The following is a 72,089-nucleotide window of genomic DNA, read 5'->3' as shown; positions in this document are numbered from 1 at the left end:
TTTTTCAACATATATATGAATAAATCAGCCGGAAATTAATTCAGGGAAAAAATATTGAATATGAAAAATAAAAATAAAAATAGGATGTGATAAAAAATAAAATTAGAAGATTGTTAGAGACACAATGAATTCAATGATCCACAAACTCTAAATTGAAACACCCAAGTTTTCGGCTTTCTTTAAATTTCAAACATTATATACCAACGTTTGAAATGGTGATTTCATATTTTAATCCAAAATTTGACAAGTCGTGATATGATTTTGGCGGAAGTTTCTCCTCTTTATTTGGTGAAATTATTTAATAAAATCACGTTAGGTATCATTTTATTCTTCTTCTTTTTTTAAATTAATAATAATTGAAAATAAAAACTTTATATAAATCTCAACTAAATTTAATTAAAAATGTTCATGAATTAAGTTGAGTCAAATTCAGTTTTGGCCCATATAAAGTTTTTAAATTAATTTTTCAAATTCAAGTTTGTCCCGACTTGAAAATTGATTTTTTTTTTGTTCAAGCTCAAGTTAATTTAAAAAGGTAAACTTAGATCTGGCTCGATTAACCCATATTAATTTTTTAAATTAATTTTTATTTAAAAATAAATTTTTAAAAATTATAATACACAAAATGCATCAAAAATGCTAAAATATAATAAATTTTGTTTTGAAGTTTTGGATGATGTATTTAATTGTTATTAGATTAACGAGTTAATATATATTATTATTTTTATAATATAATATAGTTGGGTTAGGTTGGATTAATTTCGAGCAAAAAAAAAATAATCTAATATTCAATATATATGTAAAACGGGCATTAATTCTACCTAAATTTATTTTTAAAATTTTATATTTGTATTCAAACTTTTTTAATTTTTGAAACAGATGATGTGGAGGGATAGGAATATGTCTAAATTCAACTGATGTAATTATGATATCTAATTTAAAGTCATTGTATATTTCGTGAAATAGTCAAAAATACCCATCAATATCATCAAGGATTTTTTAAAAAGGAAAGAAAGAAAAGGAGCGGAGAGGAAATGTAGTATTTTATGATTAGTTGATGAATCAAATCAGAAAGAAGATTCCATGTGACCCACATTGACTATGCACGCCAACCAGTTTTAATGTTCTATCTTCTTTCATATTTAATTTCCTACTTCAAATTTGACATGCCTTAAGTCTTTCCGGCAACCAAACGGCGTCGTTTTCACAAGTATGGATCCAAACAGTATCTTAATGTGCATTTTTAATACTATTTGATCCGGTTTTTCTTTTTATATTTAATATATTGAAAAGTTTTATTTTAAACTCAAATAGTAAATAATCAAGTTTATTTGTACAATATAAAAACTTAACCTAAAAAATTCAAGTATTTTTCAAATCAAGTCTAACTTGTAAAAATAAAAAAGGGTAAATTACTAATATAGCCACTTTAGTTTACCTTAAGTTATATTTTAGTCACTTATGTTTAAAATGTTACGTTTTAATCACTGAGCCGTTGATTGTAGTTAACAGTGTAATAGTAAGTTGACGTGGCATGTTAAATCATCATTTCAAACAAATTATACAATTGGTCCCTATTTTTTTCGTTTTGAGAAATTTATTTTTTATTTTTATGTTCTTTTAACTTTCTCTTTTTTTCTTTAATTTTCCATTCCTTTTTGCTTCTCCCTCTATTTTCCTCTCTTCTCCATCTCTTTTAATGTAAAAGAAAAAAATTAAATTGCTCAAAACGAAAAAAATTAGGGACCAAATGTATAATTTAACCTAAAATTTTTGTTTGAAATGATGATTTAACGTGCCACGTCAGTTTACTATTACACCATTAACAGCAATTAACGCTCAGTGACTAAAATTTTACAACACGATAACGTAAGTAAAGAAAAAATAAGTTGAGGAAAATAAAATTGACTATTTTAGTAGTGTAGTCAAAATAAAAGTTTTTGAAATTGAAGGAAGTTAGAGGTTGATTTAATTAGTAGAATTAAATTTTATTTGTGGTTATTTATATTTTTAAAGATTGGAAGTATTTATTTAAAAAATAATAATTTCCAACTCCCAACCGTTTCAACATTGTTTGAATGTTTAAAAAAGGTAGTTGGGGCAACATAAATTGGGGTTGGAAGATTCCTCCTTTGTCTTTCTAAATTTGAAGGAAAAAACCAGGAAATTAGACCCCCAATATTTGAATTGCATGCTTTTCCGTCCCACGTGGGTTTCTTTGCATTCCTTTAAAAACTTTTAAATAATTACTCTTCCATTATACATTATTTTTCATATTTTATTGAATTTCGGTTTAAGATGCATGAATTGTATTAAATTTTAAATATAATAATTGATTTTTGTCAGTTTTTCACACTACTGGTAAAATTTAAGTAACACAATGCTCGAATGTAGCCATTATTATATATGAATTTTATTTAGATTTATGTTTAAATATATTTTAAATTTTAATTTGTTGTGATTTTTATTGAATTTAATTAATCGGATATATTCTTTATGACTATTCGTAAAAATTCCTCAAAAATGTAATAATATGTTTTTTTTATTAATTTAAAATATTTAAGAAGAAATGATTTTATAAAACGTTACTTTGTAACGGCTCTTTGGAAAAAGTTGAAAAAGGAAGTGTTTTGTTTTATCTTTAATTTTTTAAATGGGGTTTTGTTTACACGAAACAAAATCAATAAATTCCAATCTCAAGAATTATGACAGATCGTTACAGTTTTTTTTTTTAATAATAGACATATTGCTACATATTATAATAAAAAGAAACGAATTTCGTGGACTATTTATGAAAATTTTTATATTAAGAGTTAGATTACATTTTATTTTTATTTTATTTTATTTTAAAATGGACGAATTAGTTTATATCAGATCAAACACTAAACTGGTCATTTTGTTAAAAATTTCATCTATTTTTACAGTTAAAAACTGGCCCATGTATGTCAACATGAAATTTACATGGCACACCACGTATAACTATTTGATTATTTTGTTCTTCATATCGGTTTTTAATAATAAAAGTCGATGAAATTTTTAACAGAAATGACCAGTTTGCTCTTTAATCTAACGTACAGGGACTAATTTACTTATTTTTTAGTAGAGGAAACAAAATACAATTTGACTATTAATACAAAAACCTCCATGATACTTTTAACATTAGGGAAGCTTTCATTATATCCATATTTTCGACTTCATTGACTCCCATGATGTCCTTTGATTTTTTTTCTTTTTCTTTTTTGGTATTAAAACAAGTAATGTAACAATAACCTCACGTCTTGTCTGATTACTAGTATAATAACATAATGAAAAAACTTATTAATGCATGTGTCTTAATATGAAAAAAAACTAGTATACTAACATGATAAATAAATAGCCCATCGTTTGATAGTAGATTGTTAATCATGTAAATGATTAAAGAAGCATATTGACTATTAGAAACATATAGTCTTCGGCAATAGAAGTTTTTAACCAAAGAGAATCCACCAAATACTACTTAAGCTTTTCAAACCAAGCTCGAAGGGCTTCTTTAAATCCATAGCGAGCTTTTTTCAATTTACATACCAAGGGCTTGCTTGCTTTATTATACTGTTCAAAGCTAGGGGATTGCTGCATAAAAAATTCCTTAATTAAGTCTCTATTGAAGAAAGCATTATTGACATCTGTCAAAACCACTTTTAATTTGAAAAACGAGGACCGACTTTAAAACGAGGTATGAAGTCGCCACCAATCCTTTTTGTTTAGGTGTGTGATCCGGTCACCTTGTGATCGATAATTTTAATAAAGCAATTTATTAAAACAATATTTTTGGTCTATGAAAAATTAGAAAACGGATTCGAGAGTCGGTTACGCGCGAGGAAGGATTAGCACCCTCGCAACGCCCAAAATTGGTACCGTATTGATCAATTATCGTCCTAATGTTGAAAATTTGAAGGGAAAAAAATGTTAAAATACGATTCCTTTAAAAATGTGTGAACAACTCGAATTGGATTTTAAGATTCACTCGTTCCAAAGAAATGAAATACCACATTCAGCATGTTAGGACACGATATTTTAAGCCTCCAAAAACTGAAATCACCTCATGGTTTCCAAAACACACAACGAAATCTTAAAAGGGTATTCCGTTATTTGGCCAAACAAAAAAATCGAAACCCAGCACGTTAGGGCATGATTTCTCGAATTTCTAGGCACGAAACATTGCCTTGATTTGAAAAATCATTGAATAAAATACAAAAATGAAATACATTTATTTAAGACGATGATTCGTTAACAAAACCATTACACCAATAGAATATAAAATACAAATGCTAAATGATAATTCACATTGCACAACGTGCTAACTTTCAATGCTAATATAAATGATTAAGAGAAAATATAATAACAACAAAACTAATATCTCAAATAGCACTAAAACAATGCCAATGTTTACATATAAAGAATGATAAAATACCGGAAATTCAAATAAAAAAACGGCACAAGAGAATATACATACATAAAATAAAAGCTAAGGAACAAAATGGGACTTTATACAAAGGAAATCCAATATATAGTATGTAAATTAATGATATATAAAAAAAATTAATAAAACAATTTCAAAAAAAAATAGTGAATTTTACAGTGGATAACATATATGTATATACATAAATAAGATAAAACACCTTTTTAAAAAAAAATCGAGTAAATAGCAAAGTAATTTAAAAAATGAATAATGTGATAAATTTAAAATATACATACATATATATATGCACGTACATGATGATATAAGGTAAATAACATGTGTTCAAAATGAATAATAACCATAAATAAATAATAAATTGATAGAAAACAGCAAATTTTGAATTATAATTTTAAAAAACTACGTAATATGCATAAAAGATAATAATTAATGAATCAATTAATATATAAAATGTGGGACAATTTAAAAAAATAAAATAAAATAAAACAAAGTACAAGATCCTAAATTAAATAATCATAAAACAATTTTAAAATAAATAATACATAAAAAATAATCTATAAAAAAAGTTTTAACTAACTAATATAAACAAACATTTAAAATCAATAATATATAAGCTTAGCATAAATAATGCACATGAAAGAAAGTTAAATAAAAAAATAATATATAAAGAGATTTAAAATAAATAATGATAAAACAGAAAAATAAATAAATCAAAACAAGTTAAGGACAAATTTGAAATTAAAGCAAAATCTGAAATCTAAAAGCTAAACATTACTTCAACAAGAGGGGCAAGATGGAATACACGCGATCCAATAGGGATTAGAATAGAAAATAAACCAAACCCAATTTTATTTGCTTCCAAAGATTTTAACGGCACCGTTTTATTAGTTGTTAAAGCTGAAAAAAAGCATTTGAATGGCAATCTGCCATTTTATACCAGCAACCAAAATAAAACCCTAACACCCCCTCTTTTTGTTTTTTCCATTAGCCAATTCCAAGCCCTCCCAAGCGCCGTTCTCCCCTGTCAGTGGTGACTAGCCGATTCAGGTTCCGAAGGACATAAATCTCGGCTTCTCAACTCCGATTTCAACGAAGCAGATGGAATCCCACAGTACTTCCAAAAGGTAAATCACTCGTTTTCTATTTTCGTATCCTTTGAAATGTTAATGAAAAACAAAATAAATAAAGTCGAAAGTGAAAACTAAAGAACATTCGAATCCAAGATCACCTTTAAAAAAATTGATGTATATTCAATTTTCTATATGTATCTTTTGCTATTCTCATCGTCCTCTTTTACAATTAAAAATCAAAGGCTTTATAGCCAAAATAAAAGCAGTTTCCTGCTGTTTCTCTTGCTTAAACTGCAGGTCATGAGGACGTGGAGGGGTGGAGGGGCGGAGCGCATGGACGTGGGGCGAGCAATGCGCGATTCGGGGTCGTGCGTGGTACGTGGAGGCTGCTGGTGACCATTGTTGCGGCGCGAAACAGATGGAAACCCTAGGGTTTCCGTATTTGGGCCTATTGTTGTTGGGCCATTATTTTGGGCTGTTTTATGTAATTGGGCATTTGGGCCAGGTTTTTCTTTTTGGGTTTATTATTTGTAAATGGATATTTAATATTTTTGTTTTATTTTTTGGTTTTTGTATGTGTATGGGCCCGCGCCAAAATTGGGTCTTACAGCTGCCCCTTTTTGCCCATTGTTATGTAACGAGAAAGGAGCAAAAACCCTAAAAGGACCAATTTTGCCTGGTCTTGCCAAATCTTCGACTTCTTTGGTGCTCCTCTTCTTCAAGTGGTCTTACAACAATTTCACGAAGATAATGTTTGTGACTTTAACTTGCTCCTCTACAAATTCAGGGAGATAAGGTTGATGGCTAAAATCTGCTCCATTGTCAATACATGGAGATAAGACTCGCCATCTTCGATCTATTCTATAGCCGATACATGGAGATAAGATCTGTAATTTTCAGTCTGCTTCCTTACTACCTCAGGAAGATAAGACTTGTACCTTCAACCTACTCTCTTGCTACCTTAGAGAGATAAGACTGGTGGCTAAAATCTACTCTATAGCCGATACATGGAGATAAGATTTGCCATCTTCGATCTGCTCCATAGCCGATACATGAAGATAAGATCTGCAATTTCAGTCTGCTTCCTTGCTACCTTAGGAAGATAATACTTCAATCTTCAACCTGCTCTCTTGCTACCTCAGAGAGATAAGACTGGTGGCTAAAATCTGCTCCACAGTCGATACATGGAGATAAGATTCGCCATCTTCGATCTGCTCCATAGCTGATACATGGAGATAAGATCTGCAATTTCAGTCTGCTTCCTTACTACCTCAGGAAGATAAGACTTGTATTTCAACCTGCTCTCTTACTACTTCAGAAAGATAAGACTTGTATCTTCAACCTGTTCTCTTGCTACCTTAGAGAGATAAGGCTGGTGGCTAAAATCTACTTCATAGCCGATACATGGAGATAAGATTCGCCCTCTTCGATCTGCTCTATAGCCGATACATGGAGATAAGATCTGTAATTTTCAGTCTGCTCCGCTGTAACTTCAGAGAGATAAGACTAATGAATTCACCGATGTCACTACACTATCCTTTAGGGAACATGCCTTATAGACTCGATTTCATATGCTTGTGTTTATGTCAAATGATTAGGATGCTATGAACAACATGAATCAATGCTCCTAACCAAATGTGTTATGAATGATATATGAATGCAAAAATGTAAATGATCCTTTTTAAAAGGCTTAAGGTATCAGAGCCTTATCAGTGACGTGTTACACTGCCATCTTGTTTGGCTGGTATTCTTGACAAAAACCCAAAGAAACAATCCCATTCTGCTCAACAAGCTTTCCCCACTGTAGTTTCAAAGTCCCTTCCACTGTACCTTCTGGGATATAAAGTTTGTACTTCCCACTGCAACTTCAGGGGAATAACATTTGGTTTATTCTATTCATCCTACTGCAACTCAGAGGTATAGGATTCGTAACATCTTTCTTCAATCAAATGATCTACTACACCCCTCTCTGGGTAACATGACCAGATGCATATGCAAAATATCAGTTTTCTTTTTCGAGCTGATCCCATTTAATACTTGGGTGAACATTGCTCGTCATTCATCGAGGTTGTATCACCAATGCAATATCTTGTATCTGATACTTTTAAAAAAATCTAAAGAGATAGTCACAATTTAGATTCCTCTTTCCAACCCTTAAGTTTGGTAAGTTCTAAACAATAGTCCTGTTTCAGGTTCTTGTATTATTTAGAAGCTTCCAGAGTAATATGCAGAACTTTTTTTGTGAAGGTGTTATTAGTCCACTAATCATTATTTCAATGCAAAAATGCTTAAAAAGGATCATAACAATGGACCAGAAGGAAATTAGGAGCATAGCTCGAAGTAAGTAAGCAAATGCAACTTTAAGAAGGAAATTTATTGGAGTGTATCTTGAAAAGAATAAGATAATCAAAGATATTAAATCTAAAAACTGGTGAAATGAAAAACTAGGTGCCCTAGATATCGCAACCTGAGCTTCTCTGTACGAACTTCTTGAAGACCATTTTGAGCTTGACATGTGTTTAGGAGATCTATAGTACTTTTTCGATGCTCCAAGACGCAACGTATTTCCTCTTCGTTGATTCCATCATAGCAAGATTACCATATGCCTCATCTTTGGTCGAAATTTGAATTGCCCTTTTCGGGTTTTCAATTCAAAACCCCTTTGGTCTCAAGGCGCCCTTTGCGGGTTTTCGCCTTGACCTCTCCTTTTTCTTTTCCTTTTCTTTTTTTGTGTTTTTTTTAAACTATTAACTGTGACTGAATCTGAGTTCACCCGATTGGGCAGATCCTTGCCATCCATTTCGGTCAATATCAATGCTCCTCCAGAACAGGCATTCATTACTACGTAAAGTCCCTCTCAATTTGACATATTTCTTCCTTTGAAATCCTTCAATATAGGAATGATCTTCTACAATATCAAGTTCCCCTCGTGGAATTCTCTAGGATAAACCTCTCTGTCATAAGCCCACATCATCTGACTGTGGCGGGCATCCCTTAAAATTTGACTGAACATATCGAGATTGGATTTATTCTGCCTCATCTCATTTTAATTCTGTCTCATCAGTTGTCCCCTAACCCCAAGCCGTCACTGAATTAGGGCTATGAGGCATTACCGAACTTATACACTAACATTTATACAAAACCGAGTCATAAACTTTACATTTCAAATCGATTCTTATTAAATTTCATCATAAATTCCTTAATATGGGCCTACGGGGCCCTATATATGTTTTAGAAATGATTTGAGACTAAATCGGAAACTTTGGAAAATTTTCCTTGAAGATAGGGGCACATGCCCGTGTGGCTTGGAACATGCCCGTGTGCTGCAACTATGTGATACATAGCTAGCTACTGACTTAAGCCTACGGCCAAATGACACACCCGTGTGTCAAGGCCGTGTAATATTTAGGAGGTTACTAAGTTTCTTACACGGCCATAAGGCACGCCCGTGTCTCTTGACCGTGTGGCACCATGTAGGCTTGGTGTAAGCCAATTTGCCACCCCTTTTAGAGGTAATTTTCACAAGCCATATTATATAACATTTATACCTAAAAATTTTCAACCAAAAAATTATTTCAAGCCAAAACAAGTATATTTCATTTTCCAATCATAAAACATCACATTCAACATAGTTTGCATACTTAATTATTCATATAATTACATTACTAAATCAAATCCTATACATGTCATATAAACCAAAAATTTGTTTAACAAAATCTATCGAAGTAAATCTAGATAGTGTGACCATTGGTGTAGATCCGATCCTCCGTATGTATATAAGTCAATCTACAAAACAAATCACATACACAAGTAAGCTTATAGAAGCTTAGTAAGCTCATAGGCATAAATTCACAAATCTTAGCAAATAATGTACACAATCATATATTTATTAGCTTATCTAATTCATCCTGCAAATCACAACTTCATTAATAAACTCATTTGAATAATTTTCATGATGCAATTCATGAACTTAATTCTTTTGAGCCCATTTCTTATTTATTTCCATTGTCAAATTAGGGAACAATAATGGAATTGAGTGCTTCATTATCACATTGCCATAGTACTATGGACTTTCACATTGTCACACATCAAACACTAAAGCCATAGCCCTGCCATGGTCTTACACGGATCACATATCATACCAATGTCATATCCCAGATATGGTCTTATACGGAATCACATTATCACATTACACTGATGCCATAGCCTAGCTATGGTCTTATACGGGAGTATGAATCACATTTTACCGATGCCATAGCCCGGCTATGGTCTTATACAGAAGTATATATATCACATCTTTTCCATCAATTCATTATGGTCATAAAATGAAAGCACTCAAACCATTGTTCCAACTAATTTGTACTTTTAGTTACACATTATTTATTAGTTAATACAATTTGATAAAGTTCATCTACAATAAAATACTTTAAAAATCATAAGATTTTCATATCAAACATTGAACTTTTCCATATGAACTTACCTAGGCTAATTTGCAAAAGTCGTAAAAATTCAAGGACTATTCTTGAATTTTCTCCTTTCCACGATTCACTTCGTTTTCTTGATCTATAATTATAAAATCATTCCTTCATTAGCATCTATTTCAATTCCATTCTATTTCACAATTTATGCCCTAAATTTTCAAAATTACATAATTACCCCAAACTTTTCAATTTTTACAATTTAGTCCCTATTCAATTTATTCATCGATCAAACTAATTCCTTTCAAATATCATTTTATCTAAACACTACAAACTACTTCACAGCCTTTGACATTCCAAGTTTCAACACAAAACCCTAATTCCAACAACTTTCACAATTAGGTCCTAAAATAAATTTCTATGCAAATCTCTTCATAAAATCATCAAATAATGAAATTAAAACCTTAATTCCATGATAAATCTTCATAAAATTTCAGCACTTACTCATGGTAACTTTCTAAAATATTCATAAAAGCAAAAACTATTGAATTAGATATTAGGACCTAGTTGCAAAAGTCTCAAAATCACAAAAATCACAAGAAATAATCAAGAATTGAGCTTACATGTAATAGAAATATGAGAGACCAGCTTAAAAGAACCCTTAAATGATGTTTTTGCTGGAGAAGATGAAGAAAATTGAAGAAAACTCTAGATTTTTACCTAATATATCATATTTTACAATTTAATATTTACCCAATTCCAATTTTTCCCCTTATTCACACTTGATTTTTATTTTCCAGCACACACCTGCCGTCCACCCCAATAATAGGTGTTTAATTGCCTATTTAGTCCTCCTTTAATAATTACTAAAGCTATTTAATCACATTTCACAATTTTACACTTAATTCAATTTAGTCCCTTTTACCCCATTGACTATCGAAACCTTAAAATTTCTTGATGAAACTTTAATTCTAACTTATTAACACTCCATAAATATTTTTAGAAATATTTATGGCTCGATTTATGAATTTGAGGTCTCGATACCTCATTTTTATCTCATTTAATCTGTAATTTTTTTAATTCATAATTTCACTAATTAAAAATTATTTCTAAAACCACACTTAGCATTTACTTACTAAAATCTAAACTCACATGTCGAATTTAGTGATCTCAAATCACTATTCTGATATCACTGAAATTTGGGTCGTTACATACAAAGGCACATTTCCAAAGAATAAATGATTCTAAGGATGATTATTTGTATGGTATAATCATGAATGAAGCATATTTAAAAGACAGTCAAAAGAGTATATCAAGAATGAAAGAACATTTATTCAAAAAGATGCATTTGATTGAAATAAATATTTTGAACACAAGCCTATTTCACAAAAGGATTCTTATTGCCCCTAGGCTTAAAACAACAAGCGCGTTTTGAACATTACTCTAGATCAGCTCTAAAAATACAGGGATCTCTTCCACAGTTCCATTATTCAAAACATCCCCAGGTACATAAGGGTTTGGAAATTTCCATTTCCTGGTTCCCTCTTCAAATATATCATTCAGATTCCTCGATATGTCATTCGGATAGATAGCTAGTGGTTACAACCCTCGGATGGCCTACATTGACCAATTTGGAAGGCATGCTCACGATGTTCACCTCATTTTCATTTCTCTTTTGGGTTGACCGCTTGGCGCTTTCTCTCGCATCTATCTTCTCGCTCCTTATTGCGTCTTCAATCAATTCACCAGATATTATCATATCTGAAAAGCTCAGAGTAGTGCTTCCCAACATATGGTTAATGAACGGGGCTTTCAGAGTATTGATGAAAAGCATAGTAGTCTCTTTTTCTATGAGAGGTGGCTGAACTTGCATGGCAACCTCCCTCCACCTTTGGGCGTATTGCCGGAAACTCTCATTTTGTTTCTTTTCCATGCTCTGTAAAGTAATCCTATCAGGAGTCATATCCGTCACATAACTATAGTGTTTCATGAAAGCTTGTGCTAGATCTTTCCATGAATTGATCTGGGTACAGCTCAATTGGTTGTACAATTTGGATGTTGCCCCAACCAAACTTTCTTGGAAACAGTGAATCAATAACTGATCATTATTGACATACCCAGTCATTCGTCTGTAAAATATGGTGATGTGAGCTTCAAAGGACAGCTAGTCCCATTATACTTTTCAAATTCAGGCATCTTGAACTTGTAAGGAAGTATGAAGTCTGGAACCAAGCTCAGGTCTCTGGCGTCAATTCTATGATAATCATCAACATTTTTCATCGCATTGAATTTTTCCTCCAACCACCTATACCGATCATCGAGTTGTTTTGGCAGTTCTATCTTTGTTTTTTCCATTTCGTTCAAATCAGGAACTACAGGGGTAGTTGGATTGCCCTACGGATTGGAGTCTGAGCCTACCAGATAATTCACTGGTACTGAGGTACTAGCCTGATTTTGCTGAGTTCTGATAATTGGTACACCTTACGGACATGCCTGTGCATTTGTCGGAGTGAAACTCGGAGGATAGAGAGACTCCTCATTGTCCACCCCAGCATTGATCATGGAGCTTTCCCTCTTTTTTAGCCCCTTAGTCAGCAATTGGGACAACCAGTTCATCATATTCCTTTGAGACTCTAGCACTTGGTCTCTCATATCTTGACGTATCCTCATCAGTTGCTCTTGCATTTGCATTTGTAACTGGTCATGTATCTCTCTTTGAAGTTGTTTAAGTCTTTCCAATCTTTGGTTCATATCATTTGCCTTAGCACGTGTACCGTAGCGATACTTGGTTGGTAAGTTTTATCGGTTTCCAGATTAACTGAAATGATTTCAATTAATTAGGGTGCTTTTGTGAAAATCTAATGCAAATGATGCAATGCTATGCAAATGCATGGAATGAATGCAAAAGAAAGAAAGGCGTTGATTCTGAATTCAATTCTATTAGAACAACTTTTCTAAAAAAACAAATTTCTTTACATAAAACGGATTACATGTAACGTCCCCTAACCCTATACCGTCGTCGGAACAGGGTTACAAGACATTACCAATCAGTACAGCCCAATTTCGGTTATTAATTAAAATAAATATTCACACTCACCCTAGTTTTAAGATGTCGTCCCATTAATGAGCCCTCGCGATCCAATATGAACAATAAATTCAATTTGGAACTAATTTAGAATCACTACGAATTTTTAATCAATTTCAAAATTCATACTATATACCGTTGCCAACCATAATTTACTTATTTCATCAATAATTTTACAACCTAAATGACTCTCATTAAACATCCTAGGCACATGCCATTATCAATACTCAACATACTTTACCTCATTGAATTCGGGATCGGCCTGGGATGCTGATTCAACAGTCTAGCCTTAACTTAACCTGCGCACGGAAACAAACCATACGCTGAGTATACACTCAGTGGTATTTCTATAATCTGAACACTTAAGCAATTATAAAACTTATTATTTTATATATATATTGAACTATTCAAACTCAATGAGTATTCAAACATTCATTTTCCAACCAATGTTTTGGTTTACTTTAAATTTCAAATCATTTATTAATTTCAATGGCAATTAATCAATCAGTAATGTTTATTAACAATCAGAACAATTATTTATTCAGTAACAGTTAGTTATTCGGTAACAATCAATTATTCAATAATAACCAGTTATTCAGTATCGATCAATTGATCGGTTATCCAGTAACAGTCAATTATTCAGTAAAATCATATATTCAGTAACAATTAAGTTATTTAGTAACAGTCATTCATTCAGTGACAATCAGTTATTCAGTAATGATCAATTATTCAGCAATATTCAGTTATTCAGTAACAGTCTAATATCCAGTAACAGTCAAGTATCCGGTAACAGTCAATTATTCAGTAATAATCAGTTATTTTATACCTTTATTTACCCCTATTAACATGACTCGGACCTAGACGGATACACGGATCCAACCAACACACCAGTATGGCACATAGTGCCTCATCGGCTGAAGCCGGATCAGTAACAGTAACAGTAGCAGAACGGTACACAGAGTACCTCATCGGAACAAATCCGAAACAGTAACAGTAACGGTAACAGTAACAATATCCGACACACAAAGTGCCGAATCGGTAACAGTAACAGTAACAGTAATAGTAGTCGGCACATAAGTGCTTGATCAGTAAGCTGACAAAACCTGTACTCTTCCATATCCTAGGGCATGCCAACTATATCTGACTAGTCTGACTAGTTAATAGGGTATTTAATTCATTTTTCAGTTTTCAATTAATTCATATTTTAATTAATTAACTATATATTTTCAATTCAATATAATTCCATTAACTTTTCACTAATAAATATTCAATTTCATAATAATCACAATTTTCTATAAATTTTATCACACTTCCAACTACATATATTTTCCAATATAACAAATATTTATTATTCAATTTCCACATCAATATTCATTTCAATTCAAACATTTATATATATTCATAAATCAATTCAATATAAATTTATCACACACTAAATTAATCCATTTCCATTATAAACACAATAATTCTCACTTCAATATTTATTAATTGCATTGAATAAAAAAATATAACAATTAATAACTAGGTTCGGATTATAAAAATACAAACCGTAGTTTTTGAGCTAACTCCCGTTGACTTTGTCTTGTCCTTTCTTAGCCGAGATTTCCGGTACCACATTGACTACGAAATTAATACAATTCATAATCATTAATACATTACTAATTTATATCTTGAGTTACAGAATTCTAAATTAAGATTTGCTAATTTTTCCTGAAACTAGACTCACAAATCTTCTTACCATAAAATTTTCAGAATTTTTAGTTTAGCCATTAAATACAGTTTATTCTTTAAATTCACCCTTATTCTGCTGTCTGACAGTTTCGACCCTTCTTTACTAAAAATTAATTATCTCACAGTACAGAACTCGGATAATATTCCCGTTGATTTATCCTGAAAATAGACTCATTAGGAATTCTAAACATATAACTTTAAGCCTATAATTATTTTTCTCCAATTTTTGGTGATTTTCCAAAGTCAAAACAGGGAACCCAAATTCATTCTAACCTTATCTCACAAAATTCATTATATCTCATAATTTACAATTCAATTGCTTACACCGTTTCTTCTATAAGAAACTAGACTCAATAAAATTTAATTATATATTTTATTCATTCTCTAATTAAATTTATACAATTTTTGGTGATTTTTCAAACTGCTGTCCAAAATAGTCTTAGTGCAAAATGTTGATTTTCTACTTTTAATTTCAACTTAATCCTAACTAAATTCACTTACTTTTCTATTTTAATTCATACTTTATTTCTACTCAATTTTTAACCAAACTCATACTTAACTATTAAATTTCTAGCATATTTTCCTAATTTCAAATTTTCATAAATTTAGTCCCTACAACATAAAACTTATGAATTACTTTACAATTCAATCCTTATTTCATTTCTAACTTGAATTCTTATCAATCTAACCCCTAATTCATCTTTTTATTCAACATGAACAATATTTAGAAATCTAATAACTTTCAAAACATTCACTTAATTTCATCAAAACCTTATCCCAAAGCTTCCAAAACATCAAAATTAAGTAAAAATGGCTAAATTAACTTACCTATTTAACTTTCAAGCCTTGAAATCCCAATTTTCCCCCTTTTCCTTCTTTCTTTCCCCTGCTCTCAGTTTCGTTTCATCCTTTCTTTCTTTTTCTATTCTTTTTCTTTTTATTCCTTTTACTTTTTATATATATATATTATAATAACTTAATAATAGCTATAATAAAATATCTATTTAATATCCAATATCTATTTTACATTTGTATACACATATATTATTACATTTGTCTTTCTTTAATCTATTTATTATATAAATATCTTTTACTTAATAATAATATATAATTTAATAATTTACTTATATAATAAGTAAATATACATGTATTTTACAAATGTATGTATATTAGTATCACACATGTCACTATACATACCATACATTTGTCAACTTTTTATTTATTTATCATATAATATTAATTTAATAATAATAAATACATTAATATTTACTTAAATAATAAGCAAATAAATATATGTATTACAAATGTGTGTATTATATTTATTATACTTGTATTTTATTTTTGCCATACACTTGGCACTCTTTTTGGTTTATTTACTTATTTAGTCCTTTTAATTTTCTTTATTCTATAATTAAACTTTCACATTTCATTCAATTTAATCCTTTTATCCAATTATTCTTAATTAAATTAAATTCACTTAATTAAACTCTAATTAACCACTCATTTTACTTCGTAAATATTTTTAAATAAATATTTACGAATCCACTTTTCAGAAATAAAGACCCGAAAATACACTTTTCCGGTAACAGTAAAATTTGGGTCGTTATATTACATATGTGGCCTTGTCCTCATGTTACAGGCAAAGACACCGATTTCTTTTCTTTGTAAAAGTCAAATCTTACAAGCTTCCAATAGATACCCCCACTAGCTCCTTTTGCTTGATTCGGGCCGCGACTTAATACTTACTTATCCTTGCAATGTTCGTTAGATCCTTTAAGAAAGTTGAGACGTAATGTCTTTCGGATAATCTTTATTGACTTGAATCCTCAGGTAAATTCTTGTTTTTCTCCATGAACTATCAGCCTTCTTCCGTTGTGTTTACTTAGATCATATTCAGACAACCGTATTATAATTCACTTGATCAAGAAATTCGTTTCCTTATGACAAACGGTTCCATTTAGCAATCAAATATGAATCAACACCTCCTTTCTATGATGATGTAATGCAATGCAGTCATAAACAAAACAGACAAAATACTTTAGTACAGAAGAAATAAGTAGCACACAAAGCACCTACTTGGGTAACCACTAGGGTTTGGAGTGGCTCTACCTAGGGTGGGCTCTTAAGGCTCGCTATATGCGGTTTAGTTCTAAAGACTGGGTACCTGATCCAGCAGATTCCTCAATCCTCACTCATTATAGGCTCATGTGGATCGAGTTCAATTTAAGGGAATACATTTCCCTACGACCATGCAGAGGTGAAAACCTCATGAAGACATAGGTACGGATGTATCCCGGAAGCAGTCCACTAGCCCATGCAGAGGTGAAAACCTCACGAAGACATAGCTTCTTACTCCCACTTAAGAGTTGTGACCACAACGGTCATGCAATATGCAATGCGAGGGGATATAAAAACTCAAAACTCAAAAACATGAATAAAATGATGGAAACCATAACACCAATGAAATACAATGAGGATCGTGTATTTAAAAACTAAACTTTTAATTTTCGACAAAAGGATAGAAAATAATCAATTTTACGACTTGACTCTCTTATTGTTCCCCAGTGAAGTTGCCAAGCTGTCAAAACCATTTTTAATTTGAAAAACGAGGATCGACTTTAAAACGAGGTATTGAGTCGTCACCAATCCTTTTTGTTTAGGTGTGATCCGGTCACCTTGTGATCGATAATTTTAATAAAGCATTTTGGTTTATTAAAACAATGTTTTTAGACCACGAAAAACTAGAAAACGGATTCGGGAGTCGGTTACGCGCGAGGAAGGATTAGCACCTTCGCAACGCCCAAAATTGGTACCGTATTGATCAATTATCATCCTAATGTTGAAAATTTGAAGGGAAAAAAATGTTAAAATACGATTCCTTTAAAAATATGTGAACAACTCGAATTGGATTTTAAGATTCACTCATTCCAAAGAAATGAAATACCACATCCAGCACGTTAGGAGACGATATTTTAAGCCTCCAAAAACTGAGATCACCTCATGGTTTCCAAAACACACAACGAAATCTTAAAAGGGTATTCCGTTATTTGGCCAAACGAAAAAAAAAACGAAACCCAACACGTTACGACATAATTTCTCGAATTTCTAGGTACGAAACATTGCCTTGATTTGAAAAATCATTGAATAAAATACAAAAATGAAATACATTTGTTTAAGACGATGATTCGTTAACAAAACCAATACACCAATAGAATATAAAATACAAATGCTAAATGATAATTCACATTGCACAACGTGCTAACTTTCAATGCTAATATAAATGATTAAGAGAAAATATAATAACAACAAAACTAATATCTCAAATAGCACTAAAACAATGCCAATGTTTACATATAAAGAATGATAAAATACCGGAAATTCAAATAAAAAAACGGCACAAGAGAATATACATACATAAAATAAAAGCTAAGGAACAAAATGGGACTTTATACAAAGGAAATCCAATATATAGTATGTAAATTAATGATATATAAAAAAATTAATAAAACAATTTCAAAAAAAAAATAGTGAATTTTACAGTGGATAACATATATGTATATACATAAATAAGATAAAACACCTTTTTTAAAAAAAATCGAGTAAATAGCAAAGTAATTTAAAAAATGAATAATGTGATAAATTTAAAATATACATACATATATATATGCACGTACATGATGATATAAGGTAAATAACATGTGTTCAAAATGAATAATAACCATAAATAAATAATAAATTGATAGAAAACAGCAAATTTTGAATTATAATTTTAAAAAACTACGTAATATGCATAAAAGATAATAATTAATGAATCAATTAATATATAAAATGTGGGACAATTTAAAAAAAATAAAATAAAATAAAACAAAGTACAAGATCCTAAATTAAATAATCATAAAACAATTTTTAAAATAAATAATACATAAAAAATAATCTATAAAAAAAGTTTTAACTAACTAATATAAACAAACATTTAAAATCAATAATATATAAGCTTAGCATAAATAATGCACATGAAAGAAAGTTAAATAAAAAATAATATATAAAGAGATTTAAAATAAATAATGATAAAACAGAAAAATAAATAAATCAAAACAAGTTAAGGACAAATTTGAAATTAAAGCAAAATCTGAAATCTAAAAGCTAAACATTACTTCAACAAGAGAGGCAAGATGGAATACACGCGATCCAATAGGGATTAGAACAGAAAATAAACCAAACCCAATTTCATTTGCTTCCAAAGATTTTAACGGCACCGTTTTAGTAGTTGTTAAAGCTGAAAAAAAGCATTTGAATGGCAATCTGCCATTTTATACCAACAACCAAAATAAAACCCTAACACCCCCCTTTTTGTTTTTTCCATTAGCCAATTCCAAGCCCTCCCAAGCGCCGTTCTCCTCCGTCAGTTGTGACTAGCCGATTCAGGTCCCGAAGGACAACAATCTCGGCTTCTCAACTTCGATTTCAACGAAGCAGATGGAATCCCACAGTACTTCCGAAAGGTAAATCACTCGTTTTTTATTTTTGTATCCTTTGAAATGTTAATGAAAAACAAAATAAATAGAGTCGAAAGTGAAAACTAAAGAACATTTGAATATGAGATCACCTTTAAAAAAATTGATGTATATTCGATTTTCTATATGTATCTTTTTCTATTCTCATCGTCCCCCTTTTACAATTAAAAATCAAAGGCTTTATAGCCAAAATAAAAGCAGTTTCCTGCTGTTTCTCTTGCTTAAACTGCAGGTTGTGAGGACGTGGAGGGGCGGAGCGCACGGACGTGGGGCGAACAATGCGCGAGTCGGGGTCATGCGTGGTACGTGGAGGCTGCTGGTGACCACTGCTGCGGCGTGAAACAGATGGAAACCCTAGGGTTTCCGAATTTGGGCCTATTGTTGTTGGGCCATTATTTTGGGCTGTTTTATGTAATTGGGCATTTGGGCCAGATTTTTCTTTTTGGATTTACTATTTGTAAATGGATATTTAATATTTTTGTTTTATTTTTTGGTTTTTGTATGTGTATGGGCTCGGGCCAAAATTTTGTCTTACAACATCTACTTACCTTGTAACACCCCAAATATGACAAGTTCAAAGTTTTAGAGTATAACAATAAAAAGTTTGTCTAGTGTAGTGTTATCCGCCAAAAGATTGCTTTGGCGTATACGTGTGGACATATAGTAACCGCCACGATAGTAAGTATGAATTTGATTTTATGATATTCTGCCATGTATTAAGGAGAAATTTGTATTAAGTAAAAACTGCGATTCAGTCGATTCTCAAACAGATAATGTGGAAATGAGCCCTGAATGCATAATGCACCAAGCTTGGATTAGTCTTTCAGGTGTGTAAAATTTATCATTTTGGGAAAGACAATTAGTAAAATGATTCTGAGGTACGTAAGACAGTTTGAGATAAAATGAGTAGATTCATTGATAAAATTGATTTACAATATTGAAATGATAAAATTGATTTACAATATATATCTCCATTTTCTCCCTCAGTAGGTTGATCAATGGGGCCTTTTCAGTTAGAGAAAGATCTTTAGGATTTTGACCGTCATTGGTTGAACTCTCATTGTTGTTAGCAGTATTGGGCGTAGAGAGAAGATAAAGTCCTCTGATTGTTTCCACTCCCTTTGAAATGCATCTCATTCATCACCCTTAGGTTGGTAAACATAAGTTAAGTGACTTAGTAGAAATGTCTTTCAAACAGTTGAAGTCTACCCTATTAAGATCAAGCGAACCTGCAGCCACTTGGGCATGTAGAATCAGATTAGACCTCCTGTAACACCCCTCACCCGTATCCCTCACCAGAACAGGGTTCGAGGTGTTACCCGACTTAAACTCAGTCAATCACACAAAAATCGTGCTGAAAAATTTCAATCAATTTAAAACTTTTCTTTTCACATGCAATCTATCCCATATATGAGCTTACGAGGTCCAAAACATTAAAACCCTATACATGCCATAGACTCGAAATACTAGGATTTACTTACACCGATAACGTGAGCTCGACAGTGTGATAATATCTCCGGCGAACTCCAACCCGAGCAGGTAGCTAAAGTCAACAATCTATAAAACAGAGGAATGTAACAACGGAGTAAACTTTCATAAGCTTAGTAAGTCTTAAGCAATGCAAACAAATAAACGCAATTATACTTCGATTATTTAATTTCTTAAGTAGCCATATTCTAGGTATATTGCCATCTGGCCGAATACACACAAACATATAATGCACGTTCAGCATTCTTATCACACTTAATCTGAATTCATATAACATAATTAAATCGAATACTTTCACATATTTTCACACCCTGACCCGGTGTATCATGATCATAGATATAGTTATAACATTTATTCACCTATGTATCACAATGCACGCTTATGATTCATTGCAGATCAAACTCACATATGAGTACATAATGCGTACCTGGCCCACTTAACGTACTGAATGTATTCATTTTTCAACCTAACACGAGGTACCTTAGTCATGGACTTTTCTCAAATCACCGGCATTTCGCCTGTTAGGCTCGAGACCCGATATCAGTTCATCGGCATTATAGCCTGCTAGGCTCGAAGGCTCGAATAGTATCTCACCGGCATTATAGTTTGCTCAGCTCAAAGGCCCGAATAATCAAGTCAACAAGTTCCATATAACATATTTATATCAATTAAGTACTAACATCATTCGAACGTATATAATTATACATCTCAAACACTTTTCTTTCATCTCATTTTCACACTTAGCATTTGATAGCTTATGCATAACATTTCACTCACGTTCATTTCAAACTTATCATTCGATTATAAAAGCATATTGCATTTTTACCAACATGTTATACTTGCCATTAGGCCATATAAGCATGATACAATACACTATCTTTTCATCTTTAACATTTGGCTAAACCCTTATCTTACAAGGAACATTGAATTCACATAACATATCATTTCACCGGCATTACGCCTGCTAGGCACGAAGGCCCGAATATAATACCGGCACTAGGCCTGCGGGATTTATCTCGGATATAATACCAGCACGAAGCCTGCGGGATTTAACCCGGATATTTTACTAGCACGAAGCCTGCGGGTCTTTAAGCCCGGATATAATACCAGCACGAAGCCTGCGGGATTTAACCCGGATATTTTACCAGCACGAAGCCTGCGGGTCTTTAAGCCCGGATATAATACTAGCACGAAGCCTGCGGGATTTAACTCGGATATAATACCAGCACGAAGCCTGCGGGATTTAACCCGGATATACATCGAATATCATGCATATTTAATCATATTTTAACACCTCTCATTCAACATATCACATTAGTAGTCATTTGCTACATTCGGATATAAGCTCCTTATGAACACCATCATTTACATTTCGGTTCAAAAGTCATACGTAAATATCACATATCCATTTCACCATTCAAACTTAACCCATAGTGACCATTCGACTTTAAGTCATATACATAAATTATTTATCACACAACTTAATTCAGGTAGAACCAAAAGGTCACAATTCATCTAATATGTACATATTGCTCACTGATTCGTACACAACCTTTCAAATTAGCAATTATAAGATGGTTCCACACATAGCCCATCCTTATCGATAATTTACGATGGTTTTACCCTTACTCACATATGGCATTTTACCTATGCTTCTCAATTCACATTTGTGATTCAATTCCAATCGATTTAACATGCATAAGTACATATCGCATACCTGACCAACTTAATGTATTTGAACGAATTCGATTGTCGATTTAACACAAGGTCTCATAGTTGAACATAAATATGAAACCATTTTTTATACGTTCGATTCACATCAATCATCAAATTCATTTAATTTACATGTACTTAATTAGGTTGTTCGTACCTGAATAATTTACTATACGGAACAAATCCACATATCGCATTAGCCCATAGTCTTATAGCACCACACTTTTAATAGTTTATCGGCAATTTGCCTGCTAGGTAATAACCTGATTTCTTCACCGGCCATAAGCATGCTAGACCTTTAAGTCCGATGTCATTTCACTGGCATTACGTCTATTAGGTTTGAAACCCGAATATATATTATAATGCATAACTTATATCATCGATCACTAACAGTTACCTCATCGAAGTTCACATTTAATCACCTTAGTACCAAGCCACCTTCGGCTACCACAACGGACTAAATATAATAATTGTATACACATCATGGTTTCCTTTAGATATTCAATAATCACAATCGTGATATCTCCACTAGAACATATACGGCATAGTTTATTCATTGTAACACTCATTTAGTGCATCAAATTTCCAAATCCAATTCAACTTAGGCATAATAGCCATAATCGGCTTATAGCCTTAAATCATTACATATTCGGCACATTAACTAAATAAAATTTACATTCCCTTTACCATATTAATTTAACTCTTAGGCATATAAAAAGGAATCAAGCTTAAACACTTAAGAACTTACCCTGAATGTTGCCGAACGATTACAACGGCTATTCGATTACTTTCTCTTTTCCCTTATCCGAATTTTGCCCCTCTATGCTCTTGAGCTTAAATTCAAAGATTTTAAACTGGTCATTATTCGACTATTCGAGCATCACTTTAAAAATATAATATTTACATATATATATTCGACTTTCACACCTACTGATCATAGTAAGCTTATAAGAAATCAATAAGCAACTCATTAACAAATTTTTGTCAATGTTTATCACATAATCATAATTTCACTGCAAGCTGTCTTCCTGAGCAACAGTCACTAAATCATTTATAACTGGAGCTACGAAACTCCAAATCAAGTGAAATTAATTTTACCTAAAGATAGACTCATATATATTTCATCCATAAAATTTTAAGAATTTTTGGTTTGGCCAATAAATACCATATTTTTCTTAAAGTTTCCCCTGTTTCACTGTTTGACTAATCTGACCACTCCTCACTACGAATCAAATTTCTCATTGTACAGAATTAAAAATATGTTATAATTTATTTCATTTGAAACTAGACTCATTAAGGAGTATAAGCATATAAATTTCATCTTATGAACATTTTTTTACAATTTATAATGATTTTATAAAGACAGAACAGAGGATCTAGAAGTCATTCTGACCCTGTCCCACATCACTTCAAATATCTCATCATCGGAAATTCTTTTGCTTACACGGTTTCTTTTATAAGAAACTATACTCATTAAGATTTAATTACATAATTTATTCAGCTTCTAACTCATCTCCCATAATTTATGGTGATTTTCCAAAATCACGTTACTGCTGTTGTCCCAAACAGATTTATTACCGAATCACTCTTTCACACATACCTTGCATGCATGTTATTTAAACATGCATATCACCAATCAATCATCACATATCTATAATTTTACTTAAGCATAATCTTCATTTCATCATTTTAAAGTACAACATGTTAGCAGATTTTTCCCTTAGCATCTAAGGCACATGCATGCTCATTTGCTTAGCTCAACTTCACCTATCTTCCATTTTCATCAAAAGGACATGAAACAACAACCATTTCCTTCATTTTAATTCATGACCGAATGCTCACAACACAATCAAAAATTAAAATATGCTTCATGAGTTAGGGTAGAATCAAGAAGAACTCATGAACATCAAGATAGAAGCAAACTACCATGAACTTACCTTGGATTTTTCTTCCCTAAGTGACCGAACATTCAAGAGCTCTTTTCCTCTCCTTTCTCTTCTATTTTCAGCTTTTATGAACAAGAATGAACAAAAATCTTCCTTTTCTTCCTTTTTGTTATTCTATTACTAAACATTTTATGACACAAAATAACATTTATTATTTGTGCCATACTTATGCCATAACTTCAATAAAAAATTTGCACATGTTGTCTACCATTAACACCATGGCCGGCCACTACACATAAAATGGGGAGTTTGACATGCAAATCCTCCTATTTTGCACTACTATTTATTAGGCCACTACATATTAGCCTATAGCATTTTCAAAAATTTTCACATAGGTCCTATTTCATAATTTCACTCACAAATGGCAGAATCAAAGCATGGGATTTTCACACATGCACTTTCACATGAAATAAACACATAATATAACGTTTGATTATTTTTGGGACTCAGTTTTGTGATACCGAAACCACTTTCCGACTAGGGCCAAATTAGGGCTGTCACACCTCCACTTTGGCAGAGCATCATTGAGATTTTTCTTGGTATTCTCTTGAAAATTTTTGAAAGTTTCATCATGGGATTGGCATAGACTTTCTAACTCCGCCTTGTGACTTTCCTCCTAAGTCTTGAGCTTCACCTGTAAAATAGACTTTTCATCCTTCAAATGATTGACCTCCTCCTTATAATGCTCACGCTCAGTCTGTGCATCATTATATTTACCCTTTAAAGTTGTGACCTGGGTATCAAGCCTCTTAACCAAATCAGTAGACTATTAATATTTCTGGCGTAATTGGGCTAAAGAATCTTTTTCAGTTTTTACAGTCTTTTCTAATTTTGCGGTTTTGTCATTTTGACACATACTAACATCTTCAAGAAATTGCATTATCACATAGTTTTCTATTCTTGAAGAAAATGTTTTGAAAGGGTGAAATAAGATTAGATAAAATTGGCTTGAGCCTATTAACAAGCAATTTTGAGATCACTTTATAGATGGAATTGCATATGTTGATAAGCCTGAAGTCATCAACAGATTTTGGAGAAACTTTCTTAGGTATAAGAGTTTTATTAAGTTCCTTAAGCATGACTCATTTGGATAGGATGTCCCTAACAAACTTTAAGATATATTAACCCGTGAAGTCTTAATTTCTTTGAAAAAAGATTGTTGGTTTACCAATTTAAAGAGCCATTTTGAGTTTTTTTATACAAGGCGGGTAGCTTAATAGGTTTATCATCTATTAGTGCAAATTTGAGGTGTTCATGATTTAATCCAGTTATGAATGCTATTTATAGATATAAATTTAAATTTTAATTGATATATAACCCTAACACTAATTAAGTGATTATTAAAAGATAAAATCAATCTTCATTTATATACTTAAACTTCAATTCAAATTATAACTTTATTTTATTATTATGAAAATATAAAAAATAAAAATAATTCAGAATTTTTTAAATAATATTTTAATCTTAATTATTAACTATTATAACTTAGGGAATGAGAATGCTTAAACTTTTATTTTAGAATTAATAAAATTATCACAATTTATTTTTAAATAAAGATATAATTAATAATTCCAAATTAAAATTAAATATTTTAAACTATAGCATGATTATAGAAGGCGAATAATATATAAGAAAACCGTGTGGATTGACACAGTTGCATGATCCTTGTCAAAGAAAGAGAGCTTTCTTAAAAAATAATTAGATTTAATCTCTGAGTCTCATTTTTGAAAGGAATATTTTTGATTGACATAAACTCAAATTGTTTTTTTAAAAAAAAAGAAAAGAAATCCATCTTAACCCTTCAAATATCGAAGAAACCCACTCATCAGCCCACAGGAACTATAAAAGGAATCCCAAGGAGGGGTGTTGGAATCCTACATATATGTGCCTCGAAAAGCAAAGGTTCATTGTCCCTTGGAGATTTCGACTTGGATAAGCATTAGATGTATTGTGGCCGCTAATTTGTCGTTATTTTTTATTTATACAAAAGGGCTCGGGTGGGTAAATAGCGACGCTCGCTCACGTGACCGAGTTTCTTAGAAGTCAACGGTTTTTAATTAGATTCCATCCCATTCCCATACATAGCAAAATAAAACTACCTTTTTAATTTATTAATAATATTTTGAAACATTAATTAATATAAAATTGTAAACATACTTTTCTCTGACAAAATCCTTATTATTATTATTATGACTCCTTGATGTTGATTCATATGTTTACTCTTTTCTTTCTTTTTCTATAAATATCAGTTTTGTTGTTCCAATATCTTCCACTCATCTCTCAGCTGCCAATGCCTTTCATTTGTTGGTTGCTTTTTAACTGAATCTATTTGGCTTTATCTAACCAATAATTATTCCAACTCTAAAATCAGGTTTTTTTCCTTTTTACTCCAAAGGAGCAACTTTCCTTTGTTGGATAATCGCTATAAATTTTAGATTCTTGTTCATTTTCTTTGGGGCTAACCTTGTTTGCTCCTCAAATCTATTGTTTTCAAATATATTTGGGTTTTCAACCCTTCTCTGTTCAATTGTTTCTTCCATTTTGTTTGACGATGGTTTGCTTGGTTTCTCGTACGGGAAGGCACTTGCAGCGATACAATGCCCTCGGCCGCCGCCAAGTTGTCGGGTGAGTCCTCTTTTCCCTTTTTTGGGATTTTGGACTATTTGGCAAGGAAGATTTCACTGGAAAACATATATATATATATTTTTTTTTGGGGGGGGGAGGGGGTTATTTGTTATCAGGACTGTTTCATTGGATAAATCCATACTTGCCATGAATCAAAGTTCATGATTTTCTTCCATAATCTTCAGATGCATTCCGTACAGATACAAACGTAATAGTGATGGAACTCTGAGCACTGACTTGGAGGTTCTTGTCATCTCCTCACAAAAATGTCAAAAAATGATGTTCCCTAAGGTATGCTCAATATCTTTAATAAATAAATAAAAAGCATTTGTTTCACTAAGGTATACCCATATTTTATAAGGAAAAAGAAAAAGGAGAATAAACCATATATAATCTCGCCTTTAATTATCAGGGCGGTTGGGAACTTGATGAATCTAAAGAACAAGCTGCTTTAAGAGAGTCAGTTGAAGAAGCTGGAGTTAGAGGCAACGTTGAGGTTGGTTTTATTTTATTTAACTGTTAAAAAATGTTGTGAAATCGCTTATATTAATTTTTTTTTAAAAAGAAAAAGAAAAAGAAAAAAATCCCAAAGTGTAATCTTGAACTAATTATTTTTATTTATTTGTACTTGAAAATTCAGTGCGAATTAGGCAAATGGGACTTTATGAGCAAACGCTATGGCACGTTTTATGAAGGTTACATGTTCCCTTTGCTTGTGAAGGAGGAACTTGCCCTCTGGCCTGAGCAAAATGTGCGACAACGGACATGGGTAAGCTAATTTTTCTCTGTACTACTTGGGTTTGGGTGAGAAGGGTTGATATGGGTATGATTTAAAATTTTCCAAGTATTTTTATGTATTTGGATCATCATATATCTCTGCACTCTTATCCAAATATCTATGGGATATTAGATTCAAGTACTTAGACAAAAAACGAAGAGTCTAACCTACATAGAGCACTCCTCTTCCCTGAATCAACACTTTTAATTACTTATATAATTCGTAATCTACGTACCTGATTTGTTGGGTTTAATTTTGCCATTGTTGTCTTAAATTTTGTTTAGATGAGTGTGAAGGAAGCCAGGGATGTGTGCCAGCATTGGTGGATGAAGGAAGCCTTAGACATACTGGTTGAACGGCTAACCTCCTTGCAGCAACACAAGGGACAAAATATCTCAACTTGTTTGTAAATAGGACATTGTCGGGCACTTAGTTGGCATCAGGTATAGAACACAGGTATTTTGTTGAAGTGCTGCATATATTTGCAGTGTCAAATTTTTGTACTTGTGTTCGAATACATAGAGGTTGAATATGAATATTTTAACAGGAGGAGAGTTGTTAAACATATTCAGGGTCTGTGGGGGTTGGTCAGATATGTTGGGAAATAAATTGTAAATTGGTGGTTGCAAGTGCTGCTACTTTCGACTTCTTAGCGAACCAATCGTATGAAAAGATGTTGAGGCTTGCTCTGTTATTACTCAGATAATAGATCAATCCTTCTGGGAGTCTTCTTTCTAAAGCTTCCCCTTCCTTCCACTCCCGCCCATCTTTCTCGTCTTTCCCATTCCTTCCACCTCCCTTTCTTGCCATTTCCCAAGGCTTAGCTTTCTCTTTAACCATGGTGCGAGATTCCTTTTTCGAAATAATACTACTTTTCCAGTCGGTGATGGCTTGGTTTTCTCGAGTCTGTTGCGGCTCGTGTTTGTTTAGGCTTGGTCTGACGGGTTTTTCCGATCTATGAGGCTCCGTTGGTTTCACTGGGTGGAACCAGACTACCGTTGACGGATCCAATACGCCATATGGCTTGTGTTTGCGACATTCGTGTTTTGATTGACAGTTTTTTTTTTTTGGTGGGGGGGGGGGATGGGCTGGTTTGATAACAATTGACATTTCTCCATTTGAATGTTAAGTTCGAATGTGGCACATTTATTGTTATGGTTTTCCTTTTCTATGATATGTATTGGTTTGGGCTTATGTTCCATTGTATTAAGGCTTTTACACATCAATGAAATCTTAGTGATTATTCACCAAAAAAGATAATGTTTCATTTGTTGGAGTGTTTTCAGATGTGCATGTTTAATTTTTAAAAGCTAAAAGAAGCTTACCCGCTTGAGGGTTGTTGTCAATTACGTTTATCCTTTATACTTTCACAACACACTTATCCCTGAATTTGAGTATAATATTTAAATAATCATTATAATTAGTGAATTTATATAATTAGAGTATTGAGAACAATTACGAAACTTACACAGTAATTACTCTTGATAACATTCACAAAATTTAAAATTTTTAATTATGTAATTATGTAGTAATTATTTCGTAATTTTGATGGAATAAATTGTAATTATAAAATTATATAATTTTAAATTCTAAAAATTATTGATTATTATAAAAATTATCAATAACACTTTAGAAAAAAGAATTTCTCTATATAACTTGAAACCAATTTGTTTTATATGATATGTTAGTCCCATAAAATATTTGACAAAAAATTAAATTTTCCATTAGTAAAAAAAAAATTATTGAACCCTTAAAAAAATTATACACCCTATGAAGTCCATAATAACTAAAAAATAACCAACTAGGCCTTTTCATTAACGAACCGTTAGTTTTTTATTGTTAAAGATATTGAAGTGGTTGACAATAGGCATTACGAGATGACATAGGGTATGCTACATAGAAGGATGTTGACTTGACATTCACTCAATAAAAAAATTTAATTTTTTAAAATGATTAATAATTTTTTTTAAAAATTTTAAAATTATAAAATAATTAATAAAATTTACATTTGGAATGAATAAGGAAAATCTTTCATCTGGATTCATTCTAAATGAATTCAAAAATATAAAGAATATAGAAATTATAAAAAAATATTAATAATTATTAAAAGAATTATAAAAAATTGAAAAAAAAAGAGATAAATAATTTTAATATTTTAACTTTTTATATACATTCGAATTTTGAAAAGTTGAATTTTTGGATTTGAAAAATTTGATTGAAATTTAGCCATCGTTGTTATAGTGCGTTAAATTTTCTTTAGTAATTCATGCACGAAAATGTAGCAGGCCGTGAAAAATAAAATACCAGCGCATTTCACCATGCACCGTAACAAAAAACACATGACAGCAGATCAGTTGTTCAAGGACATGCACCAAGAGCAGCTTAAATCGGCGCAAGAATGGGTGAAGAACACCTCACATTCATGCTCCACTGTTGTCGTGCTCGTGGCTACCGTTGTCTTCGCCGCCGCGTACACCACCCCAGAAGGCGTCCATGAGAGTAAGCACTTTTAAAAAAATTCTCGTCACTTCTCGATAAAAATAAACACTAGAAAGAAACAAAGGTTTTTGATCATCGATGACATTGGAATGGAATGGCAGCATATGGACGTCCCATCCTCCTGGAAAGACCTCTGTACTCGTTTTTCACGGTGATGGACGTAGCGGGGCCGGCGAGCTCCTTGACGTAGGTGGTGATCTTCCTCTCCATCCTCACTTCATCGGTGGAGTACCAAGATTTTCTCAACACCGTGCATCGGGATCTCTCGCTGGGCTTCACATTCCTCTTCTTCTCTGTGACGTCGACGATGCTGAAATTCACGGCCACGATTCTCCTGCTGGTTCATCTGCAGAAAAAATGGACTGCAACATTAATGTATGCGGCTACGTTCCTTCCAATCGCGTGTTCGCATTGTTTCAGTTCCTCAGTATTACCGGTTCTTCACTGAGGCTGTGAAGGGCATTTTTAATTTCACGAGGAACATGCCTGGCTACCGGGAGTTTCTTCGGATTAAAGATGATTATTATTGATTAAAAAGCTGAATTTTTCTATTTGAAATTTTCGATTTCAACTTTTTAAAATTTGAATATATATAAAAATTAAAATTATTAAGATTTAATTATTAAATTTTTTTATATGATTACTAATATTTTTATAATTTCTCAAGTTTTTATACTTTTGAATTTATCTAAAATGAATCTAGATAAAGTATTGTCCATATTCAAATGATCTTGAACAAATGGTTGTCCAATGTAATATTTATTAATTAATTATTAATTTTTTATAACTTTTTTTGCATATGTTGTTGAAGTGGTATGCCACATCAGCATCTTTCCACATGTTATCTTTTGTTGGCTATCGTTTACCACATTAACGCCTTTATCAGTCAAATCGGTTAACTAACAATTTTCATTAACAGACCTAATTGATTTTTTTTTGTCATTAAGAACTCAATAGGATGCAAGTTTTTTCAATGGCTTAATTGATTTTTTTTTTCATTTTTTACTAAGGACTTATTTTACTCTTAAGCCAAGAATAAATATCCTATGTAATTTTATCTATTACTCTAGCATTTCATATTGATTGAGTTATTTTCACTCTAACATTAATTATATACTCCTTATTGTCATCGATTGGTCCTTAATCAAGTATAAATAAATAATAATTACGCTATTTAGTTATTAGTATTAATAATTTATAATAAATATTATGTGATTTAATTAATTATTTAGTAGGTCAAAATGTTTAAAGAATTACTTCTAATCAATAGAATTTCAAGATTATTTAAACAAGATTAATAAAATAACATATTATTATATTTTAAATAAAACATATGTCATTTTCAAAAATAGTCCTTAAATTAAAATATTATCGTTTTATAATTTAAGCTTAAATCATGAACAGGTTTTTTTGAAAAGTCATAAGATAATTAGATTTAAATGCAATTGTTTATAATTATCTATATAATTATTTTAATTCTCATCATTTTCGTAAAATTGGAGAATATAATTAGGGTGCTCTCAATATAATAAGACTCACTAATTATACTTATTACCTAAATATTCCACAAATATCTAATTATTAACATTACACTCATATTTAATTATTAAGTGATTTTTAACTACTAACTTAAAACGAAGTAAATGGAAATAATTGTACCCTTATTATTATCATGTATTTTCTATCTACTTTTTATAGGAAAACTTAAGATTTAGCACAAAGGAAATCAATAGATTAGATTTGATAAATTTAGAATTTAAAAAATTGATAAAAAGATAGGAACGAATAAATTAAATATATTTCCAATGGAATTAGAATGATTAGAGTTGAGTTAAAAAATAATTTAATTAAATTAATTATATTTAAATTAATTAATATTTTTAGAAATAAAAAAGGATAATTATTGGATTAATTAAATTATATAAATTAAATTAAAAGTTGAAATAACATATATAATTGTAATCAATACTATACACTTACCTAATACGCCCATTGCAACATATTTGGCCGCAATCCTAGCTCCCAATCAAGGGCGCTACAGCCTCCTTATTCCTTGAGAGGGCATTGTTGTGTGTTTGTGTTTTTTTTAATATTATTTAATTATTAATTATTCAAATATAACTCTTATAATTTTTTTTCTATAAACAAGAATTATGGATTAAGTCAAAAATACCTCAAGTATTCATATTTTGAGTATTGTTATTATGTTAGAAAACAATAATAATTAATTTAAAGAATAAATTCTATTTTCTTGAGTGCTTACAATGGCTTCTCAAAGAGAGAATTAATTTTTCTATCTTTAAAATTATTTAAAATTTTCATTCTGTAAGATTGGTTCTAACTTTCATGAAGTTAGATTCCACATTCTAAGTAAGTCAAAGTTTCGTTTGTAGAAAGCGAAAAAATTAAGGGGAGTAAAATTTAATTCGACGTGAAAAAATAAAAAAAAAGTTTAAGTTTTAAATGATTCAAATCGAGTTAATCAAATCAACTCAAATTTTTTTTTTGAGTTCGAGCGGAATTAAATTTTTAAATTTAAATAATTTAAATAAATCAAATACCAAAGTATATCATTTTAAATTTATATGATTATTTTACTTTTACTCAAAACCACGTGATTTCAAGTTTTCTTATTATTTTAGATTTTTTCCCTCCTAAACCCTTTTATAGTTTTACTATTTCCCCTAAAATCAAAATACCTAATTCAAAGTATCAAACTCAAATACTGATCAACATCTTCATATTTTTTGAGAATCCAACACCTAAAAGCTAAACTCCATTCTTCATCGGGCTTCATCACCATCAATCATCTTTAAACGAAACGAGTCCATGAAATAGCAATACAACAGTTGACAGCTGACACAATATTTCGGGGTTGGTTACTGGGTTTGAGTTGTCGATTGTGTGTTGTAAACAATGGGAGAAAGAAAGATAGGAGTAAAAAAGAAGAAATTGAAAGCACCCATCTCTTGGGCTTTCTAGTTCCCCAGAATCGAGCCTTTGTTTGAGAATCAGAGTCGAAGATAAGGGGCTGTAATTCGAGTCCACGTTTCATCAGGCGGCCAACAACAATGGAGTTCGGTGGCACAGGCGGCAGTTGTTGGGCATGAACTTATAAATTTACTATTTTTTTTTTTGGAAATCAAAGTATTCGCTGCGGAAAAGGGTAAAGCTAGAAATTATTTTTTTTAGGTCGAGATTAAATTATATATTATTATGAATGTTAAAATGTAATTTAATTCTTATATTAATTTATATCTTTATAGTTTTCAAAAGGTTTAATGATAAATTTAGACACTAACATTTATATATTTTGTCAAAATGATCTTAATTGTATTTTTGAGCATCAACCTTTGTTCTTTTTTTCAAAATGTTTTTTTTCAACAGGTTTAATAAAAGTACCGTTTAAAAATTAATGGGGATGATGTGGAATTTCATATGTGGAATATTTTTAATGTGATACAATTTATTACTTAAATAACCCAATAAGATAATTACATGTGAAAAATAATAAAATAAATAAATAATACATTAAATTAAAAAACCAATTCTTAGTTTAAAGAAAATAAACGTAATTATCTAAAAAAATTAACTCAGTAGAAAAACTTCTTAATAAACAAGTATATGAAAAATTGAAACCTTCAATTTATTCATTAAATTTGTTAGAAAAATAGATTGAAAAAAATAAAGGTTTATGGCCAAAAAAATGTTCAAAAATACAATTAATGCCATTTTGACAAAACATGCAAATGTTAGTGGTCAAATTTATCATTAAGCCTTTTCAAAAAGACTAAATTGAACTTTGAGCAATTTGGACGCCAAGTTATAATTTTATCATATATTAAATTACGATTTTATGAAATTTGAGAGTCTAAAACTGCAATTTTTTATTTGGAGGGGCCAAGGCTACTGTTTACCCTCATTCTCTTTTCCCCTAACCGTCAATAATAATAATTATAAAATATGTTTCATTCTCGTAAATAAAAATTAAACACCTAATTATATAATTAAAAAATAAAATAAGTAACTACCACATCAAGCCTCGTAGTAATAATAGTTGCATCAAAACTACAGAATCATATCTAAAGATTAAACAATAATAATTGTTTTGATACAACTCAAAAAGTCTTCCGGATGAGTTCAATTCATTTTTTTTAATTCCTTTTGGAAAATGTGAAGATAATAATTATACAATGATGCTTTGTAGCACAAATATCTATAATTTGAAACTTGGTAAAAAATTTGGTCATCAAAATAGAAACCCATTCAAATTTAGGTAACTATTTGAGTAATAAACCTAAATTTTAAAGGTATCAAATTGATATTTTAATTATAGTTTAAGAGTTAAATTGGTTAGTAACCTTTTAAATTAATGTATTATGTCATTTTTCTTAACAAAAGTTAACAAATGAATGATCAAAATGTAACATTTCGATAATTTTAATAATAATTATATAACTTTTAAAAGTTAAATAATTGAAATGTAATAAAAGCAATTAGTGTAATTTATCCTTAATTATAGGAATATGTTTTAAAACCGAAGTTATGGATGACTTGAAGGAAGAGAAAACCCAATTTCCTTTTAAAGCACCACAAAATCTGAAAATAATGGAATTGAAATCTCAATGCGAGACAAAATGCCCAAAAGGAAAACACAAAAAGCTCAGGCATTAAAACTAATCTAGATTCCATTTCCAAGCATCAAAGTAGGTATAATACAATACTAAAAGGCTAATATTACAATTTGGTATTTGATTTATTTTAAGAAAAAGCGAAGGTGAGAATGGAGTTGGACATGTGAAGCCAATAGTTAAAAAGTTGTGTGTGGCTTTTCCAGATAAGATGCTTTGCTTTTAGTGCTGTCAAAGCAAAAGGCAAGTAGCGGAACTATTACTCTCTTTTTCGTGTTTCACATTTTGTCACTTTCCCTATTTGTCCCCATAAACATCTCGCTGTTTCTCACGTTCCATCGCTTTCCTTTCTAACTTTGATTTATATCTGAGGCTGATAGTATGTATTCTTTTTTATTCCAAATTTTAATAATATGGTATTATCTTACACTAAAATTTATATATATATATGTGAGTATTTACGCATTAAGAATAAATTATATTAAGATGATATTAAAATATATAATTTTTAGGCATCAATATTAATATGTCATATCATCACTTTTTAAAAAGTAAAAATTTTATTATACATTCATTCATATTTAATATATCTTCTTTAATTTTAATTAAATTAAAAAATTTAATTAATAAACAAATATGTTTTCTTCTTTTATAATTTTCAAATCACTTTAGTTTTTTAAAAATTAATTATCTTTTATTTCTTTGCTTTCAAATCATGTTTATTTTTATGGAGTTAAATTTTTTTTTTTTGAAAATATAAATTCTCCGGTAGTGCGGGACAACAATGGAGACTGAATACTAGACTATAATCGATTTTTGAGCAATTTTCCTATTTTTGATGCAAATGTATGAGACATTTTAGATGGCCTTTCTCTTTTTCAAGAACGAGGACATAGAAAAGATGTCAATTCAATCTGACAGTTTGAAAGTAGTTAAGATTATCCAAAACAGATCATTGAAGACTTCAAGTTTTACTTTGTTCAGACTAACTAAACCGTTCTTAAAACATGAAAGTCAGTAATTTATAAGGCATGTTCCTAAGGAGAAAAATCAAATTGCTAATCACCAGGCTAGAATGATTTTTGATTGGAAGAAATACCTGCAAGTTTTTGTTGACTTATCAAGAGAGATTTTAATGATGATTTGTTCTGATAAAACAAGTGATATTTTTGCTCAAAATAATCCTATGTAATTAAGTGTTATTTTCTTTTTATAAAAAAATATATAAATCCTCCAAAATAATAAAAAATATAAACACTTGAAAATCTTTTGAAATCTATACTAATTATGTTAAATGATGTTACTAATTTCAGTTAAAAAAAGGTAAAAAAAAGTTAAATTTTGATAATAATAAAAAACACATAACTAAATACAAATAGGAAAAAAATAATTCAATAAATTTCAATTATTTTTAAATTAAAACAAAACTTACATTTGTCCAGAAAAGCTACCCAGTCTTGTCACAAATTTCCACAACTAACAACTTTTTCTTCCAGAATATTTTTAAAAATTTTTAATATTCCAAAAACAATGTATTCTATCAGTAAGGGTGAGGTGTAAGTATTGGGAAAAAAAGTTATTAAAAAAAATCACAACTCTTGTAAATATTAATATTAGTCTTGGTCGTAACACGAACATGAATGATATATAAAAAAAATTATTTTTATCTTATAAAAGTTTTAATAAACCCTATCTATTTATCTTAAAAATACTAATTAAAATATCAAATTTAAATAAATATAATTTTTCATCTGAGTGTTAATATATTTGTTTAATATTTTAACAATCTAATAATCACATTTGATAATTTATACATATAAATTATGTATGTAAAAATTGATAACTACTTGTTTTATGTAAAATTTTTAACTGTTCAATAAATGTTAATACATATAGTATTTTAGATCAAAATAATAGAGATGTTGGATTGATTCAAAAATTTATATATTTAATAAGTACAATTAAATCAATAAATTTAATTATTAAATTGTTAAAATATTAATAACACAAAAATATATGAAAAAATAAAACTAAAATAATTTTATACGGGTGTAAATAGATCCCTCTCATAATTTATAAATTATTATTTTTCAGGTCTACAAACATATTAAATAAATGAAATATGTTTGCTTTAATTTTTTTTAATATTACCCAAAATTAATGTTTTAATTTTTTAAATATTACCTAACAACCCAGGGTAGTATTTGAACCCTAATAATAAATTCCCATAATTTAAACCTAAAAGAGTGGAATGAGATATTTGTAGCCAAAGGCGCTACTCTCAAGTCTCACCCTATAATAATGGCTGTTAAGCAAGAGCCACGTACTTCATTGCAATCTTCATTTCAAAGAATAAAGCAAAGCAATAGTTAAAAAAAAAAAAAAAGAAGGCAAAGCAAAAGAATCAAACTATTCGACAGTTGTTTTGGTTCCTTTTCCTTGGTTTTTTTTAATCAAAACCCTGTTGCTCCCATCTCTTTGTTTTTCACGAAATCCAAGACTTATTCAGATATGGCTTCTTCTTTGACATCCAATGATTTTCAAGAAGGTATGTTTAATAATATTAAAAAAAAAAGAAGTGAATTTCCACGAACGAATTCATGTCGTTAATGAGTTTTTTTTTAAGAGAATGAATGGGGGATATGCAGGAGTGGATGATGAAGATGCAGGGAGAGGTTTGGTTTCTGATGAAAACGCTCTGCAAAAACATGTAGCATTCTTTGACAGAAACAATGATGGCATTATTTATCCATGGGAGACTTTTCAAGGTAATTATTTATTTTCTTTATTAAAAGAGAGATTAAATATTGGAATTTTCATATTTCGTCGCTTGGGTTTTAAACAGGTTTTCGAGCAATAGGGGCTGGTTATTTATTGTCATTCATCAGTGCCTTCTTAATCAACCTTGGTCTCAGTCGTAAAACTCGCCCTGTAAACTCTCGCCTCTCACTTCTTCTTCTTTTTATTTATTTATTTATTTCCTTCCTTGTTGGTTACATTTGTTTTTCTGTCGCAAGTTTGTTGGTCCTTCCCTTTGCAAGAAATATGTTGTGATATTTTTTTACTCCTAAAATTCGGGATTTCAGTTAGTGAAGCTTTTCACTATTTCAAATATAGTAAAAAAGTAAAAGGAAACATGAGTGTATTTAGCTCTGTACACTTTCATACTCAATGTGCTTGTAAAACTTGGAATTAGTCAAGTTTTTTTTCTATTAATCTCTTTTCTTTATTATTGATTAAATGGTCTTAAGGAACACTGGAGCTCTTTAATTGTATATATAAAGTTATTAGTTGACATTAAATCCCCTTGTCTAGAGCTTCGCTTCTCCTAAAATTAACTTTACCTTTTAAAATATGTAAAATTATAAATTAATAAAAATAAACTTGTATTTTGACCTAGATTTTAATTTAAAGATGTTCTTAATTCTGTTTCTCCAAACAAAAATTTTGATTTGATCCCTATTTTCGTCATAATTAGTTTGTGTATACATGATTTTTATTTTCTGAATTAGGGAAAAACATTTTCTCTTGAAACTCTTATGCTTGGCGTTGAGGTTAAAAATATCCATATGGCGAAGCATGGGAGTGACTCTGGTGTATATGATAGTAAAGGAAGGTACGTAAATGGAAATAAATAAATGATCATTTCATGCATATCTAAAATTGAACTTGTATGATAGGTTTGTGTCGTGGAAGTTCGAAGAAATCTTCGCCAAATTCGCTCGCACTCATTCGGATGCCTTAACATCCCATGAACTGAAGGCAATGCTTAAGGCTAACAGGGAACCCAAGGATTACAGGGGATGGTAATCAATCACTTGTTATATTTCCCATGTCACAAATAAAATTTAATATATATTTGTAATTTCATTGTTTTCGTAATTATAAACTTTGCAGGGTTGCTAGCTGGACGGAGTGGATAACTCTATACAATTTGTGCAAAGACAAGGGAGGATTATTGAAGAAGGAAACAATTAAGAGGTGTTTATGATGGAAGCCTGTTTCAACAAATGGAAAGGGAAAAATTAGCAACTGCCGGTAAAAAGAAAGAATGACATACTCTTACATGGGCTTGATTTTTATTATGAATTTGTTTTGATGAGATGTAAATTTAATTACTCGTTTGAAGGAATTGAAACAATTAAAATTTCACCCATTCTACATCTATTTTATCTCACATCTTCACATCCCCATTTATATCCTAATCCAAATTATATATATTTCATTTACCTATCATCCATTCCCCTCACTTTTTTTAAAAAAAAAAATTTTAATTCTTTACTTTTTTTTTACACTCAATTAAATTCTTGAACTGTTAAAATGTATCAAAAATTTTTTTTGATTGTTAACTTTAGCAGTTGACCATTAAAGTTAATCATCCTAACTTTTTCTAGTTAAAGTCACCATGTGTCACAACCACAGCGTGACATGTGACAAAAAATGATAAAAAATAAAAATTAATAAAAATTGTTAAATTTAAATAAAAAATTAAAAATTAGAAAAAAATTGTAAAACTTTTATAAAAAAACTGTAAACTTTTATAAAAATCGTAAAAAGATATATAAAATATGTATAAATATAGAAGAAATATAAAAAATATTGATTTTTACTGATTTTTATATAACTTTTCTTATAACTTTATAAAAAATATATAATTTTTCTATAATTTTTATTAATTTTTATTTTTTTTATCATTTTTCGTCACATGTCATATTGTGTTATGACACGTGATGGCTTTAACTGGGAAATTTTTTTTTGGGGTTGTTAACTTTAATTGAACTTTGACTTAATGTGCAATTATATACATAAACTTATACATGAGCTTTGATTTTTATAAAATTTTTTAATAAATTATACATGAACTTTGATTTAATGTGTAATTGTATACATAGTAAAATATTTTCCGAAAAATGATTTCTGGAAATGATTTACTTTTCTAGTGTTTGGATGAATCTGTGTAAAATATTTTCTGATGTTTGGCAGATTTTCTGAAAATATTTTCCGGAAAAGCTGTTTTAAATAAATATATAATAATACTCAATTGTTAATAAATTTATATTTTAAATTGTTTTTATATATATAGCAATAATTTATTTATAAATAAATAAATCAAATTAAATATATAATAATACTCAATTATTTTTAAACTAGAATATTAACCATCATAAATTGAAAACAACCAAAGTCAAATAAATTATTTCTAATTGTGTGTTATAAAAAAATAAAAAACAAGGATTAAATAATTATAAATTAGCTTCCAAACTACAATTAATACTAGAAATTAATAATCTTATCCAAATGCATAATTAGTTGTACACCACATGATAACAACAACATTGTTCAAGTGCATAACTAAATATTACACCACATTAAAAGTATCAATATCTTCAACCTTGAGAAAATTTTTGAAGCCAAATTTTTCTATGCTTCTTACTATTAACTAAAAAAGCTTTAGCCCCAGATTCATGACTCACTAGATAATCAAATACAGAACACAGGAAGTCATCATCAAATCCTTCTACCTCCATCGACATCACTTCTTCGTAAAGATGTGGTGTCTTATCCGCAGTAAATTGTTCCAAAGCATTAGCAATTTTGCTAAGTTGTTCACCCACAAATTTAATTTGTTCATCAACGACACTTTCTTGAGCATTTTTTCTTTTACATTTGGATGTGCCAGATGAAGATACTTTTGTTTTTACCTCTTCAGTCTCTTCATTGTTGCAGTTTATAGGCACTGAATCATGGTTACCATCATCCAAATCTATGTCAGCAAATGTTCTGGCAAAACTCCCTGTTGCCATATCTTTGCCAACAACCAAAGCCATTTCATCATAATGATCAATGCTTTTATTCAGAAATGGTTCATACTTCTTGTGTGCCTATTAGATATTATACACAATTAGAATAACAAGTAAAAAACAATTGAAATATACTTAACATATATATACATATATTACCATCATTGCTGCATCATATGTCGCTCTATCACATGTGATCATTTTCATGTTATCATCCCATCCAAAACCACTTTCACCCTGAATTGTGCATATAATCTGCCACTATTTTTTTACAGTCATCAAATGATTTTCCACATGCTTCGCATCGCATTGGACTTGAAATCTTTCTGAAATAGCTTCGACAACTCGATTAATAGAAACTACTTTGAAAGTATTAAAAGCTTATTTCCTTTTGGGCTTCCTCTGTTAGAATTTCAAGAAAAAGATGTTCCATCAGTTTTGTCCACCTGAATTGCTTGGAGGTCCCTTCTTTGTTTCCATTACCCATTCTACATTAATAATTGTCATTGTTAATCATTTCAATATCCAACAGGCTTGAAACATAATAAATTCAATATCTAACAAGCTTAAAACATAATCAATATCGAACAAATTCAAGACATAATAATTTCAAAGTCCAACAAACTAAATTTCAATATCATTATCCAACCAACATTAACAAAAAAAACTATTTCAATACTAAAACATACATAACATAAAAAACAACAACCCTAAGCCCTAAACCTACCTAATATTTCTAGCCATATAATCAGTCCACATAGTTTGTGCAATTTCGTCTCTTTTAGCAGACCATTCTCTTGTTTCTTCTCTTTCTTCTCGCTCCGTAAGAGTTGGTATTATCAAATCAGACTCAAGCTTCTCGTATAATCCTTGATTAAGTAAATCACTAAGATCAACTCTCACTATATGATTATGAATGATACAACAAGCCAAAGCTATATCTACTTGAGTTTGAAAATTCCAAAATGGTTCAGCATCTAATACACGAAACTGTTTCTTCAAAATCCCAAAACCACATTCAATTGTAATTCGCAATGATGAATGACGAAGATTAAAGAGTTCCTCTGCATTTTTAGGCCCCTGAGCATTAAACTCTTTTAAATGATATTGAACACCATGATATGGGGTAATATATCCATTTCGGATGCCATATCCAGCATTAGCAAGATAATATTTACCTACAATTTAACAAAGCATAATTATTACTAATAAATTATGAGCTTACTAGAACTATTTGATATTTAATGTTTTATAATTCTTACCTTCCGGAATTCTTAATCCTCTTGGGCGTGAAAGTGCATCACTTAAAATACGAGAATCATGTGCACTACCTTCCCAACCAGCTAGAACATAGGAAAATTTCAAATCAAATGTAATGGGCGCCAATACATTTTGTGTCGTCCCCCCCTTACGGCTACGAAATCTTCCTTGAATGCTAAGTGGAACGGATGCACGAACATGAGTTCCATCTAATGCTCCAATACAATCTTTAAAATAAGGATAAAACCTTGGATTGTTTCTGATTTCACTAGGAGTTGACTCATTAGGTAATCTAATAACTAGCTTATACAATTTCAAAATAGCTCTCAATACAACCCTAAAGTAACGGTAAATTGTCTCAATTTATCTATAATATCTAGGTCCAATCACTCAAAACCTTACATTATGACCAATTATATGTAAAAATATAACTACTTGCTCCCTAATAATCACCGATCTAGTTGATTGTAAGAAATTATTCCTACTAAGAATATCACACAAATTTAAAAAGGCTATCGATTTCATCCTTATCACATCAATACAATGTTGGTCACCACTATATAAAATACTATTAATATAATTTTCTCTTTCATAATCTCGATTCACATGAGGGTGAGAAGCAATTTCCTTCCTTGTTTTTAATTTTTTAATCCAGAAAGCCCTAGAAGCTAAAACTGAGGTCATGACTCTGACAATTGCATTTTGATCTTGATTACGATCCATCTACACAAAATAATGCCACACAAATATTTGATCACTACAAAAAAGATGCAAACTTTTAATAAGATCACATTTATGACTAAAGTTACCATGACTAAAGTGCATACATACAAATACCATGTGTTAAAAAAATTAAAACACTACTGTTAAATAAATAAGACAATGTGTAGTGATGTTACTATTTTTATTATAGTAGCTACTATTTTCTATAATACACTAGAATGTGTAGATTTCATTTATTTATAAATATTACCGGCATTTATTTTCAGGAAAAAAAACATCTTTGATCTTTTGGATTTTATAAGGGCTATTATTTAAAAAAAATCGAGGTAGAGTAACTATATTTTTATTAAAATAATTAAAATTAAATCAGATTTATTAAAGAGAAATGATTAGGGATACCACCTCATCTCGTATCCCCTTTTAAATATTTAATGATATTTTAATATTTTTTTCTTGTTAGTTATATAAATTTAATAATTTGTTAACTTGAATCTCAAACTTCGATTTTGAAACATTAAACTAAGAACCTTGAACTGAACCCTAAACCTTAAATCTTGAATCCTAAGCTTGACATTTTGGTTCAGGATTCATGGTTTGGGTTCAAAAAAAAAATTACATATCAATGACATGAAAACTTTTACTGAAATATCATTAAATAATTGGAAATGAATACAGAATGACGTGATACAATCCTTTCTTTTTACTAAAATATTTCTCTTTGGATTCTATAATAATTTCTTTATAATTTTAATTATGATATTTTAATTTTATAATAATTCAGAATATATGTTTCTTTTAGTTTTATAAAATTAATATAATAGAAAATATTGCTTAAAATTTGAGATGGATTAAAACAAAACTAATTTCATGAATGTAATAAAAATTAGGATTAATGTATTAAATAAAATTAAAGAGAGATTAGATTTGGATATATAAATAAAAATCAGATCAATTCATAAAAAAAAATCAAATATTTGATTAATCTTTCAAATAATGAAAACTTGTTTTTATTTTATTTCAATTCATAGCTTTTCTCTCTTACCATCAAATCTATAACCTAACTGGACCATAAAGTAAACGAACAACAAATTGTAAATGTTTCATTTTCATGTATGACAATGATAGTAGTCTAATCTCTTTTTTTTTTTAATTAAAAAAAGACAATTATTCCGAAATTATTGAATTAAATACTAAATAATAAGAGGAAAATTAAAACTTGTCTAACACATGGTATGCATTTGCAAATCACCCAACGGAGTTTTCTTGCTAACCAAATCATATCATAAACTATATTATTAAATACTTCCATACTTATTTCATTGTCATGTATGATAATGATAGTAGTCATTTGCTAGGGATGGATAATTATTTGATCCAATTTTTTAATTATTTTATTATGAACTTCACCCCTACTGATCTTCCCCGGCTCTTTTTCAAAAATTGCTACATTAACTTCTTTTTAATGGAGGAGAACAATTACTTTTATTATCAAGGGAAGAAAAGGCTATTTTTTTTGTCGATTTATATTGACTTCAGCAGAATTATAGGAACGTGTATCTGATAGAGAGACAGAATAAGTACAAAAACCCATAAGCTTAAAATTGCAGGGAGAGGTGCCTTCATTGTCTATTCTAGCATATTGAGATTGCTCCTTGTTTCTGCATGCTATAATATTGAAGTGAGCTAAATGTTCTAATAGAAAGAATATGTGCCTAATTTCTCTTTGTGAAAGAGTATTGTCTTAATCATTTGTTCATTTTAGCAGCATGAATAAAACAATTTCTAGATACAAGTCTGCTAAAGGTTCTCCAGAGATTGTTTATTATAAAATAAAATAAATACTCAAGGTTGTATGCATGAAGGAATGCTTGAAACAAAACATGCAATACAAATAGATATACATATTATACTTGTTATGGAAGGGTTTCAATTTTATTTATTAATTCTGCCTTCTCAATAGTAATGGTTTGCTGTTTGGGGATATCATTATTGAGGAATCTGAGGAGCTTTGGTTGTGAAAAAGTGGCAGTTAAAATTTCAGGCAGGCATAAAATTTTAGGCATGAAATCAGTTAAAATGTGAGCAAGTAAAGAACAAGAAGAAAAAAAACAGCTTTAATTAAAGAAGATGCCATACCTTGCGAAGAGGAATGAGATCCTGAGAAAGAGAGAAAGATAGGAAACGAAACAGCAGCATGTAAAATTTCGACTGATTTCCCTTACAATCAAACATCAAATGAATTTCAACTTTCATTAGTAACTGTGGAACTAACACATGAATAATATATGAAACTGCGAAAAAGGATTCATGAATGGCATGCATAGGAACCAACAAAAATTAATTGAGAACAATATAGTTAAGGCAACAACAATAGGCATTCACATTTCTTTCCCCCTTCAAATGGTTCTCTAAACGTAGTTAGCACAATGCAGTACAACTAGGTTATGAAGTATTACTAAGGTTTAAAAAGTATGGTCAAACTCTAGGCAAAATAAGCTGCTTATGCAGGTTCCATTCCACCAAAACCCTACTATTTTTAGGTCTTTTTCTAATACCTTGAGACTAGTGTACTCATTCCCTAGTGCTGATAGAATTCCTTGATCTTTATCCTATCCAAATTTGACTTGTTGCATCAAATATCACTTACCATAATTGGTCATCCCTCTAACTTTTTTTAACTATGAAGCAACTAAAGAAGGTATTCAAACTTGATTCCAAACTTAAAACCAAATCTAAAGATTCTCTATCCTAGTAGATTTCATAAGGTAGGAGGGGGCAGTGGAATAAACTAAGTTCATAAACTATAGGGAACAATCAAACCTACTTGGAAGCATTGCTACTTTCACGCACCTCACTTTCATTTGCAAAATTCATGACTAAACTACATGAAGCATCTATGCTTGAGCCTACTCTGAATCACAAACACTAAGGCAAAATTAATGAAATTTGCAAGTAAACTATACAGATTTTATTACCCATTTACCGAACAAGGAGTTTGGTTTTACTTTTTTATTGTAGAGGCATTTGTGAAAATTTTGATTCTAAAACCACCAAGATGTTGTTTACATGTAATATGATACTTCAAGAATTTTGGCTTATAGTTTATTACGTATCAGATATTAAGATGTTTCACAAAATTAGTATTTAACAATCACATCATTGTATACTCTTTTTTGGTTTATTGGACATTATATTCAATAATTACCAGCTCTTTTTCCCTATTTTAAGATGTTACAGCTATTGTTAACTCAAACTGCGTGCTAGATATAAGGGCTCCTCCTATGATATTGACATCAAAGCTAAGGCGAAGCACAAAATCTATCGTAAAACAAATTAAACCATCCTATATACATAAAAAAGAAGCAAGAATAGAAAGTGACATCTTGATTCTGAAATAAATTTGACAAACTTATATGGACGAGTAAAGTTTGTCAAGGAAGATAGCTAAAGGTGAGCTTGGTGGAATCAATCTTCAAGTATCAGCCATCACCCACAAGTATGTATAATATTGCACAAGACACCAAAGACTGTTCCTGTTTACCTCCCCTTTCTAATGCTAAGCTTATGTTAAAAAGAAAAAAGATTCATGAATGGCATGCATTGATGCATTCCTCTGAGGCCAGGGAAGCCTTACTTCTTATTCTTGACACCAATGATATCAGTCGATTTTAATGTGTCCAATTCCTGCACCAAAACCACAACCCCACATCACAAAACCCATCACCAAAACAAAATTAAAATGCATAATTAAAGAAGATGCCATACCTTGCGAAGAGGAATGAGATCCTGAGAAAGTGAGAAAGATAGGAAATAAAACTGCAGTGTATAAAATTTGCCTGAAAAGAGAAGATATGTGACGGTAAGGAAAAAGGGAAGAAATATTATAAGAAGTTGAAGAACGGAATAAGAAGAAGACTTACCTGGATGAAGAAGGGGATGAAAAATGTGTTATAGAAATGAAATCAGTAAGACATTTTCCCCAAATTGCAGGTCATTTTACTCGTGTCTAGGAAAACATTTTCCAAATGTAAAATGTTTTCAGGCTTCCAAACACCGTAAAACCAGGAAAACATTTTCTGAAAAATGTTTTCCTGACTTCCAAATGGAGCCTTAATTTAATGCAATTATACACATGAAACTCTAATTGTGGTTCAAATGTATACTTGAAACTTTAATTTTAATTTAATCACGCACATTTAAAGAAATAAATAAATTAATTTATTTTTATATTGGATAAATATAATTATTTATGTATACAATATATAAACACAAAATGATGTTATATCAATAATTGTGTTAATAATTTACAATAATTGGATCAAATAAAAATTTCAAGTATAAAATTACACAAAATCAAAATTCATGTATATAATTGCACATTAAACCATAGTTCATGTGTAATTTTAAGATTTCTCTCATTCAATTCAATTAAGCTAGTTCCTTAATTTCATCTCATTTATAAATGGTTAAATTAACACTAATGATAAAAAAAAAACATTGTAATTGAGCAAAAGGCCGTTTTACCTAAAAGGGCCCTTTTATAAATTTAATTACGAAAATGGGCCGTTTATTGGGTTATTTATCGGATTAGGCCGTTTTCCACAAAAATACATCCACGTCAGCGCATTTTCAAAGTACGTGTCAACAAAACGCTTCCCTAGGAGAGCGTTTTGTCCACGTTAGCAGAAAACGCTTCCTTGAGGGCGCGCTTTGCTGACGTGGGCAAAATGCTCCCCCAGGGAAGCGTTTTGCCCTTTTTTAAGGTTAGGGTTTTTAGGGTTTAACTAATTTAGGGTTAAAGTTTTTTAGGATTTAAGGTTAGGGTTTTTAGGTTAGGGTTTTTTAGGGTTTAGAATTTAAGGTTTTAGGAAATAATTAATTGAATTGGGGTTTAAATTAACTATTAATTTTAAATACTAAATACTAAATTAGAGTTTAGGGTATTAGAGTTAATTGATTAAATTAGGGATTGATTAAATTTAGGGTTAATTGATTAATTTAGGGTAAATTGATACATAATGGTTTAAACATACTATTTTAATATTTTATTTCTTATAATATTTTAGTAAAAAACCCTTAAATAACTCTTAACGTGTAAACAATAACTTGGTAATTCGATTACTTCAACATTTAGGTTTTTTTCCCTTATCAATATCTTAGATCATTTTATTTTTGATCCACCGGCTAAGTTTCTTTTACCTTGTAACAAGCTCATTTTTTATTCTTTTAATTATTAATTTCCAATATACATACACGAAAAAGAAATTCTCAAAGATAACATGATTGCAGCATATATACATACTGGTGCTATGCTAAGTTTAGGGTTTTGAGAAAAAAATAATTGAATTAGGGTTTAGAGTTTTAAAGTTAATTTATTAAATTAACTATTAATTTTAAATACTAAATACTAAATTAGAGTTTAGGTTATTAGGTTTAATTGATTAAATTAAGGTTTAATTTTTTAATAAATTTGTGTTTAGGGTATTAGAAAAAACATATAAGCAATATAGTTTTTTTTTGTCTTAGGGTTCAAGGTTTAGGGTTTCTGCAAGAATAATTTTGAGTAGATGTTTCTGGACAAATAGTGTCAAAAATGCTTCAAATAGGATGCACTGTCAGCAAAATTTCTGAAAGAAGCTCCCACGTGGGTGTTCTTTTGCTACAGTAGTTCGTAGAAAAATAATTTTGAGTAGACGTTTCTGAACAAATAGTGTCGAAAATGCTTCAAGCAGGATGCACTGTTAGTAAAATTTCTGAAAAAAGCTCCCACGTGGACGCTCTTTTGCTACAGTAGTTCGTAGAAAAATGAGGCTATAAATGAGCCAAATTTTATTCTCAGGTTGCATAACTTACAGTAAAAAAAATTTTAAAGAGGCTAAGAAGAAAAGAAATTGAAGATGAGTAAACGTATTAGTGTTGTTATTTACTATGATGGTGAGGTTTGTAACATCGAGAATAGTGTTGTTTTTTTATCGGAGAATACAGCGAGGCTGGTTTTTAACCAGAACATAGATTTGACAGAACTTTGTAAAAGAATTAGGCGTAAAATCTTCGGAACGACGCCAATGAAAGTTTTGTCTATTAAGTATCGATTTTGTGCTTCAATTGATCTTGTGACATATGACTCATTCGACATCAAAGGTGCTCGTAGCTTGGAGACAATGGTGCAGACTCATCTCACTAGTGAATCACCCTATCTTAAGTTATATGTACAATTTTTATTGCGAAATAATACATTTGCAGCTTCAATATTTACTGCTGGTCGAGAGGAATACACGACCCCTACCCGACATTCAGTTAGTAAGTGGCAAAACATAGAAGCGCTCGTGTTTAGTAGCAGTATGGAATACCCACCCCTGCATGACACTCCGTTAGTGGATGGGACATGCACCTCAGTGGGTCGATGTTTGATACTGGAAATACATACTAGGGAATGACATTAACTTCTAGTGGTTGGCAATCCACATCTGATTGGAGACATTGTGAAACGTCCATAAGGAGGGATGATGTACTCCCTACGATGTCCACCGGTGAGGGAACCTTCTATATTGCACATGATGATGGGTTAGATGATGAGTCTGATGCGGATCCACCTCGAAAGACCAGTCTTGATGGTGTAGAAGTTGCATTATTTTCTGAACTAGAGCTTGTTCCAACCATACCTGAAGATGTTGAAGGGGGTTCAAATGAAGAAGAAGAAGATCTGTGATTTAGGGCGTATTCACCTTCAGTCTATATGCATAATGTTGATCTATCTCAAGATGATGCGCTGGAGTTTCCAGATGTACCATACAGAAGGCGTGACCGTATAAGTTCCTCATTAGATTTGGGTGAATCGGAAGTTGGTAAGGAGTTTTCCAATAAAGATAGTTTTCTTGGTGCAGTAAAACAACATAGCATCATGAACGGGGTTAAATACAACATGGTTAAATCCAAATCCGATATGTTTGAGGCCAAGTGTACAGTGCAAGACGATACATGTTCATGGAAAATCATGGCCTCGTTGAGGAAAAAGACAGGCTTGTGGGAGATAAAAAAGTACAAAGGTCTATATACATGTGTTGCCGGTACAGTATCACTAACTGTTTAGAGTTTTTTAATAGTACTATTATTACGTACTGTTGCATTTTTTAACGTACTTCATTGACAGGTGTTTCGGAAGATCATCCCAAGATAGATTCAGATATGTTAGCTACCTTAATACTACCGAAGATGAAGGCAGATCCCAGAACTTCAGTACCGATCTTAATTGCTAATATTTGTAGCCAGTTAAGGTACACGCCCTATTACCGCAAAGCTTGGATTGCTAAGCAGAAGGCATTGGAAAAGATTCATGGTAGGTGACATGTTTCATATAATTAAGTGTGACAGTGGTGTTAGGTGCTGGAGAGATATGTTTCAGGTTGTGTAACAGACCTTGAAACGAAACCTGCGTACTACAACGACCGATTGCTCCGTAGATGCCAAGTATTTAAGCGTCTGTTCTGGAGCTTTAAGCAATACTGAGACGCATTTCTATATTGTAAGCCATTAGTACAAATTGACGGTACCTTTATGTACGGTAGATATACCCATCGACTACTGCTAGCTGTGACACATGATGGCAGTGGGAGAATCCTTCCAATTGCGTTTGCAATAACACCGGGGGAGTCAGCTGATGACTGAGAGTTCTTTCTTTCTAGGTTCAAGAGGCATGTCTGCCCCCAACCTAGTATCTGCGTCATATCGAATCAGGGCACGGGAATACTAGCCGCAATTGAGCGATAGGGAAGCCTGTGGCATTGCACACCCCATCGGTATTGCCTAAGGCATGTTACGTCCAACTACTACGAGCAATTTTGATTTATTAGTGAAAAATGACAAGTGACCAACATGGGTATTTAATATCTATTAATATAATTTCGTTTGTAATATTGAATTTATTTTAAATGGAAAAGTGGTATGTAATTTTCGCTTTTTCGCTATCAACTTATATTGGCAGGGTATGAGATGAATAAGGACCATTTTCATGATATGTTGCGGTTTTGCGTTCAGATAACGAAGAAGGCGCAGACTACCTCTGTAACATACCTTTCGAATAGTGGACACAAGCATACTACGGCGGCCTACGATATGGTCATATGACCTCAAACCTGACTGAATGTATAAATTCTGTTCTAAAAGGAATACGTCATTTGCCGATAAAATCGATTTTTTTGAGAGACATATTTTCGTTTAGCAGGACTATTTTCGAAGCGAGCAGCGAGTTATAAAGGCCAAATGCAAGGAGGCCGTGTATGGTGCGCAAAGGTATTGCAAGAAATTAACAAGGCGAATGAGCGGGCGAACACCATGGACACAGTTTGTCACGATCGAGACAACCTATGGTTTCATGTGACCAAGTTTGACAGGCCGCACAAAGGTATTATTGGAAGGCAATATCGTGTACACTTGAGAAATATAACTTGCGACTGTGGGAGGTTTGTCGCACTTCGTTATCCATGCGCTTATGTAATTGCAGCTTGTCAGAATCTCCATCTAGATCCCATGAGCTACGTCGACGAAGTGTACAAACTAGAAACCATGTACAACGTATGGAGACACGTATTCCCACCTGTCCCAAATGAGCGTAAGTGGCTGCCTGTATCGCTTGCTCTGTTTAAGCTGTTACCGGATAGAGAATTGCATCGCAAACCAAAGGGTCGACCTTGCTCGACTAGAATACGTACCAATATAGATACCCAAGAAACAACCAATCAACATAAGTTGTGTGGATGGTGTAAGAACCCAAGCCATACAAGTAGATAATGTCCAAATCGAAATAGCTGATAGTTGTCGTAAAAAATTATGTTGTATTATTTATATTTTATTAAATGAAACTATGTTGTATTACAATTGTCTTTTTCAAAAGAACTTTTATTTTATTAAATGAAACAATATAAAAAAGTTTGTACAAATATATTAAAAAAAAATCAATGTCCGTGGCGGTCGGAATTAGTGCCACATGGGGGTCGTCGACGGGTTCCATGCTGGATTCCTCCTTTGATCAGCTTCCGGCGGGGGTTGTGGTTCCTTCGGCAGGGGATTTGGTTGTGGATGCTGAGAGGGTAACCCACCTTGATAGAATAATGATTGTGGCGGTGTTTGCATCACCCATGGCGGAGGTGTTTGAATCCTGTAAGGTGATAGGGATTGGTAGAAAGAAGAGCTCCCCGATGGTGCCTTATGTGATCCCTCGTGTGATGGCGACCTAGAAATCGACGGTTGACTCGGAGTAATCGAGAACGGAGATAAATCGGGCCATGGATTCTAACCTGCCATAAGACTAGGAAAAGGAAACATATAAGGGTTAGGATACATATAAGGGTTAGAATACGCACCTGGCATAATCTGAAAAGGCTGTGATGTGGGTGTCGTCGGTTGAACTATTGGGCCTGGTAATTGTGTGGGCGCTGTTGATGGGCTTGCATCATCGTCCCTTCTTCTTGGATTTAAAGGGCCCCGTCGTTCCCTTTGGGCACGAATTTGTCGTCGCCTCTCCTATTCCGACAATAAGTATGGTTTGCCATGGATCCTAAACTATGGCATGTATTCCGGTATGCACGTTAACTCTGGAACGATGATCAGTTCCCGAGTAGGTATATAATCATACCGATTTTCTCACATTTCAATATAGTATGACCAGAATATTTCTCACTTAAAAAAGAATATTTTAAGAAAAATATAAGCCTCGAAGGGAAATTGCGAAATGTCCCACCGGGAATGCTAAGGTACCAATGGGAAGATGCAGTTAGATTTTGGAATTCATCAAAGAAAAGAGAGGTATTCGTACTTCTAAACTCTTATAATTATTTCGGTTTATAGTATTCATTATATACATAATAATAATTTCATAATGTAAGATCGTGAGCGAGTTAGAACTACAAGTAGGCAAAAATAAAAATTCAAACACATAGCTGGGTCGAAAAGTTTTGCTTGTCTAACGATGAGGTAGTTTGAATTTTTTAATTGTGTCAAATATTAATTACTTTCCACTAAATAATATTTTTCCTACTATATTGTAGGAACTGTCATTCGGTCAAAAAGTATTTTTTAATTGTGTCAAATATTAATTACTTTCTACTAAATAATATTTTTCCTACTATATTGTAGGAACTGTCATTTGGTCAAAAAGTTGGATGCCTTCAGCTTTTTGACATTACACATAGAAAGAAAGATGGATCTCCTATGACTACTGAAGTTACAGAAATTATGGTATATTTACTTAATAAAATTTCAATTATTTTAAATATTTATCATGTTTAATTATAATAGTTTAATTCGTCATTTGTAATACAAATAATATCAAGTTAGGTTGCATTTGCATGATTATACATTTTGTTTCTACCTCATTGATTGATTTATTAGGAGAAACTAAAGGATAAAAGGGCGGAGTATGAAGCGATGGCTTTAAGTGATAATTCTTTTAATCTGGACGACATTGATAACCAAGTTATTACTGAAGTTTTGGGTATTGTAAGGTATGGTCGAGTTCGATTTCAAGGATCTTTTGTTAGTCCAACCCAATATTTTGGATCCAGCTCGCAGCAATACATGCCTTCGGCGAATCAGGCTCAAGCTGAAGTTCAGAAGTTAAGAGACTGCACGACTTAGATGCAAGCGAGCACAATATTTAGTGGCATTTGTAAAAAAAGCGCCGTTAAATATCATGTTCTATAACGACGTTTTCCCACATAAATGCTGCAAAATTTAGCAGCGCTGAAGGGCCAAAAAACGCTGCTAAAAACTTGTTTTGCTGTAGTGCAACAATACAAAAGAATCAATAAACAAGATTGTGCTTTGTACAAAAGAAACATAAACCTTCAGAATACCACTGTACAAAAAATGAACGGTTGAAGAATAAAGGGATGAAAGATGAATGAGAGATCTGACCCCCCTCCCCCCCCAAAAAAATAAAACGACTAGTCAACGAGTGAAAATGTAAGCGATTAATTCAAATCTATGTAATTTCATACATATAGAAAGTAATTTCTTGATTTTTATTTTTAAAAATTTATTATTTTAGTTTTTAGATTTCAAAATTTAAATATAATTATTAATATTATTAAATTCTTCTGTTAAATTCATTGTTATTACATTTTAAAATAAATAAATACTCGATAGTTATGTAAAAGAAAAAAATAATGAACCTGAAATTAGTAAAAAGAAATTAATCGTATTAACAATTGAATTTGTATTTTTTAATTTGAAAAGTAAAGAGATTAAGTTTCTCAAATTAAAAATAACTAATTAAAATTTAAATGCATGAAGAGTATAAAAACTTTAAGCATAATTTAAAAATAATAAAAGATAAAGAAGAGCAAATGGGAGAGAATTAAGTTTATTTTAAGATATGATTTTAGGCTAAATTTTATAATTAAAAAAATGTGTTAGCTTTTATAGTTTATAAATATAATTATTATATTTAAATATATAAAATAATAAAATCTCGACTAAGAAGCAAATGTTCGTCGAAGGTTTAACTTGAATAAAATGTTTATTGAATTCTAAAATCTTAAAGTCATTTTGGATGGATGTTTATATTTAGTGTGGTATGTGAATTTTCTTTTTGTCTCACACTATAATATCGTTATAGTATTTAATCTTACCGTTATTATTGCTTTTATATTAACCGCAAATAAACGCATCGCCCATCTAAAAGAGATCCTAAATCTAGTTTTTCAAATTTTATACTTTCATTTAATTACTTTTATATTTTATTCCAAAGAGGTCCGCTTCAATACACTTTTTCTTTTATGAGAGGTGAATTCATCCTTCAGATTAATCTATCATATGTGATAACATAAAGATCAGCTCATCAACACATTTTCTATTTATCAAAACTCAACTTAAATTTTTTCACTTAAAACATGTCTGATACTTTAATAATAATATCAGATAAAGCAACTAACCACGTGTCCACAACCATAATGGATAGCAATAAGTCTTTTGGGTAGTATTTGACACCGACGGCTAATATTCGTCTATTTTGACGAGGTATAGTGGATTATATTTATATTATATGTGGGCTAATAAACCAAACGTCGAGTTTATATTTTAATTATATTTTTGTGATGGACAATTTTTTATTCTAATTAGAAAAATTAAGATTTACAATTTGCGTGGAGCTTATGATAGCAAAACCAAAAAAAATATGTGCAGAAAGAGTTCAAGTTTCCTTGGGTTTTAGCTCGCATAATAAAGTGAATTAGGGCGAGTTGGTGGCAATTGTGATCGAAAAGAGTAGGAATACTGAAGAAAGGAAAAAGGTTACATGGTTTAATTTTGGCAATTGTGATCGAAAAGAGTAGGAATAAAAGGTTACATGGTTTAATTTTATATTAAACAAATGTCTAATAATCACTTTATATAAGTCAAAACGAAAATACTTAGATGTTAAATTATGTGGGGCTCTACTTTTGTATATAAATAATGACCCTTTACTTTCAAAAACAAAACAACAAAAATAAAGTGTCCCATTCTCCACATGTATATCTCATTTGCCAAATAATATTATGATATATATAGACTTAGGAGATCTTTAAATTATATATTTTGTTTGAGTTAAGTATTTAAAATTATTTTTTATTGAAATAGGAATCTAAACTTTATTTTAGAGACCAATTTTAGTCCCCACCATTACATTCGTTAGAAAACCATTGCAACCAGCTAGGAAACAATATGTGTCATTAAAAAAATTATTTACCCTAATTTAACTAGAAAATTGAAAAATATAATCAAATAAAAATTTATATTAATATTATATAATAAGTTTCGATTTGTGCTAATATAAGTTTATCAAGTAATTAGGCTTAGATTTGTGCTATGAACGAGTTGATAAATGTGGTATGTCTTGTTGTACGAGCCTTTTTCATGATTGATTAACATTGAGGTGGAATTTAATAGATGCATGAGTTAATTGGGTTAAATTTGATGTTTGATTTTTAATTTGTTAACTGCTAAAATATGCTAATTTTGGTTGATGAATTGTGTGATGCACTAATATGTAAGCCCTTTTTAGATAATATCAAATAAGGTTTATGTATAGTTAGCATATTATAGGATGTGGTATGTATCAGTGGAAGCATTTGGCACTTGTGTACATGTTATCGGGCGCTTGTGCGTGAATTCATTTTATAGCATTTGTGTGCAGTATGGAGTGTTGTCACACCCAAATTTTTGAATCTATATTTTAGATGGTTGACCAAGTGGATTTAGTAGGTATTTGTATGTGAGCCCATTTAATTAGCAAATATTAGATCGATTTTATTTAGGTGCACCCTTTGGTGAATTGTTTTGTTGTGTTCTGCCATCTTGCTGACTCCCATTTCACATTTAGCAAACTTTTGCGTTTTGGCGAGTTCTTCCATGCGCGAACACACTAGCAACAACTTCAATCATTGCGAACTTAATCATTCGATTATGAAATCGTGGTAAGTGGGACATGTACCAATTACGTGCCACTGTGCATGACACCTGAAGAGTTTTGATGGTTGTGCTTAATTAGTGGAATAGTGGGTGCATGTAAGGTGATTAGGGACCCTATTTAGAGTGGGAAGAGCTTAATCTTATATTTAAATAGAGGTATAAAAGAGGAAAAACTTTAATTTTCCTTTTTGGAGTTTTCTTTATTATCTCTGAAGAGAATTAGAAGTGTTCTTGTAACAACCTATTTTTAGGTAAAATCGGAACAGTGGTTTCGGGACCACAAATCCAAAGTCAAAATATTTATTTTATTTTATTAATTTAATAAGATCTACAGCATGATAGATTAATTATGTGAAATTCGTAAAGAAATTTTACCATTTAAATGCTTAATTCGGTAAAAAGGATGTAATCCCATAAAGTGTAAAATTTGCGTGCTATTAGTTAACTGTGTCTAATGGCTATGGCTTATTTAATTAAAGGTCCTTATTATGAAATTAGACCATGTATAATGAAGATGGACATGTATGGACATATATCAAACATGTTTTTAATGTATTAATAAAGGTTAAATTAGTAAAATGCAAAATAAATAAAGATTAAATAAAACAAAAGCCATATTGTCATCATTTTTCTTCTTCATAACCGATTAACAAAAGAAAAAGAAGCCAAAGAAGTGAGGGTTTGGCACATATTTGGCTTGATTAAGTTATGGGTTTGAGCTCGGTTTTTGATGATTTTTACGTTTTTGAGATAGTTGCATTGTATTCTAGATAGTCCATACCTTAATTTTTGAATTTGTTCATGATTTTGTAAAGTGCCATTGTTGAATATTTGAGTTATTTGATGTTTGATGATGAATTTTGAATATTTGTTAATAGTTAAACTAGTTTTGTAAAGTGATTTTTGATAAAAATGTTAAAAAGGATTAATTTGTAAAAATATAAAATGTGGTAGTTAAAAGTGTGAAATAATGAGAGATATGGGCTGCTAGGAGTCCCTATAAAATTTGGATAGGCATGGGTAGGTACTAAATTGCATGAATTTGCAATTTTATGTGATAAGGACTAAATTGTAAAAATTGAAAAGTATAGGGGCAAATGTGTAAATTTTCCAAAATATGAATTATTAACTAAATTGAATAGATTGAATGCTGAATGTACTGAATTTGATAATATATAGATCAAGATAAGCTGGGATCGAATTTAGATGGGGGAAAAAGAAAGATCAACAAATAGCCGATAGTTTTTATCTGAGCAATACGAGGTAAGTTCGTATAATTAGAATCGAACTTTTATATATTTGAAAATATTTGAAATGAATGTTTGTGATTGAGTAATTGATATACTTGAAATACAGATGCCTTATTGATATAGTTTAATGGTTACCGAGTCCCATTTGAATTGTATGAATTCATAGGATACGAGTGACATGTCACTAGGGTTATCGTTTTGGTCAAGCTCCTGTATTTGTTGCGGACTCACCATAGCTCGTATGAGCTTACCGATATATCAACTCGTAAGAGCTTACTATTTTCAGCTCATTGGAGCTTACTATTTCAGCTCGTATAAGCTTACTGTTCAGCTTGATAGAGCTTACCGTTTCAGCTCGTACGAGTTTATTGTTCAGCTTGATAGAGTTTATTGTTCATCAGCTCAGGAGGAGCTAACTGATCATGGCTTGAAAGAGCATAAATGATAATGAATTGATGGATTACTGATGTTTATCACCTGAGTATCCTTTGGAGTTCTAATAGGTTCAATGGGCATAAATTCTGTTTATACAGATGAGTACTGTTATTGAATGAATTATTGGTTATATGATTGAGAATGAAATGTTGAATGCTAGTTAAATTGAGTATTGAATTGTGGTAGTGGATGATTTCATGTATTAACATGTCTAACCTATGGATAAATGCTTGTGATAGGCATTTGGAAATTGTATGGAGTTTACCTTAGTTATTTGTATTAGTTTAGTATAAATGGTAAGTTTAATTCTGAATTATACGGGCTTACTAAGCTATAAAGCTTACTCTGTTTATTTTTCTATGTTTTATAGCGGTTCGTTAGCTCTGTAACACCCCTAACCCGTAACCGTCGCCGAGATAGGTTAAGAGGCATTACCGGACTTGTAACTCAATTCAAAACAAACATATATAAAATATCATCTCATTTCAATAATTATAAATCATTCATAATCAATATGAACTTAAATAGCATACAAAGTTTAAATCATACATTCAGGACTAAATCAACAACATATGAAAGTTTCAAAACTTAGAAAAATTTTCAACTTTTCAAAGGTTACACGTCCGTATGAACAGGCCGTGCGCCTTACACGGCATTAGACACGCCCGTGTGTCTAAGCCGTGGCAAAACAGGGCATACATACTGACTTATCCACACGGCCACAAGACACGGCCACAAGACATGCCCGTGTGCCAGGCCATGTGAAAAATTAAGGAGGCTACTGACTTGGCCACACGGCTGACCACACGCCTATGTGTCAACCCGTGTGCCACACATGACCAATAGACATGCTTGTGTGTCTAGGCCGTGTCAAAATTAGAGGGTATACTGAATTTAATTCGTAGGGAAAAATTAGAATATTGCAAAATTTACTTAATAAAGCTAGGACTAAAGTGGAATCATCTAGATTTTTATTTATTTTTATGCATTCTCATCAGCAAAAACACCATAGAAGGGTTTCCTTAAGTTGGTTTTTCATATTTTTACTGCAAATCGAGAATCCGAAGCAAATCGAGGAAAAGAGAAAGTAGCTGATTAGTCCTTGAATTTTCACAAATTTTGCAAGTAGACCCCGTGTGAACAAAAATAGGCCATTTGATGAATAGCCTACTTGCCACCCCAATTGGGTCAAACTTACAAGCACCAAACTAAACATATTTGTACACCAATTTCAGCCAATCTCAATACCCAGACATATATTATCCATGAATTTACAAAATCAACAAATTCCAATCTCAATTCATCAATCAATTCATACCAAAACTTAGACTAACATCATACCTAAACATATGCTCAATACATCATTAAATCTCATGTTCAAAACTTACCAAAAAAATTTATCAACATTGACCATTTCTTTTGGTCATTCAAAACATATCATATAATTCATAATACCACACATATCATATAACATTTCCAACCACAAATTCAAACATAAGTTAGCCATATCACATGGCCTAATATATACATTACAAAACATAACCAAACTACTTCTAGCCTATACATGCCTTGCTTTACTATATACATTTTTAAAAGTACCAAAATAAGGTTCGATAGTGTGGTGACGATCCTCGTCAATCCCCAAGCTCACAGTAGCTTCGATATCTATAAAACAATATAAACACACACAAAGTAAGCTTTCAAAAGCTTAGTAAGCCATATACAAATAAACATATCATTTAAAGCATATAAACATCATCAAATCATTTATACTTTGTAGTCAAATGCCGATACAAATCTCATATTCATAGACTTAAATCATAGTTCATGCACATATACTTACCTTTTTTCTTTCAAATATAGTACACAATTCGAACGTACCTGAATCGAATAAAATTTCACGAAGTCATTCATTTTCTGGGAATGCCCATTTGAACCATTTGGAAACGTAAGGATACGCAGATAGATCAGAAAACATATACAATGCCAACGTCCCATACGTGGTTTTACATGTAATCAAATATCGATACCACTATCCCAGACAAGGTCTTACACGAAATCAGATACGATGCCAATGTCCCAAACATGGTCTTACACGCAAAATAGAAATTGATGCAAATGTCTCAGACGTGGTCTTACACGTAGAACATATATCAAAATTCCTATGTCATGACATATGTATCCTAACTATTCCTAAGGTTTGTACGGGACTATTCAGATGTCAGACTTTGTAGATACTTTCTCGAATAGCACATAACTAGCTCAAACATTCATTTTCACAATTCAATATCATATGAATCATAAGAATTCAATTTAAACACGTTTATTTCTATATCGACTTACTTCGTATGAATTCGGATGAATAAAATTAGTTACTCGACAACTTTCGACTTTCCCTGATCTAACTCCGTTTTCTTTAATTCTTGATCTAAATCAATTTAAATTTAACTTATTCAATCAAAAATTCGTTCAAAACAATCCATAGACACATATTTAGGGCAATTTGCAAACTAACCCTCACATTTTCACATTTTAACACTTTAGTCCCTAATTCACAAAATCACAAAATAAACATAATTTGCGTATACTCATGCTTGACCGAATATTCATAGATCTTATTCAAGTCTACACATTTCATTTATTTTACATTTTAGTCTATAAATTTACAAATTTCACAATTTAGCCCATTTTACTCAAAATCATCAAAAATCTAAGGACAGAACATACAAACCCAACATCAAAATTTCATATTTCATCATATAACAACATAAAGCTCATGAATTCATCCATGGCACATTTCAAAATTATCATAAAAATCAGAAATTGAGGCATGAGCTCAATAGTATACGAAGCAACGATTACAAAAACATAGAAATTATTAAAAACCGAAACAAAAAAATACCTAAATCAAAGCTTGCAAGTGTCAAACCCTAGCTATTCATTTCTCTTTTATTTTTCTTGTATTTTTACCAAGGATGATAGAAATAAGATGATTTTTAACTTTGGTTTTAACTAATATAGCATTAATATGCTTTTTACAAATTTAACCTTATTATAATTCATTAAAATTCCACCAACTAATGCCCTTTTACGTCATTTAATTCATGAAATGGTTAAATAACCTCATAAGGACCTCACAATCATAAAGCCAAATAAAATAAGTACTTTTAACAAATAGCATGCAACTTTTACATTTTACGCGATTAGGTCTTTTTCAAAATTAAGCATACAAACATTCAAATTTTCATAGGAGACTTTCACACATGCTCATTTACATATCATAAACATGAAAAATAATATTTAAATATTTTTCTGACTCAGATATGTGGTCCCGAAACCACTATTCCGACTAGCGTCTAAATCGGACTGTTACAAGCTTGCTCGTTTCGGACAAGTCGGAGTTGCACATCACACTATCCATTTTTCGATTAGTACTTTTGAGCTTGTGGATATATGTAAATATGGCATGTATAGGCTAGTTTAAAAGATGTTAGTTATGTTTAGACCTGCTCATGGGTCGGGCTACCTGGCCCGGCCTGAAGGCCCGTCCGAAATGTGGGAGGGTTTGGGCAAAAATATAGGCCCGAAAAATGGGCTTGGACAAAAAAATGAGCCCCGTCTAAAAAATGGGCCGGGCCTCGGGTAAGGTATTTTTGGCCCGGGCCCGGCCCGAATTCACTAAATGACAAAAAAATTCTGCTATTTTTTTTTATTTTTGAATGTTATTTTCTTGTTGTTTTCTCCCTATTTTGCTACCATATTACTATTAGTTGCTCCTATTTTGTTGTTATTATTTGGATATTGTATAAAACTTATTTTATTATTAATTTTGTTATTATTTTAAAGGCATTTGTTAATTTTATTATTATTTTAGAGGTTTTTGCTTGTTAAGTTGCATCTATCTTAGTGTTATTTAAGTCTACATATTTTTTAAAATTTATTTTCAATTTGTTGGAAAATATTTATTTTGATTTTTTAGTATTTTTGATGTATTATATATATTTAAAAATAATATAAAATAATATAAAAATAAATACGGCCGGGCTGGCCGGGCCCGGGTTTTAGTATTTTTATTTGGGTCAGGCTTGGGCAAAATTTTAAGCCCATTTTTTGGGCCCGGCCCGGCCCAGCCCGACCCATGATCACCTCTGGTTATGTTACTTGATATTATGATTTTGGTATGTTTTTGTGTATAAGTTAAGCCATGTGATTTGGCTTATTTTGGTACTATGTTTTGGTTGTGTATAAGTTTGCAATTATGGTATGTTTTGGGCAAGGAATTGATGGAATGAAAATGTGCAAAAGATGTCTTATTATGTAGTTGATATATGAATGGATTATGCAGGATATTTACTAGGTAATTTAATACTCAATTGAATTGGTATATTATGTGTATGAAATGTTATGGAATGATTGTCAATTGGGTTATGGAATGTGGTCATTTATGCTTGTGAATGCTTTTGTGTATAGGGTGGCAAATGGCTTTGCAAATAGCCTATATTTGTACACACGAGTAGGGACACGGGCGTGTGTCTCAGCCATGTGTGACACACGGTCATGTGTCTCTTGGTGTTAAAATGGAATTGAAGTCAGTATGCTCCACACGGCCTCACACATGGGTGTGTGACCGACAGTGTGGTACAAGTCAGTATACCCTCCTAAATGGCACACGGGCGTGTGACTTGGCCATATTGATAACTCAGTATACCCTATAGTTTTGGCACGGCCTGATCCATAGGCGTGTGTGGCCATTTTGAAGGGCACACGGGCTAGACACACGGGTCTGTGGTTGGCTGTGTGACCCAAGTCAGTATACTCTCTAGTTTTCATACGGTTTGGCATAAGGAGGTGTCCTCGGTTGTGTGACACAGGTCAGTATATATGCCCTGTTTCCACATGGTCTAAGACACAGGCGTGTCTACTAACCGTGTGAGGCACACGGCCCGTTCACACGGGGTGTGATACTTGAAATGTTAAAAATTTTCTAAGTTTCCAAAATTTTCATATGTTACCAATTTAGTCTCAAATGTATGATTTAAGCTTTGTATGCTCGATTTAAGTACATATTGAATGTGAATGAATGATATTTATTGAAATGAGATGATATTTGATAAATGATTGTTTTGAACTGAGTTACAAGTCCTGTAATGCCTCTTACCCTATTCCGACGATGATTTCGGGATAGATGTGTTACAATTGTTGGTATTAGAGCTAAGATTTAGTCAATTTTAGGACTAACGTAGCGTATGTGAGTATATCTATACATGCTATATATAAAACTATGATAGTGTGATGACTTTTGACATTTTCAAATGTGTTTTCATATAGTAATGGATCCCAAACGAGTTGTAAAGGATGATGTAGAAAGTAACGCGCCAGCTTTCACTCAAGGGACAACACCTTTTGAATCTAGACTCGTGACGAGTAGTCACGGGGGTGAGGCTAAAGAAGCCTTCTTTCAGATATTGAACGAGTGGTTCATACAGTACTTTCGTACGAACTTGGCTATTCAACCACCTCCACCCCACCTGTTCCCCAACCAATCTTTGTAGTTCCTCAAGGTATTGATCCTTTTTGATTGAATAAACCACTTGTCTATAATATATGAAAACACAGAGTCGAGGAATTCAGAGCCACTGTTAATGATGATCCTGAGAAAGCTAAGTTTTGGCTTGAGAACATGATTTGGGTATTCGATGAATTATCTTGCACTCCTGAAGAATGCTTAAAGTGTGTTGTATCACTGTTAAGAGACACTACGTATCAGTGGTGAAATACCTTGATATCCGTAGTTCCACGAGAAAGAGTTACTTGGGAGTTCTTTCAAGTTGAATTTAGAAAGAAATACATCATCCAAAGATTTATTGATCAACCAACCGACCTTTAAAGCCAACCACTAATAATTTATTAAGTCCTTCTTTAGTTTGAGTATTAGGAAATGTAAGCGTGGTAGAAGTTGTATACATATATTTTTACTAGAAGTTTTGGAAGGAAGGAAAGTTTCCTCTAGTTAAATTGTTGCATATTATCAATTCTTATTTTTTACATAATAGTCTCAGTCGTTTCTGTATTTAATAGAAATGTTTGATTGTGTTTAGCTAAAGAAGCGGGAGTAGGCCCCTATAAGAAGGAGATAGAACCCATTAAGTAGATAAAGCTTTCCTAGGAGTTTCTGGTAAGTTCCTTTCACTTTTTCTTTTGCTAAATAATGAACTAGCTTAAAATTAATGTTGTATGAAACACCCCTTACTTGGTCCGATTGTCAGACTCGAGCTACTAAATGTTACTACAATCATCGAAGCAAGTCACATTCAATTTAGGCTCAAATATCCAATTAAACAAAAAATACTTTATAGACCATGCAAAATATGATTTACAAACTAAAACGAGTCTTAAACGAGCCTATAAGAGCTCTTAAGTTGACCCGAGAACAAATAAGGGTCAAACTAAATTTTTTTCAAAAAGAAGGAAAATTTTGCAAAAAGGTTCACACAACTATACTTCTAGGCCATATACCTTACTGTGCCCGTGTGGATTAAAAATTTCCTACATTCCAATGATCACACGGCTGTGTCACTAGCCCATGTGGAACCTAAATGTGCCTTTTTGTGGAAGTTTTCAATTCAACTTTACGATTAGATCAAACATATGCATTTCACCATTTTTAAACCTATTCCAAGCATTCTTAAACCATGCCAAACATATCCTAATTCATAATCCTAAACATCTAAACAATATGCCTCATTGAAACCAATACACTACAAAGTAATATAAACTATTATAAGTTATTCAAACAAACATTATAACATGTATTAACGTCGCATTTTTATATCAAAACAACCATATCATCCCCAATCACCTTAATTCCATTATCCACAATCAAAATTGGTCATCCAAAAGCTTCAGTCATAGATTACCATATTACCATCATTCATACTTATATACATGCTATATAGACATTCAAAGTTAAACACCATATAAGTTCAACTTGTGATCAACCAAAATAAAACATATACAAGATACAAAATGACACTCCTAGGTATATGTCAGTTAACTAACAAGGAATTTCACCATCATTATTGAGTATAGTATTTTCATTGGATTCTGAAGTCAAAGTATAGGATCATGTACTTAATCTAACATATGCATGGAAACAACTGAACGTTGAGTAATCCACACAAAGACTTCACTATAAGCAACATCAGTACAAGAAGGTTTTAAGAGAACTTTCAAGGTTTTATTAAAACATAACATTATATTAAATGTATTATTTATACTGTAATAGCATGCGATACTTCAAATTCCTTTCCAGTCTTTCGAAGTAAATAATTTACACCTGACGCTCATCGATACCTCTAGCACCCATTTTCTCATCAGACAAGCCGAACTAATCTAATTGCACTCCAGCACTCATCAATTTAATTGACATCCAGTGCCTCATAGGTTAAACCAAAAAATATAATTGGCACTTAGTGCCTCCTCGAATAAACCAAGGCATTACTTGCATATTTACTAATTTGCGAAATTTCCATAGAATTTCATTTATATCCCAACAACCAAAATTCATAACTCAATTCAACAATTCATCTAATAACATAACATTTTTCAATCCAATACAAAGTTAATTCCAGATTTGCATCAAAATACACTATTTTCCTTTCTATACACGTTAGTCCTTCATAATGAGAATCAATATTTCACAATAACTTGATTCTATCAGTTATTCTCAACTTAATTTAACCTTTGATCATGCTAAGCAATGAAAGTATACATAAATTTAAATGAATTAATTTATGGAGTTATAAATCGTAAGCTCCAAGCTATACATATACATTTAAACTATGTAATATCACTATATACATATCAATTTCATAATCAGGCTCAACATCCACTAATTTCCATTCAACTAAACCATTGTACCTCAATATGGTACCCAAATTATACCAATTCAATTTATACAAATCTAACCTATATTATATAACACTCAACCATTTATAATCCATTTAATTCCATAGTATTTACTTCATATTATTAGTCAATTGCTATCTTGTTAATATCTAGTTCACATATAAATATTTCATAACCATATTAACGGCTACAAGCATAATTTGTACTAATACAGTCTCACAACATAACCACTCGATACTATATATTTGTTCATATCTATTATATATTTCATATTTTTCTGTTTAATCCTTTTATGCCAAAAATGTTATATAATAACAATTCAACTATAAAGCAAAACAATATAATACAAATATATCATCAATTAATAAAATAAGTTCCATATGAACTTACCTAGAAAAACAACAAGCAATTAATGTCTAATTTGCAATTTCTCATTTTTCTCGATTATCTTCCAATTAGCTCAAATCTCAATCTATTTAACAATTCATTTCAGTTTATCAATTCCAAACATCTTAAAACAACCCATTGTAGTCAAATATTAATTCAATTTCATTTTTAAAACTCCCCTAAAGTTTTTAATTTTATTCAATTTAGTCCCTAAAACCGACATAGCTATATCTTTCAAATTTGAGCTTTGATTTTTAAAGTGGTCTCAATTTCATCCTTCTAAACCCCTCTATTATCAATAATTATAGAAATTTTATACCAAATTTTAAAATATTTACACTTTAGTCCTTTTGACAAAAACATCAATTTCAAAATAGACATTTTTTCATTTCTAGGGTTAACAATCAACCATTTAACATTAAAAGCTTCAAGAAAAAACAATGACAATATTTTGAAACATTAATAGTTTTGAGAAATAAGGCACAAGTTAGCTAGATTGAGTTACAACGATATCAAAAACATAAAATTTACTAAAAACTGACTTTGAAAATCTTACCATACAATGGCCGAAAGAACTTGAAGCGAAAACAATGGCTCCTTGGTTGTTCTCTTTGTGGTTTCGATGAAAGAAGTAAAAATGATGGTGATGATAACTTTGTTTTGTTATTTTATCCTTTATCAATTTTTATAGCAATATAATTAAAATAATTTTAACATTAATCACAACCTAAACATCACTTAACCTTCCACTAGCATTCATATTGGAATTATTGTCACTTTAAACTTTGATTAATTATTTTTTTAGTCATTTTAATTAATAAAAATTAATAGTGATTAATTTTTATTATTTTTACGATTTAGTCTTTGTACCCTAATTAACCATCCAATCACTAAAATTTTTGGACCAAAATTTAATTTACCTATATAAAAACTTCATAAATATTTAATAAAAATATTTAAGAGCTTAGTTTACGGAAATGAGGTCTCGATTTCTCATTTTCCAAAAAGGTGAAATATAAAATTGGTACATGATTTTGTCTAGTTCTCCTAGATTGGTACTTATTTTTTTTTTGTCTTAGATTGGTACCCAAACTTTTTTCCCGTCAACTAGTTTGGTACTTTTTTTTTAACACCGTTAAGTCTGGGACAAATGCCAATACTAGACAACAACTGTCATTAATGACATTGTTATGATGTCATAATTAAAAAATAAAAAAATAAAAATCATAATTTATTTTTAAAAAATTAAAAATCTAAAAAATAAAAAGTGATAAATTTAAAAAAATTCTTTCTTAAATTTTCCGAATATCTCCATAAATTTGTTCCATTTCCCTTTGCTTGCATTTTCTTTCTATCCACTGCTTCAATTCTTTGTCTATTTTTGAATATCTCAGATTTTTTGGAAAAAAAAAAATCTTTCTTAGAGCTTTTATTATTTGGTTTCTATTTTAGTTGGATGTGTTCAACTTGGGTTTTTATTAATTTTATTTCCACTGAGGGTTTCTTTTTCACGTTAAAGGAGAGTATGTTCTCAGAATTTATGAGATTTTGCAAATAAGTTTGAAGAAAATTTAAAAAAAAAATCATCAATAACCCTTGATTCAAGATAACAAACAGACATGCAAACAAATAAAAAATTAAATGAATACTTGAAATGGATATTCAACAAAAACAATTTGAATATCAAGAAACAAAATCGAACAAAAACTCAAATTTAAAATTGTGAAAAAAAACACAACTCTACAAAAAGTTTATTAGCATTCTTCCTTTCCTTAGCTTATTGTCTTTCTTAATGGTGAATAGTTGCTCTTTGATTTGATAGAGCAAGTGACATCTAAGGGGAAATAAGAGGTGGTATTGAAAAGGAGAAGGCAAAGGGACTAAGAAAGAATGCCTCAATAACGGGCTTTAAGAGACGACTTGTTGACCTTTGACGCATGAAACATTGAATTACATTAGTGGGTAACTTACGTAAATATTCCCCCAAGCCAAGAAAGCTAGTGCTCGTGACCATCGACTCCTAACCCCAACAACCAACCCTTCAATCCTTTATAATACCAAGACCCTCAAACCCTATGGTTGCAAAAAATGATTTGGGAAAGGGCCAAATATAAACCACCATGACTGTAACAACCAACGCATTTGAGAGATCTGAACGGTGAAACCCATTTTAGATATCTGAGCGGTGAAAAAGTTCATCATACCAAGGAAAACCTGTGGTTGAACTTATAAGATAGTTCACTGGTCATTTCTTCATATCAGCTTTAGAGAAGTTAACAAGTTGAATGTATTATTGTGGCTTTTGGGAAATTCTCCAAGAAACCTAATTAAAGCAATCAAAAGAGGGAATGGAGAGAAACAAATAGGTGCTACTTCGGGCTAGGAAAATGACCAATCATGGTGGCGTAGGCTAGGTGCTGGCTAGGGTTGAGAGAGGAAGGAGAAAAGAAGAGGATTGGGAGAAATTGGGGAAATGAAAGAAAATAAGTCAGAGAAAGAAAAGAAACGAGCATTATATTTTTAGTATTTTCTTATACATTTTTAAATTTATTAATTATTTTAAATTTTATTTGTAGATGATGACATCAACATAATGTCACTAATAACATGTGTCGTTGTCTGGTACCGCCCCCTGTCTCAGACTTAAGTGTGTTAAAAAAAGTATCAAACTAGTTAATGGAAAAAATGTTTATATATCAATCTTGGACAGGAAAAACCTGAAGTGCCAATTTGGGAGAAGTGGAAAAGTTCAGGTACCAAATTTATATTTAACATTTTCCAAAACTATTGACTTTAGGGGCAAACCACTTGTATTTAACTAATTGTCTAATTAGATATTTTATCAGATCTAAAATAAATTTAATTTAATGATAGACTCGTAAATATTGTTATATTTATAGATTCAATTATATGATTACAGGGTTCCGAAACTGCCATTTTTAGTCCCATTAAAATTGGGTTGTTACACTTGTACCCTAACTAGCTATCCAATTAACAAACTTGTCAGACCAAAATTAAAAATAATATTATAACTAATATTTATGAACTTAATCAGTGGTGAATGAGGTTCCAAAATCACTATTCCCGACACCACTGATTTTCGGGCCGTTACAAGGTAAAATTAGTATTATATAAGAAATTACATGTGCATTCTTCTATTAACAAATTGTAAATACGAAACCAAAATAAATATGTATGAATAATTGAAATGGACACTCTTTCCTTGGCGTACAAGCTTAATATTCGAAAAGGTGGAAAATGGGGGTAATAGAGGTCTGTTGAAATGTAATGTGATAGGAGGAGTAAATGGAGAATATGATATGTTATACGTTTTTGGCTTCGGTAGGGCATGTGAATGCAAATCGAGATTGGTGAATGACCCTGGCCTTACGGGGGAACATGTCTGTGTTCAAATTAACAAAGAAGCTTTACGAAGGTTCGGTTGGTATAAACGAACATTGGCTCTACAGAGCAATATCGTGAAACAGGAATTTTAGTCCTTTGGAGCGTTGAAAGGATCCAGAGCTAGAACAAGGAAGGGTGTATAAATGTCTATAAAAATACTACATGTGAATTGTACCCGAATATATTAATAAACGATAGTGAATTACACTTACTGGAAAATGTACTTAACGTGGATAATACTCGCCCATGCACTAAACTTAGTCAAACATGTGTTTGCTTGTGAATTGTATGTAGACGCAGTTTTATCCGCCAATGAGTTACACTTGGTTATGAGTCGTATTCACATATGAGTATTATTGCTCCTAATGATGGATATTCATTTTAATACCCTTTGGCGTGCCATGTCTGCAAGCTTGGATGGGGTAACAGTGTTATACATAGGTTTGTATGATTATTTGTGACCTCGTACGCCTGAGATGTCCAAAAATTCTTATTATCCCAAGAACTTTTAGTTGAAATGGTTTTGTTTATTCTTGGTACTCGCTAAGTTCTTTTTTAACTTACTTAGTTTTTTTTATCCAATTTTCAAGTATTTTTGGCATTGGGGTGAAGGGATTCAACTAGGAGGCGAACTCAATTGTGAATCACCAGTTTGTTTTTTTTATAACATATGTATATCAGGGTGGCTTGTGGTCCCAAACTCTTTATTTAAAATTGTAAATAGTGAAATTGGTTTATACCTACAGATAATACTTCGTATAAACTGATCGTTTACAACACCTTGCCAAAAATTTAAACCTTTTTATTGTGTATGTTTTTGGCGCACTCTTATTTTTCCTTTTTTATGTGTCATAAATACCATAACCCGCTAAGCAGAGTTAAAAAATGTTTACATTTATATTTTCAATGGTTTAATCAGTGAAACATCATGTGTTTGATTTGTGTGATGATTTCATTCTTTATGTAACATCATCATTCGCCAATCAACCCACAGGATTGGGGGTGTTACAAGTGGTAAGAGCAAACATGTTCTCATGTTTTGAGTATTCACGCTCATTGGTACTTGTGGTGTTATTATGGAATGTTAGGGGGTCTCGTTCGTGTATTTGTAGTTGAATCCATATTCGGTTAATAGGCTATAACGCCCTAAATTTCTGTAATTTCGACTTTTGAGATTGTTGAGCTTGGAAATATCGAGACTTTTTTTTTAATCATTTTGGCATAAAATATATGTGGTTTAAGAGGTTATGTGCTCTAGGATGTGTTTGGGAGGACCCAAGTTCGAGCCTTAACTTGGGTTAAGTTTTGGTTTTTATTTAACTTAAGCTTGACTTTTGGTTGATGGGCTTATAAGAATATATTGGTAGGAATTTAATAGAATGGGTCTGCTGGTCTAGTGGTTAAGTGGCAAGGGATTATGTTTGAGGTCCTGAGTTTAAGTCGTGAGTGTGGCATTATTTTGCTGATAAGCCGTGCGGACGTTTGAGTTAGACTAAAACACTAAAGGGGGAGGTAGGGTTTATCAGGTGTTTGCCTAACTTGTTCTCTTTTTTCTTTTTTCTCTCTTTGCCATTTTCTTCTTTTCCCAAACCCCTTGCTGCCGAAATTTTATTTCTTTTACCTCTCTGCTCGTTTTTCTTTCTTTCGATTAGTTTTGAAGTGCTGCAAGTGGTTCCGTCAATTTAGTAAGTATGGTTTTGTTAAATTGTGTGGTTTCTTTTGGAGATCATTTAAGAGGGATTTAATTTATTGTTTAGGGGGCAATCAAGGTTCTGTGGATCACTAATCGGGGTTCTGAACAGCGAGTAATCGCCGTTATTCATTAAAGGTTCTAGAGTGTTCGAGATTGTATTAGGCTTCAATCGAAAATAGGTGTGTTCTTCGATTACACATAAAATGAGTTTTGACAAAAGCTAAAACTAAAACTGTCGATGCGCTACGGGAGTGTAGACTTCCCGTGTAGAGGCCGTATGGTGATACACGACTGTGTGATTGACGAGTCAAGCCGTGTGCATGCCATACGGGCACGACGAACACAGATGTGTGAGCTTGGCTAGACCGTGTCGAGGCATGGGCTAGACCAATTAGGCCATGTGGGCTCATAAGGGTGAACCACACGAGCGTATGAGAATCTGGACCAGGTCGTGTAATCCATACGGGCAAGGCCAATTTAGGTTGTGTGAGCCACACGGGCTTGTGGGCTCACACGAGCAGGCCACATAGGCGTGTGAGCTCAGTAATCTTATTTTTTTGAAAGGTTGCACCGGTCGCCCTAGTCGACTGTGACCTGTTAAAGGGGTCGGTAAGTGTTACTTAGGCATTGTTCTGTGACATGATATTGAGATGTATGGTAGCATGTTATACTTAGCATGTATATAAATATTGATCTGATCTGAGTATAGTACGTACAATCTCTTTACTGTTGAAAGCATGCCATGACATTATTTATGTTGGATTTCATTGGGTTGGGTTTGATATTGAAGAGAAGAAAGACTGAAAGGCTCTTTAGCCGCTTATCTG

At 31.4% G+C, this 72,089-nt stretch overlaps 2 protein-coding genes, 2 long non-coding RNA genes and 1 pseudogene across 5 annotated transcripts; 4 read left to right on the top strand and 1 right to left on the bottom strand.

Annotated features, from left to right (window-relative positions):
- The first annotated feature begins 5,391 nt into the window (after positions 1–5,391).
- LOC121210992 (uncharacterized) lies at positions 5,392–6,216 on the top strand. The gene is made up of 2 exons (XR_005906322.1): positions 5,392–5,580; positions 5,824–6,216. It is a non-coding gene; the product is annotated as an uncharacterized lncRNA (long non-coding RNA).
- Positions 6,217–18,921: 12,705 nt separating this feature from the next.
- LOC121210991 (uncharacterized) lies at positions 18,922–19,760 on the top strand. Its single transcript, XR_005906321.1, has 2 exons — positions 18,922–19,262; positions 19,507–19,760. It is a non-coding gene; the product is annotated as an uncharacterized lncRNA (long non-coding RNA).
- A 6,932-nt stretch (positions 19,761–26,692) lies between these two features.
- LOC121210990 (nudix hydrolase 18, mitochondrial) lies at positions 26,693–28,471 on the top strand. Of its 2 annotated transcripts, XM_041083083.1 has the most exons (6): positions 26,694–27,046; positions 27,232–27,337; positions 27,459–27,542; positions 27,687–27,815; positions 28,109–28,267; positions 28,372–28,471. In XM_041083083.1, exons 1-5 carry the CDS (start codon positions 26,973–26,975, stop codon positions 28,232–28,234), a joined length of 519 nt encoding a protein of 172 aa, XP_040939017.1. In that variant the 5' UTR covers positions 26,694–26,972; the 3' UTR covers positions 28,235–28,267; positions 28,372–28,471. The 2 variants fall into 2 exon arrangements, with proteins under 2 accessions (XP_040939018.1, XP_040939017.1); XM_041083084.1 differs by having other exon boundaries at positions 26,693–27,046; positions 27,247–27,337; positions 28,109–28,471.
- An 8,738-nt stretch (positions 28,472–37,209) lies between these two features.
- LOC121210989 (probable peroxygenase 4) lies at positions 37,210–39,110 on the top strand (annotated as a pseudogene).
- A 1,116-nt stretch (positions 39,111–40,226) lies between these two features.
- Positions 40,227–46,760, bottom strand: LOC121210988 (uncharacterized). The gene is made up of 5 exons (XM_041083082.1): positions 46,504–46,760; positions 46,373–46,422; positions 44,875–44,955; positions 40,915–41,243; positions 40,227–40,836 (listed from the first exon to the last, which is right to left on the bottom strand). Exons 4-5 carry the CDS (start codon positions 40,960–40,962, stop codon positions 40,342–40,344), a joined length of 543 nt encoding a protein of 180 aa, XP_040939016.1. The 5' UTR covers positions 40,963–41,243; positions 44,875–44,955; positions 46,373–46,422; positions 46,504–46,760; the 3' UTR covers positions 40,227–40,341.
- Positions 46,761–72,089: the final 25,329 nt, after the last annotated feature.

Source organism: Gossypium hirsutum, chromosome A12 (genome assembly GCF_007990345.1).
Source record: "Gossypium hirsutum isolate 1008001.06 chromosome A12, Gossypium_hirsutum_v2.1, whole genome shotgun sequence".
In the NCBI taxonomy this organism is placed as follows: domain Eukaryota; kingdom Viridiplantae; phylum Streptophyta; class Magnoliopsida; order Malvales; family Malvaceae; genus Gossypium; species Gossypium hirsutum.
This window is presented reverse-complemented; position numbering and strand designations above follow the sequence as displayed.

Excerpts from the sequence above, each read along its gene's own strand:
- LOC121210990 (XM_041083083.1), top strand. The coding sequence starts at position 26,973 with ATGGTTTGCTTGGTTTCTCGTACGGGAAGGCACTTGCAGCGATACAAT. Across the intron at positions 27,047-27,231 it reads GGCCGCCGCCAAGTTGTCGG|ATGCATTCCGTACAGATACA; the intron begins GTGAGTCCTCTT and ends CATAATCTTCAG. Across the intron at positions 27,816-28,108 it reads ATGTGCGACAACGGACATGG|ATGAGTGTGAAGGAAGCCAG; the intron begins GTAAGCTAATTT and ends AATTTTGTTTAG.
- LOC121210988 (XM_041083082.1), bottom strand. The coding sequence starts at position 40,962 with ATGAAAATGATCACATGTGATAGAGCGACATATGATGCAGCAATGATG. Across the intron at positions 40,837-40,914 it reads CATATGATGCAGCAATGATG|GCACACAAGAAGTATGAACC; the intron begins GTAATATATGTA and ends AATATCTAATAG.